Here is a 72089-nt window from a genome sequence, read left to right on the forward strand (position 1 = left end):
TAAATAGAATGAACAAGCTGTGCTCTCTAAAAACCAGAATAACTATGAATATCATCATCAGCTATGGAAATAGAGTGGCAGAATGTCTTACGTCCCTAGCAACCATTCCTTTTTCTCCTCAGAACTCACCTTGCTTACATCATTTCTCACCTTAAGATATCGATTAATTCGAAGACTTCCTCCACTTTTCCCACTCTAAGACTTAAGAGTCTAAGGGATAAACAATACAATTTGTTCTCTCACTTTCTCCACAGAGACCTCCTTTTCAGAATTGGGTTTGGGCTCTGCCTCACCTCAGGAAGTTAATAAAATTCACTTTTCCTGTGATCTGATGAGTTAGTTTGAGAATGAGGCTTTCTGCATTTAAAAGTTCTCGGAAATAATCTCTATGGCAGCTTCTTCTCATTTAAAATAATTTGATAAAAATAAATATTTCAAATATTTGTAAATTTGTTTTAGAAATATTTTATGAACCCATCCGGAAAAATAATTATATTTTAAATTATTTGTATGCTTATAAAATATAAATTTTTCCTACTTTGTGAAAGATATATACACTGTATTTGGGTTTTTCTAGATATACAATCATATCATCTGCAAACAGGGACAATTTGACTTCCTCTTTTCCTAATTGAATACCCTTTATTTCCTTCTCCTGCCTGATTGCCCTGGCCAGAACTTCCAGCACTATGTTGAATAGGAGTGGTGAGAGAGGGCATCCCTGTCTTGTGCCAGTTTTCAAAGGGAATGCTTCCAGTTTTTGCCCATTCAGTATGATATTGCCTGTGGGTTTGTCATAGACAGCTCTTATTATTTTGAGATACGTCCCATCAATACCTAATTTATTGAGAGTTTTTAGCATGAAGGGTTGTTGAATTTTGTCAAAGGACTTTTCTGCATCTATTGAGATAATCATGTGGTTTTTGTCTTTGGTTCTGTTTATATGCTGGATTACATTTATTGATTTGCGTATGTTGAACCAGTCTTGCATCCCAGGGATGAAGCCCACCTGATTATGGTGGATAAGCTTTTTGATGTGCTGCTGGATTTGGTTTGCCAGTATTTTATTGAGGATTTTTGCATCAATGTTCATCAAGGATATTGGTCTGAAATTCTCTTTTTTGGTTGTGTCTGTGCCAGGCTTTGGTATCGGGATGATGCTGGCCTCATAAAATGTGTTAGGGAGGATTCCCTCTTTTTCTATCCATTGGAATAGTTTCAGAAGGAATGCTACCAGTTCCTCCTTGTACCTCTGGTAGAATTCGGCTGTGAATCCCTCAGGTCCTGGACTCGTTTTGGTTGGTAAGCTATTGATTATTGCCACAATTTCAGAGCCTGTTATTGGTCTATTCACAGATTCAACTTCTTCCTGGTTTAGTCTTGGGAGGGTGTATTTGTCGAGGAATTTATCCATTTCTTCTAGATTTTCTAGTTTATTTGCATAGAGGTGTTTATAGTATTCTCTGATGGTAGATTGTATTTCTGTGGGATCGGTGGTGATAACCCTTTATCATTTTTTATTGCATCTATTTGATTCTTCTCTCTTTTCTTCTTTATTAGTCTTGCTAGTGGTCTATCAATTTTGTTGACCTTTTCAAAAAACCAGCTCCTGGATTCATTAATTTTTTGAAGGGTTTTTTGTATCTCTATTTCCTTCAGTTCTGCTCTGATTTTAGTTATTTCTTGCCTTCTGCTAGCTTTTGAATGTGTTTGCTCTTGCATTTCTAGTTCTTTTAATTGTGATGTTAGGGTGTCAATTTTGGATCTTTCCTGCTTTCTCTTGTGGGCATTTAGTGCTATAAATTTCCCTCTACACACTGCTTTGAATGTGTCCCAGAGATTCTGGTATGTTGTGTCTTTGTTCTTGTTGGTTTCAAAGAACATCTTTATTTCTGCCTTCATTTTGTTATGTATCCAGTAGTCATTCAGGAGCATGTTGTTCAGTTGCCATGTAGTTGAGCGGTTTTGAGTGAGTTTCTTGATCCTGAGTTCTAGTTTGATTGCACTGTGGTCTGAGAGACAGTTTGTTATAATTTCTGTACAAGGCTACAGTAACCAAAACAGCATGGTACTGGTACCACAACAGAGACATAGATCAATGGAACAGAACAGAGCCCTCAGAAATAATGCCTCATATCTACAACTATCTGATCTTTCACAAACCTGACAAAAACAACAAATGGGGAAAGGATTCCCTATTTAATAAATGGTGCTGGGAAAACTGGCTAGCCATATGTAGAAAGCTGAAACTGGATCCCTTCCTTACACCTTATACAAAAATTAATTCAAGATGGATTAAAGACTTACATGTTAGACCTAAAACCATAAAAACCCTAGAAGAAAACCTAGGCAATACCATTCAGGACATAGGCGTGGGCAAGGACTTCATGTCTAAAACACCAAAAGCAATGGCAACAAAAGCCAAAATTGACAAATGGGATCTAATTAAACTAAAGAACTTCTGCACAGCAAAAGAAACTACCATCAGAGTGAACAGGCAATCTACAAAATGGGAGAAATTTTTCGCAACCTACTCATCTGACAAAGGGCTAATATCCAGAATCTACAATGAATCCAAACAAATTTACAAGAAAAAAACAACCCCAAAAAGTGGGCAAAGGACATGAACAGATACTTCTAAAAAGAAGACATTTATGCAGCCAAAAAACACATGAAAAAATGCTCATCATCACTGGCCATCAGAGAAATGCAAATCAAAACCACAATGAGATACCATCTCACACCAGTTAGAATGGCCATCATTAAAAAGTCAGGAAACAACAGATGCTGGAGAGGATGTGGAGAAATAGGAACACTTTTACACTGTTGGTCGGACTGTAAACTAGTTCAACCATTGTGGAAGTCAGTGTGGTGATTCCTCAGGGATCTAGCACTAGAAATACCATTTGACCCAGCCATCCTATTACTGGGTATACACCCAAAGGACTATAAATCATGCTGCTATAAAGACACATGCACCCGTATGTTTATTGCGGCACTATTCACAATAGCAAAGACTTGGAACCAACCCAAATGTCCAACAACGATAGACTGGATTAAGAAAATGTGGCACATATACACCATGGAATACTATGCAGCCATAAAAAATGATGAGTTCATGTCCTTTTGTAGGGACATGGATGAAACTGGAAAACATCATTCTCAGTAAACTATCGCAAGGACAAAAAACCAAACACCGCATGTTTTCACTCATAGGTGGGAATTGAACAATGAGAACACATGGACACAGGAAGGGGAACAGCACACTCTGGGGACTGTTGTGGGGTGGGGGGAGGTGGGAGGGACAGCATTAGGAGATATACCTAACGCTAAAGGAGGAGTTAATGGCTACAGCACACCAACATGGCACATGGATACATATGTAACCTGCACATTGTGCACATGTACCCTGAAACTTAAAGTATAATAATAAAAAAAAGAAAAAAAAATAAAAAGAGGAAAAAGAATGTATTCTTTTTCAACGTGAAAAAACATATATTCCATTTGAAATTTGAGCACTGATCACAGGCAGTAGAGTCAGATAGTTCTGAGTTCAAAGTCCAGCTTTCACTTGCTATCTATTTGAATTTGGACAAGTTAATTTATGATCTCTAAGAATAGTGTAAAGATGTCATAAGAAGATTTTGAGGACAAATTAAGCAGGTATCCAGCATGGGGCCTCTATATACAGTGTACAAAATATTTTCCCAGAGGCAGTTTTCCCATGGCTAGTATAGCAGGTACCAGGTTTAGTATATAAATTGCTGAGATCCAATACCATGGCTTCAGCATTGGAAGTAAAAGTAAATAGAAAAACTGATTGTCAGGTGAAAGCAAAGTTGGGATTCAATGGGAGAATCCAAGGTGTCAAGTCCATAGGGGCATATGTATTCAGAGTGGCAAGAAACAAACCAACATTAAAGGCTTTGCAATGGCAGGCTGGCAGGAGAAAGCTAGTATGTTCAGTTGGCAGAACATCAAGAGGTTTCTATAAACAACAGTAGAAATAGAGGCAGAGCTTATAGTTGCTTTGATTTTGGGAAGGTAACTGTCATAGGCGAGTTTTGATACTATGAGAACATACTCAATAAATATTTGTCATCTTTCAATTATTTCCCTATGTTCTTTCTCCTCTATCTCTAACAATATTCCTACCTTAAAAGCACTAATTTTCCCATTTCCTCTTAAAAGCTCTTGCCTTTTAAAAAATTTATTCATTCCTTTTCTATTGAGCTTCTGTCCAAGACACTCTTCCAAAACAAATCTGCCAATGACATCTTAGTTCCAATTTCAATGTACTTTTTATTTTCAGCTCTCTGATAGTTATGCTTTAGATTGTTTAAGGCTTTTCTTTCTTGTTTCTTCTCTTAGCCCTTTGCCTGTATTATCTCCAGCCTGAATCATTTCTCCTTTTTATGATACTTGAGTAGAAACGTCTTTCAACCTTTTTTCTTAAAATTCTTGCATCTTCTATATTAAAATTTCCCTTGAACTGTCTTCAACCAGCTGATTTTCCAATCTAAATGTTTTACCATAACTCCTTGGACTCTAGTGCCCTGCTATGGTTTGAGTGTTCTAGTTCTCCCACCCCCACCCGCTAACCCCCAAACTCATATGTTATTCAGAGGCTGGGCCTTTGGGAGGTGATTAGATAATGAGGGCAGAGCTCTAGAGACTGGGGTCACTGCCCTTATAGAAGAGGCCCCAGAGATCTGCCTTGCCTCTTCTACCATGTAAGGAGACAGCAAGAAGATGCTATGTATAAGAAATGGGTCCTCACCAGGCACACAGTAAATTTATGTTGTGAATAAGCTACCTATGTTTATGAGATTTTGTTAGAGCAACCTGACTACAGACTAAGACATCTCCTATTTATAAATGACCGCTAGTTTTTACCCTAAGATAAATGCTTCTCTACCGAGGAAATTTTGCTCTCAAGAGGGCATTTGACAATGTCTGGAGACATTTTTGGTTGTTACAATATTGAATACTACTGGCATCTAGGGGTAGAGGTCAGGAATGCTGCTCAACATCTTCTAATGCACAGAACAGACCACCATAACAAATAATTATCCAGTACAAAATTGTCAATAGTGCCAAGGTTAAGAAATCCTATCTTCAATGCTTTCCATACAACTAAAGGGCAATATATCTGCATTTGTTTTCTGTTGAAGTTACCATGAATTTAGCAGCTTAAAACATAAGTAATTTATTAATTCACAGTCAGTGGGCCAGAAGTCTGGCTAAGCATGAGTGGGCTCTTTGCTGAAGTTATCAAAAGACCAAAACCAAGGTACGAGGCAAGCTGAGTTCTCATTAGAAGGCTCTAGAGAAAAATCCACTCCAAGCTTGTTCTTAGTATTAGCAAAAGTCATCTCTTTGAGGCTGTAGAACTGAAGACCCTATTTCCTTGCTAAGTGTCCCCATTTCTTTGCTAGGTCTTCCTTGCTTGCTGCTTTCGGCTTTGAGAAACCACCTGAATTCTTTGCCATGTGGACCCTAATCTTCAAGCCAACACTGAACCATTCAGTCTTTCTCATGTTTTGAACCTCTGACTTCCTCCTTTGCTACTAGCCAGACAAAATGTCCTACATGTAAAAGGTTTCTATGATTAGGTGAGGCCCAAATGTACAATCTCCCTTTCTTAAAGTCAATTGTGCCATATAACAGCATATTCTAATCATAAAATTAATCACATTCACAGTCTGAGAGATTATGCACAGCTTGCACACCAGGGGTAGTGAGTCTTGGCAATCATCTAAAAATATTGACTACTACAATATTTAGAACTGAACTCATGTTTTTCTTACCAAAATTAACCTTTCTTTCTGCTTTTATTAAAGGCAATATCTTGTTAGTCAGCCAGGACCAAAATCTCTGACTCATCATCATAACCAATTGACTTCATTGTTTGTAATTTTTTTGTAATTTTATCCTTTCAGGGCCTTCCCCTTTATTCCTGAGGCTCCTACCATGCAGCTTACCTGTGCCGTGGTACTCCACTGTTGGCACATCCTGTTCAAATCCATTTAATGTATTCCTACAGCATTAATTCTTCTGAAGCATATTTCGGTCCTTCTCTGAAACTTTCACTTTCTCCTTTACATATAGGATGGAGTTATTTCATAAGATTGTGTTCCCATGTCTGAATTCTGTTGCCTTTCATCTACCATTTACTTGAGCCAAACAAATCCCACTTTTCCTCCTGGAGGTCTCACTCTTCTCTTTATGTTTACCTCATGCTTTTTTTTTTTTGGCCTGGAATTAAAATACACCTATTTAACAATTCAAAACTCACCACCACTGTCGTTTCCATCATAAATCCTTTCCAAATATCCCAATTAGTGATAATAGCTTTTATTTTCTCAGAATTCTGATCCTATATATTTTTTAACTTTCATTGCTCTCAGCATGTTTATACCTTGTGTCATTAAGCCATATGTATACATTGTAATTTCTCCCTTGAGAAATAAGTTTTTCATGAACATTATCTTACAATACATATGTTTTGTACATTATGTGTCAGATTAAAATGAATTTATTTGACTGAATAAATTTCCTTTAGACTAGGATACACAGGGAATTATAATGGGATAAAGGCTAATGTGATTTAGAACAGTTTTGCCCCTAGGGGGTTGCATAGATTCTTTGAATGTAGGCGGAAAAGACAGACACTGAGGTATTAACAGGATGTTGGGAGATCCTAAGTACATCAGCTCTAGCCAGCCACAGAAGTTTGCAAAGTTTATGCAGCCTATTTTGGTTGCCTTTGTAGTTTCCCTTTTCCCAAATATATTTCTGATGATACAGTTTAATTTGCGTTACTATGCTTCGGATGTTGTGAAGCCCTATAATCCCAATCAAAGGTTAGCATTCTTCATTCACAATGTCCAAGAACAGAATATTTGCTGAAAAACAGCTAACCTAATTTGATTAATAACTTGCAGCGTTTTCATAATATAATTGTGTGAGGTATCATTTAAAAATTCTAGTCTGGCCCTTATAAGAAATGTCCACAGCAGTTATTAATCCTCACGGTCGGAACTGCAAAATAGGGTAGATCAATTTAGAAATATTTAGAAAGTTCTTACCTTTTGGAAGCCTTTGATAAGGTATTCTATGCCTTCACTTAATTTGTACTATGTGGCTATTTTTGACATCTATGCTTTCAGCAATTTACGGAGAACAGGATTTGCCACAGGATCAGCTTCCTGAACCGTGAGTCATCTGACTTATAAGAGATGACTATGGTAGGCAAGATTGAGCAGCAGTGGAGGGTGGGTAGTTTTCACTGGCTGAATAGTGCCATGACAAACCTCCTACCCTCAGTACCTCACAATGTGACTATATGTAGACATACGGCTCTAAAGGCGTAATGAAGGTTAAACAAGGTCATATGGATAGGCCTTAATTTAATGACCAGTGAACTTATAAGAAGAGGAAATTAGGACGAAAACAGAGGAATGATCAGGTGGAAACAAAGAGAAAAGAAGGCCATATATAAGTCAGGAGAGAGACCATGGAAGAAACCAACCCTACTTAGACCTTGAGCTCAGATTTCTAGCACTCAGAATTGTGAGAAAATAAATGTCTGTTGTTAAGGCCACCCAGTCTTTGGTACTTTACTATGGCAGACCTAGCACACTAATATAATAGCCTTTTAAAGCTAAATTGTGTAATACAATTAGAACTATTCATTTTAAAGGAGTACTTTACAATCCAAATAAACTGCTGCCTTTATGCACAGTAAATCCACACTTGGCAAGCCCAGGTTTGAAGTAGAAAATAAAGTCAGGTGTCTTTATACATGAAGTTTCCTAAGTGGGTTTCAATGTTTTCCTTCAGCCTGACATTGTAACTGCTTTTCCATTTCCTGAGCATCACGGATGCTATACCTCACTAATAAAAGTCTTGGAGAAATATCACTGTCCTTGTTGACACTGAGGACACATGAAATCTAAACTCTAATACTATTAAAGGACATTATATCTCTTGGTTCACCAATCGTAAATCTGCATTCAATAAAGATTGAGCCTATGCTGCCTACACAGCAGATGATCAATGAAGTACTACACAGATCTAATCATGTACTAAGAAAGAATTAGGCAAGGGTAATAGAAGTTGATTTTTGTAGTTCCTTAGATACGTGTTGCATATTACAAAAATTTACCAAGATCTCATTTATTCTTTAGAGTCAAACAACAACAATAACAAGAACAAAACATAACCTTCTCTCAAGACTTCTAGAGATGATGATTAAAATTTAAGTCAATTTGACAGACATGCTTTGTTGCCAACACCTTTTGTATCTATCATGTAAATTATGTGGTATTGAGTATATTCTTAATTTTTAATCATCAGACATACAGTCTTCAGTAATATATATATTCTTGTTTGTTTATTTGTTTCTTTTTTTTACTGTGGTAAGAAAACAATATGAGATGTATCCTCTTTAACAAATTTTTACATCCACAATACATCATTGTTAACTATAGGCACAAAGTTGTACAATAGATCGCTAGAACTTACTCATCTTGCATAATTAAAACTTTATACACATTGAACAATAACTCGTCTTCCCCTCTGCCCACCCACTAGCAACCACCATTCGATTGTCAATTTTATGAATTTGACAATACTAGTTATCTCCTACGACTGGAATCAGGCAGTGTCTGTTCCTTCTGTGACTGGCTTATTTCATTTAGCATAATGTCCTCCATGTTCATTCGTGATGCTGCATATTGTAAGGTTTCTTTCTTTTTTAAGACTGAACAATATTCTGCTGTATGTATATACCACATTTTCTTTATTCATTCACCTGTCGACAGACATTTAGGTTGTTTCCATATGTTGGCTGCTGTGAGTACAAGAATTGTAAAAAATTAATACTAGTATTTGGTGATGGTCTCAATCAACTTTCAAAGAGTCAGAATTTTTTTAAAATATTAGCATTACAATATATTTACATAGCAAGGTATATGCTACATAAGTTAAAGCTTCTTTATAGCCGGGTTTCCTGTGTTCAGAGCCTCACTCTGCCACTTACTAACTGGGCGAGGTATTAAATCCTTCTATGCCTCAAATGCTTATCCATAAAATGTGACTAATAATAGTTCCGATGATAGGAGTGTTAGGAGAATAAGGTGAGATACGTATAAAACATTTGGAAAAGTGATTTATATAAGTACTTGCTTCTGTAATATCTGTGAGCGACATTATTGTTTGTTCACAGATTTATTTCCCGCTCTGCGTGACTGAAAAATACACCACTTTAAAAGTAAAAATATAAAACCTGACACCATAGGAATGTATTTTCTATCCATAAACGTTTATTATTTTATTTTATTTTTTATTGAGACAGGGTCTCACCCTGTCACCCAGGCTGGAGTACAGTAGTGCTATCATAACTCACTGTAACCTCAAACTCCTGGCCTCAAATGATCCTCCTGCCTCAGCCTCCCCAGTAGCTAGGACTACAGGTGAACACCACCATGTCCAGCTAATTATTTTTTTGTACTTGTTGTAGAGACAAGGTCTTGTTATGTTGCCCAGGCTGGTCTCAAACTCCTGGCCTTAAGCAATCTTTCTGCCTTGGCCTTCCAAAGTGTTGGGATTACAGGCATGAACCACCTTGCCCAGCCACCATCCATGAACTTTTAGATTCACATATCTTTGAAAAATATAAATTCTGTTAAGGGACATTGCTATTGAAACTTTAATAGGGAAGGGATTAAAAGCAGAATTAGGTACAGATTGACCTGAATTCAAAGCCCAATTCTACATCCTCCAGCAAGTTGCCAAGACGTCCTGAACTTACATTTATTATATATTTTAAAGATAAAATTTATGATGTTTATGTCATATATTGCTGGGAAATCGAACAAGTAAATGTTTACAAAGTCCTTCTCATGTTTGCAATATACAAAATCATCAGCACGTTTTTGTTTGTTTTATGATTATTATTTTCTGGCTATTAGTGGTAGACTGAAAATGGCTCAAATCAATGATTTATTTTCATCTTTCTTGGTTTTCTGTGCTGCCTGAGCTCAGTGGGGCTTTCCTTACTTGGGGTTTCTTGTATGGCTGTAGTCATCAGACAGCCGAGCTGAAATTATTTGAGGATGGGGCTAGACATCCAAGGTGATTTCTTTTAGATTCACATCTTGTACCTCAACTGCAATATCAATTACAGCTTAGTGGTGGTCAGGCATCTGTTTCTTCATTTGACCTGTCCATCTAGCAGCTTGAACTTCCTGCAACATCAACACAACAGTCTCAGGATAGATGAACTTCTCAAATAGAGGCTGGCTTCCTACAGGTTAAGTAACCTAAGGCCCAGGAATAAGATATAAGGATACTTTAGCCTCGTTATTAAAGCCACACAGCATCATGTTGACTGAGGTTTTTGTTATAAATGATTCATAAAATCATTAGAAATGAGTTTTCAAAGGATAAAATAGCATCTGCTTATATTATCACATTATATATGTCTATACACACATATAGACATATATTATAATAATGTGTTTATGGCCAATCCAGAAACATATATATTGAATCATGCTAGAAGAAAAATAATCAATATATAAATATTTAGATTATATACTGAAATTATGAGTGCTGTGCTTTATTTTTAATCCCTCTTTCCATTTATAGTTCTGCTATCATATTTTGGGTCAAATTATCTGTCCATTCATATCTCACTGGACTGCCATTCGAAACTGTCTTTCTATACTGTTTCCATCGCACACCTAGTGCTTCAGCTGTACTACATTACTTGTAAATTCCTGAATACCCCTTATGGTCTTAGTCTCAGTAACAGACATCTCTGGTGTCTTGCTTCATATCCCTTTGCTCTCCTCTCATTTCACCTCGAAATAGCTACCATGGGCAGTTTTTGAGGGTTCATCTCACAAAACTGCCCATGGTATTGGCAAGGTATTGGCATGGTCAACAGATCAAGAATAAATGACTTATTCTTGATCATGAATGACTCATACTTGTGCATGGTGTTGGCAAAGTCAATAGATTAAGCATGAATGATTCGTTCTTGATCATTTTGGCTTCATTCCAGGATATTTCTAGTGCCATGAATACCATCTCAGACCATAAGCAAGCACAGCCGGGAAGGTTGGGTGGGTGGGAGGGGGAAGCTAGCCATCCCTGAAGCAACTCTCAGTCACTGGGGATAGAGGGTCAGGAGATAAATTCTTCTACTTTTCATCCTTCAGGTAAACAGTTCAGGGAGGCATTCTGTGCTTTTTAAAAGAAGGTCCTGCAAAGTCAAAGCCTTATTTCTCACATAATTTTTTTCACTACTGTGTCCTTTTATAATCTTATTTTTTCCCGTCCCTAGCTTTTGCATCCTGAATCAGCTCTGAATTATATACCTCCTCAAAATCTCTTATCTCAGTCTCTTTCTTGGAGATCCCAGTCTATGACTTGCTCTCTTGCTTTCGGTGTCCTATTCTCTCTGACTGAAAGATGCATCCCTCTAATGCAATCTTTCCTCTAATCTGTTGATTTATCCTTAAGAATCTAGCTCCAAGTAAATTCCACTGAGGCCTTTCCTGATACCAAGGGTGTTTCATATTATCCTCTTCTGTGCTAACACAAAAACATCCATTATATGACTATTTTGTATTATATTATAATTATGTTTCTAAGTAGCAGTGTATTTTAGTAGACTATGAACTTTTGAGTGCAGTGACTATTATTATGCTCATGTTTGTAAGTTAACATTTGATAGTTGACATATAATTAACCACTTAACAATGCCATTTGAACAAATGGTTGAATTGATAAAAAAAATAGCATTCTCAATTATGTATTTTCATTCCAAATTGATGGGACTGTTAATAACCAAGTTGCTTATAAGCTTGACATCCTCTTTTTTCTTGATATAGTCAATTATTGTCTCTTTATGACCTTTTAATTTTTATCTATATGATAGTATGAGCATAAAAATACATTAAAAATTACCTATGTTGGGTCAGCTTGGTGGCTCACGCCTATAATCCCAGCACTTTGAGAGGAGGAGGTTGGTGGATCACCTGAGGTCAGGAGTTCGAGACCAGCCTGGCCAACATGGAGAAATCCCAACTCTACTAAAAATACAAAAAATTAGCCAGGCATGGTGACACACGTGTGTAATCCCAGCTACTTGGGAGGCTGAGGTAGGAGAATCACTTGAATCCGAGAGGCAGAGATTGTAGCGAGCTGAGATCGTGCCCAGTGTACTCCAGACTGTGCAACAAGAGTGAGACTCCATCTCAGAAAAAAAAAAATGACCTATGCTGTATTATTTTAAAGGAGTGATGTGTCTATGTGGTAGATACAGCTTCAGATGACTCCTACTCTTTCAATGTGGGAAGAATCCATAAATCATTTCTAACCTCCTACCCACCCCCCAAAATGCAAAAGAGATTGTATGCCACTGCCTGAATTAGGTTATATTATTATATAAAGCAAAAGTGATGGGATATAATGACCACGATTATACTATGTTAGGTAAGACTCCTCCTTTGAAGACTGGAATAGAAAGATTCTCCTGCTAGACTTTAAGAAACTGCCATTTGTGAGCTGTGTATAGAGAAGACCACATGGCCAGGAACTGGGGATAACTCTAGACTGTGAGAGTGACTCTAACTGATGCAAGACAGGCAGGACCCCCAATCTGGGGCTTAGCCCAGGAGGGTTCCTGGCTTTGCCCAGGAAAAGAATTCAAGGGCAAACTTGTGGTGTTAAATAGCAACTTTGATTGAAGTGGCAGTGTAGAGCAGGAATAGAGGCACTGCTCCTCGTGGAGCAGTGTTACCTCACAGGTAATGTGCCCGGAGGAGCAGCTTGGAGGAACACACACATATATATATATATATATATTCCCTCTTTTAATTTAATTTAATATACATATATATATTCCCTAATATGGCAGTTCGGGTGCAGTTTTATGCAGAAATTCCTAGGATGAGGGTGGTAACTTCTGGGTATTTCCATGGGAATGGTAAACTGACATGGCACACTGGTGGGCATGTCTTATGGGGAAGTGCTTTCCTACACCTGTTTTAGCTGTTTTCAGTTTGGTCAGGTGTCGGAGTCACACCTCTGAGTTGAGTCCCATCTCCTACCTCACAGCAAACAGCCAATAAGAATCAGAGTCTCTCAGTCCTACTCTTACAGGGAAATATATTTTCCAATTATATGAATGAGCATGGAAATGAATTATTTCCCAGTGAAGCCATCAGGCAGAACACAGTTGAACTGATATCTTGATTGCAGCCTTGTCAGACTGAGCAGAAGACCATACTAACTCGTTCATGGACCCATGAATATGTTTAGATAATAAATGTATGTTGTTTTAGTTTGTTAAATAATTTACTATACAGCAAATGGAAACTAGTGAAATATAATTTTACAAGTTGGAATTAAAGCATTACAGTAGAAATTTATTTCCTTAGCCGTATTTGTAACCCAAATATTGGTCTACTAATTCTTATTCTCATTCACTCTTTACTCCTTCCTCTGTGATGTCTTCTGGATATTTTAATTATTCTCTCTTTCTTCCACTAGGTATGACAATATTTTCATGCCAGTGAGTTTAGTGAGACAAACGTAAAAGTGAGAACAAGAAAGGTTGACATGTAACTCAGAAAACAATTACACATCACTATATGTTGGTGAGAAACAACTGATAAAAGACTGGTGTGGTAGGCAGAAAAAATGACTCCTGAAAGATGTCTAATATTCCAATCCCCAAAATCAATGGCTATTTTATCTTACATGGCAAAATGGACTTATGCAGGTGTGAGTAATTTAAGGATCATGAGATGGGAAGATTACTCTGGGTCATCTAGGTATGTTTAATGTAATCACAAGGGCTTCTAAAAGCAGGAATAGAAAGCAAAGTGAGATTTGAAAATGTTCCCGTCAGCTTTGACAAGGAAGGATGGAGCCAAGAACCAAGGAATGCAGGAAGCTTCTAGAAGCTAGAAAAGGCAAGAAAACAGATTCTCTCCAACAGACTTCACAACAAGGTAGCACTGTTGACTCTTTGTAGACTACTGATATCCAAAACTATAAGGCAATACATTTGTGTTGTTTTAGCCCACTAAGGTTGTGGAATATGTTTATAGCACCAACAGGAAACAGGAAACCAGTTGCTGTGGGTTTAACAAACAGACTTTCCAAATGAAATATGATTGTCATAGCAAACCTTTTTATGAAGATGCTTTAATGCCTATGTGAAAAATTCTAATAAGTACAATCACGCATTACATAACTACAAGGATACATTCTAAGAAACGTGTCACTAGGTGGTTCCATCATTGTGCAAGCATCACGGAGTGTACATCCACAATCCTAGATGGCACAGCCTACCACATGCCTAGGCTATATGGTACAGCCTATTGCTCCTATGCTATAAACTTATATAGCTTATTGCCATACTGAATCCTGTAGACAACTGTAACACAATGGTAAGTATTTGAGGGATCTAAAAATATCTAAATATAGAAAAGGTATGTACAATTGTGGTATAAAAGGTAAAAAATGGTATACCTGTATAGGGCACTTACCATAAATGGAGGTTGCGGGACTCTAAGTTGTTCTGCGTGAGTCAGTGCATGAGGGGAAGTGACTGTGAAGGCCTAGGACATTACCGTGCCCTACTGTAGGCTTTATAAGCACTGCACACTTAGACTACACTAAATTTACTTTAAAAGGTTGTATTAATACAAATGCATCTCAGCTTACGGTAACATTTTTGATTTATAAGTTTTTTAATTTTTTTAACCTTTTTGACTCTATTTTAACGCTTGGATTCAAAACACAAATACATTGTACAGCAGTACAAAAATATTTTCTTTCTTTAAACCTTTATTCTATAAGCATTTTCTATTTTTAATTTTTTTCAACTTTTTAAACTTTTTTATTAAAAACTAAAACACAAACACACACATTAGCCTAGACCTATGCAGGATCCAGATCATCGATGCTGCGTTTTACACCCCTACATCTTGTCCCACTGGAAGGTCTTCAGGGTCAATAACTGTCATCTCCTATGATAATAATGCCTTCTTCTGGAATGCCTCTTGAAGGACCTGCTGGAGGCTGTTTTACAGTTAACTTTTAAAAAAATCTAGAAAGGTACACTAAAAAATTATTAAAAAGTATAGTAACTACATAAAACAGTAACATCCTATTTTATTGTCATTATCATGTTATGTACTGTACGTAATTGTGTGTGTTATACTCATATGACTAAAAGTACAGTATGTTTATGTTCATTTAGTGCAGCATCACAAAAACACATTAAAAATGCATTGTGCTACAATATTATGATGGCTACAATGTCACTAGGCGGTAGGAATTTTTCAGCTCCATTATAATTTTATGGGACCACCATTGTATACGTGATTTACCGTTTCAAACATTGGTATGGGATGCGTGGCTGTATACACACAAGTATAGCTTCCTTACTACCACAGGTGCTATTCTATTTTCTTTTTATAGTATTTTCCTTATGTAGACCTAAAAAATTATTCAAGCATTCTTCTGATGTTTTTCCAAGGTTTCCCATTTATCTGCTGAAGGCTAACATTTCCTTTGAGAGAAAAGTATGATGAGAAAATCTGATCTGAAATAAACAAGCATAATTAAACCCCAACAGGCAAAGGGCACTCATCAGACCAGACAGTCTTCAGTTATGCCCTTAGTTTAGCTCTGTTTTCAGGACAACAGAACCTCTCCGGCAACTCTGAGGAAAACCATCACCACACATATTCCCTTTCATAGTGGCTTTCATAAAGGGAACGTTCAGGAAATCTTTGCTAAGAAACAGTCAAAGAGAGAGAGAGATTTCTAAATCATGCTCACTGATATGGACATCAAGGATACTTGATGCTTCTTTGGAGGTGAAAGAAGTGAGATTTGCTTGATGTCTGAATGGGATAGTGCCGAAACTTGATGTACTCGTCTTTCACTGCTCTTCACATCTAAAAATAACTGTCTCACTTGATCCCAGTGGCCCATGAAACAATAGGAAAGTGGGGTTGCCATCCCCTTTAACTGCTGTCATAAATTACAAAGGCAAAAGTTTAAATCTGTATTACTCTAATACCAAATTTCTTAATCTCCTAGATGTAATTTATATTTCCAAGAGAGATGAAAAGTGTGGAACTGTGATGAAAGAGCAAGAGAGTATATCTGTTTATATTAGTAAACTCCTTTAGTTGCTTATAAATAACCAAAAAATTATCTGGTGTTAATCATATGTAAGAAATCCTAAGTGGCCCAACAAAATTGATGCTAATCTAAACCACTGGCTATATATTTTTTCTGCAATGAAATAGGAACTAATTGGCCAAGGTTGGCCTCTTCATACTTCCATTCCAACAATTAAGCCTGTTATTCAGGTAGCTGTCATCACACAGCAATAATCATATTAGAGTTATATAGCCAAGGCTCTGTGGTTCAGAAAACCAAATCATTCGAAAACTCGATTTATATGTGATCCAGATAACTAATTATCTTCGTTTTAAAATAAATTTTAAAGAGAACAATGCACTAAGTAACTGTCTAACGAGATCAATAATGAAACTGATGGGAGTAAAATAAGAGCTTGCCTGGATAATGGATTATACAGTTTAGATGGCTCACACATATAGAGATTCTTTAAAATAAGAACTTAATTTTTCAGAAATCCCTGGGTTGCTGGAATACCAATGTATATAGAACGACCACACATGTGTGCAATAGCAAGGAAAACAGAAATCCTGGTCACTGAGTTTCTGGCAATGGGTCCTTTCCATCAGAGACCTTCTGAAGTAGTAAGATAATAAGCAATTCCCAGTATCCTGTAATTCTGGGGTTTGGTAGACTTGTATTCACGTAACAGGGACGTTACTAGGTCAAATTATAGGTCAAAACAGTTCAATCTAATACTTTTTATTCTTTAAGCCTCATTTCCTCATCTGCAAAATAGGAATGATCATAATGTCTATCTCATGAAGTTACTGTGAAATAAGATCAGGTACATAAAGAACCTGCGCCAACAAACTGCCTCTCTATCTGTTAGATTTTATTCACATGATTATTATCATGTAACTGAAACTCAGATTGTACCATAGAATACATCTTATTTCAACTTGTAGTTCTGACTGCCCTGGCCAGGCAGATGGCCAGTTCAGGCAAAACGTTAGAATTGGGCCTGCCATCTCTGTCTGGCTGCTCAAATTGGCTTCAGTCAGATGCTTTCATTAAAACAAAACCAAAAATAAACAACTTTCTTTATCTCAGGTTTATTCCTCTCTATGAAGTGTTCCTGAGATATAGATGAGAATTTCTATCAGAGAAGAGTATTCTCACAACATCAGTTGAATATAATTGTCAAAAAAAAGTAAAAGAAAGTGGACTTGGAGAGAATAACGCTTGTGATTTTTTTTCCATTGTAGGTTGAGTTTTGTAACTTAGGAAAGTTATTTGACCTATCTCTCTCCAAATTTCTCAACTATAATATAAGAAGTTATGCCAAATGTTCTGTAACGTTCTGTCCAGCTCTCACAGTTTAGTCTAATTCTGTGCTTCTTTAGCTCCCATCCATTTCATGCTTGGCCAGGTGTCTTCCAGGATTGTGTGCACCAAGATCTTCCACTCATATTAATTCACAAACAAACTCCTTGAGCTAGTGAGGGACTTTTATGAATTTCCACTAAACAGCCTCCAAGAGATGTTGCCCCAATTCCTTTTCTGAATCTTTTCAGTATAATTGAATCTACAGAACAATTTTTAAATAGTTGCACAGTAACTTGCCCATAGTAACAAGTCATACTTATTGTTTCCACTGATTTACTGACAAGATGAATTATCTCTTGTATTAAACATACACATTTTTATATTGGGGATGTCTGGTCTTCAGTCCTGAATACAATATGCCCTGGCCATGCGCAGTGCCTGTACTCCCAGTAATTTGGGAGGCCAAGGCAGGCGATCACCTGAGGCTATTAGTTTGAGACCAGCCAGGCCAACATGGTGAAACCCCATCTCTACTAAAAATACAAAATTAGCTGGGTGTGGTGGCACATGTCTGTAACCCCAGCTACTTGGGAGGCTGAGGCAGGAGAGCCCTTTGACTCTGGGAAGCGGAAGTTGCAGTGAGTGAGCCGGGATCGCGCCTTTGCACTTCAGCCTGGGAGCGAAACTCAGACTCAAAAAAAAAAAAAAAAAAAAAGCCCTAATTTAAATTTTCTTGCAAATGCACATATACATGCACACGTGTGCACACACACACACACAAGTTGTTATACATGGTGAACAGGCAGGCCTCAGCTGCTTTTTGCTTATTAATGGCCTTAAGAGAAATTAATAAGACAATTATGCCTAATTTATTCTACAAGATCAGTTATTACATTTTTAATGACTCAATCTCTATCCCTCTTCTGTTCTCTCCCCACCACTCCACTCCTCTCGTCTCCTTTCCTCTTCTCAAATGTTCTTTGTATAAATTTCAGTATTTTCTGTTTCTCTTGTTAATGAACAAGTTAAATACAGTCTTTGAAACATGTCCATTTTACATGTACTTGTAGTCATGTTTTTCGACCTCTTGACAAAGTTTAAAATTTTGATAGGCCAACCACGGACATATGCTAGTGGACCCACCTGATGGAGACACATAAACTACCTGGCTGGAGGTGTGTATACATGTAAAGGGTTATTTAAGCTTGGACACAAGCCACATGTAATAGAACTGCAGACTTGTGTCTCAAGGCTTTTGCTTTTTGTTTTTTTTGTTCTTCAGCTGATGATTATGTTTTTGTTTCTGCTTGATGCAGGCTAGTTATTTTCCAATGGTGGAAAACGTGAATGGAAATTGAATATTATGGCTGACCATTTGGTGATGATCTGTATCAGGTGAATAATGGAAATCAAGTCTTCATCACATGAAGGATCTGATCTGCATTTATTTTTCTTTGTGTATGTGTTTCTTTATCTATTTATGTGTTCAAATGAATTGAGAATTTTGTGCTTCCTCTTAAGGAGACCAGTTCTGTGAATTGTTGACTGGACTCCTCTTTTATCTGTGGCTAATGCTGCAGCTCTGAAGATGTAAGCTCGCTCCATGTCTCTGTATCTGTCATTGAGGAAAGACATTACCTTTCTTTAAATGAGTATAAAGTATTTTGCTATTTCTGGAGTGCATTCATAAATTTGATTGTTACCTCTCTTCAATTAAATGAGTGCTGTTCAGATTGATTCATACAGAATATTTCCAAAATTCACAGAAGTTAAGAAAATACAGTTTGTAATATAATGAAGTGCTTGGCTAAAATGAAATCCTTCTGACTAAAACTGCTTTCTCAGAAACAGTTAATGAATCCAGATTCACTTAATTGAAATGGATCAGAATGGTTTAATAATTTTGGTTTAAAAAAGTTTTTAAAAATCAGCTTTATGTCTTTCCCTTGCTCTGTCACTGTTAAAGATAGCATGAGTCCATTTTATTTTTCTAAGATTTAAGATTACTTTATTATAAAGTACCTTAATTAGACTGAACTTCCTAAATATCTTATATAGGTTTACTAATAAAGTAAGCTGTTATTACTCATCTACATAATATTCAAGACTTGAAAAGTTATACATAGCATTCAACAAAATTGAATAAAAATTCTGAGAAACGTTTTATTGCAGAAATTATACTTGTAGTGTATTAGCACAACCATTATTGTTCAGATTTTAGGTAACTCCCCAAATTGAGTAAATATTAAATAAAGTTATAGTCTTTGGATATCTATAAAATTTCCCAGTAACACTGAATATCAAAACAATTTCTAATTTGTACATTTATCTTATTTTTACATGTTTTTACACGACTATATGTCTGAGGCACATTAGCGAAGACACCCATTTCCCACTTAGAAAAAATAAAAGACATATATATAGAAGTAAAAAATGTATTATACGTATTGATGAATTTTGATAGTCTGCTAAGATGGTTGCATATGACAGACTTCTGTCAATGAAATACCAACAATAATTTTCTTACACTGACATTTTTGACAGGATTGTTTTGGTTAAATGCTGTAATTAATATGTTATTGAGATAATACTGGGAAAAATGGTGATGGAAGAGCATGAATATGTAGACAAAATAATAAAATCTGTATTTTTGGAAATCAAAATGTAAAGAAAGTAGCCTTACAGCATCTTGTTGTTCAGTAATATGAAAGAGGACAATGAAAAGCCAGATGTGAATGGCTGAGGAAGCTCACCACATCTGCAGAATGGGGATTTCTACTCGCCTTGGTTTACAGTGTTTAGAAATACTAGATCTGTAAAGACACAAAGGGTTGTGTAAATATTTTCGCCAAAGTTGGCTCAGTTTAATGTGCTTATTTTTAAAATGTTCTGAGGCACTAACTGCCAAATATTAATGCCAAACTGGAATTTGGCTTTCTTACTGTTAATAAACAATAATGTTTTACCTTCTGTGCAATCTGCCCGGATAGCAAAAAAATCCATGATCCACAAAAATAATTTTATCTTTATTGAGATGACTTTATCATGTCCTTCATTATTAAAAATAGAACAAAGTTTTCTCACATATGGAAGACCTAAGCTTGCTTAAAATTACAGTGCCCAAGCATCCAAGATCCTACCTTAATCTAGTGGCCAAATATCTTGGTATGTATCTTTTGATTGTGCTGTCCCCAGATCAGGCTTGCCATTTAGAACAAATAGAAATTATAACGAATATTTTTACACTTAAAGGTATGTTTTATGTTTTCCCGAAGGCCGGGAATAGCATACAGATCTGCTCTTTAACTTTATAAAAAGAAACACTAGAGGCTGGGCACAGTGGCTCATGCCTGTAATCCCAGCACTTTGGGAGGCCAAGGTGGGCAGATCAAGAGGTCAGGAATTAGAGACCAGCCTGGCCAATATGGTGAAACCCTGTCTCTACTAAAAATAAAAAAGCCGGGCATGGTGGCGCTCACCTGTAGTCCCAGCTACTAAGGCAGCTGTAACAGAAGACTCACTTGTATCCGGGAGGTGGAGGTCGCAGTGAGCCGAGATCGTGCCACTGCACTCCAGCCAGGGCGACACAGTGAGACTCTGCCCCCCTCCCCCCAAAAAAAAGAAAAAAAGAAACACTAGAAATAATTAATTTGTTTGGTTTTCTCCCTGTTTTAAAATTTGCCCAATACAATTGTGAGACTTCCTTAGGAATTGTGAAATCTGAAGGGATGCTTACACTACTGTAAGTAAAGTTTGTAGAGCTAAAATATTAATATAAATACATTAGGAATTTTACACTTTATTAGTACCTAAGAGATTCCATACTTCTTACCCCTCATGAGAAACAATGATCAAATTCTAGGAAATAGCTATATACAGTACCCCATAAACAATTTTAATCATTTCCCTTCTGATATTTGGTGACTGTAATAAATTGACCACAGTCATTTAGTATCACTATCAAACAGATTTTTACTTCCCTCTAATGACTGCCCGAGGCTCTGCTACAAGCTTCAGGCTAGAGCTTGTGTATTCACCAATGAAAGGACAATCACAGTGCACTGTGGATAGGACTATAGCAGGTATTTTGAACTATTGATAATTAAGAACTAGTCTGTTGAATACAGTCTTCTAAAATAGCATTGCTTAGGCAACTTTCAAACTGGACCAGCTGACAGAGTCATTATAAACAGAATTTTTATTAGTCCAGAAGTGAACGTACTCCACAAAAGCAGGCTGTTGAAACGTGATCCAGCAAAACAAGAATGTATCTAGTGGAGACTTAAAGGTGACTCGTAACAGAACTCAAGTGTATAGTGTTTGAAAATATAGACAAATAAGAAGTGAGATATATACATTTAAACTGTGCATAGTGATAAATGTTTTGGTATTTAATATTACTGGGAATTTAATAGGTATCCAAAGACTATTCATATATTAACTTCATTTAATATTTACTTAATTTTTTGGGTTACTAAAATCTTAAATAACGTTTGTGCTAATACACTACAAATATAATTCCTGCATAAAAATGTGTCTCAGAATTTTATTCAATTTTGTTTAACACTATATATACATTTTCAAATCTTAAATACTATGTAAATGAGTAATAAAAGCTTTTTTTTTTTACTAAACACATAAGACATTTAGAAAGTTTGTACTAAGTAAAACACTTTATGATAAAATAAGCTCAAACCTTATAAAAATAAAACGTACTCTTATGCTGTACTCACTGTTAAATTCAGGACTAAACAATGAGTGGAATTTAATTGTGCTTACTTTTTTGAATATTGTTAATAATGTTTTTAATGCTATATTTTTATGAATACATAAAGAAGTTGCTATTGCTAACCCTGCATTTATTAGACAGCTTTTTAAAAGCTGAAATAAAACATTTTTAACGGTACCTGCTTGTCATTGACTCCTTCACCCCTTCACCCTCATCCTTATCCTGAATTCAGACACAAATGTTTTTTCTGAGCCTCCTTACATTTTAGGGCAATAGAGTCATTTGCATCTTTCAATAAATGTCTTCCTATTTCCCAGTATATAACTGTACAAACTGATTTAGTAACAAGGTCCAAACTGAAGTGCCACATTTGATAATGATTCTCATTTAATTAGGCATGACAAGTCCACTATTAAAAAACAAAAGTTGACTTTATGTGTGGAGCTGGTGCTTTCAGCCTGTATTCACCAAGGATTTTCTGAAATGCTTTGTCATGTGGCAGATGGAAATGTCGCTATGTTGGCACAAACTGCTCTGACTGGACACCTGGTTTGCAGGGTCCTATTTTCACACATGGTAAAAGTGGTTATTTCCCGGCAGGTAAGGGACATTTGCACATTTGGAGGAACTCAAGAAAAGAGGAATTTACCCAATTTATGAGTAGTGCAGGTGAAATCTGGCAGGGAAGGTTTCTTACGATTAGTTTCCTAGCTTCAGGATAGAAGAGTAAATGAAGAGAGGCTTTTCCAAGTCCTGTCTGTCATTCAGTATTAAAATTTCCAGACGTAAATTACTTCTCTGACATTTGAACTTGTTCAATATGGAATGGTTCCAGATTTATAGAGCAAACCCAAGAAACCCTATATGGTTAATTAATGCTCTTGTGACACTTATGTAAATAATCAAGTCAAATCTTTTTGTGGTTAATAATAATTTTCAGAGATTACTTATGATCACAAGGTGAGAAATAGTCCAAAAATTATCTGAAACTTAGATAATGCAAAAAGATCTTTTTCAGCTTTATATATTGAAAGGCAAATCTAGAAATCTGGAAAATTATCTAGAAAAATGACAGTATTATTAATTATTTACTATTAATTTAAAGTCTCATATTTAGTAATGCTACCTGCTAAATTACAGACTTTCTCCAGTAATGACTCCGTATTAATTCCTGTCAGTTGAAACAGATAATCCCAATGTTTATAGCTTTGATGGCTTTACTGGACTTTTGCCAATTGTGTATTTAATAAAGCAGTCATATTCTAAGTTTTTATTTATTCATAAAATTGCCTATCTCATACTCTCCTTATTTAATTACTTAAATTAAATTGTGACAGAGTCCCACTTGTTTGAGAGACATGTTTTAATATTTTGAAAAATAGTTATATTATAGAACTAGAAAATAAGAAGAAAGATTTATCAAAAAGTTATAAATCATGCCAATTCCTACCGCTATCAAGTAGTGGAATGTGATTTTAGATTTATCCAGCTTTATGTCTCGGCTAGATATATATAATGAATCAAGGCAGAAATAAATACTTGTAGAAAATGTCCTGTTTAAACATTTTGGGAAGAATAATTATGGTGAAAATAATTTTTCTAATAGATTCTTTAATTTATATTGTATAAGCTGACACATTTCCAAGTTATTTATATTTAAACTTTTCTCCTTTGTACTTGATGATAATATATTTGTTCTCTAGAGTTGTTATCTTCTTGAAATATTTGGGAAGATATTTGAAACCTGAAAATTGTCATACAAATGTTCATTATTATTTATTTTATCTTACCAAGTTGATAACTAAAGGTTTTTTCATAATGGTAGGCTCCATTCAGTTTTCTATTACATGTTGGTATAATAGTGTTATAGACACTCAGAATTCAGCTACTGTAAATGCCTGTAACTAATGTCAGCTCTATTTCCAGATACCCTGGAAAGAAGTTTTCAACTAATCCTCAAAGACTTTTATTTTTAAAATGAAAGGACTTATTCTGTATTTAGTCCTTGAGCTTTTTGAAAAATTGCCATAAAAAATCAATCAGTTCCTCTTTTACCAATTTCATCTTTTGTCCTCGTCACTTTTTAACTTGCATCATAAATTTTCACTGTCTACAATGATATTATTTCAATCCCAGATATATGCAAATGAGGAGAGTCACTTTCATTTTAACAATAAAATATGTATATTCATATGGAGATCGGGCAATGGCAAAACATTATTAGTGCAATACACTCAATATTCACTAACTTCATAATTCCAACATCACTTTCTTTTAATAAATTAAAATTAAAGGATATTTTTTAAAATCACAAAAACAGCCTAATTTTTCATGGTTTGTTTAGCATAATCTCCCTTTTGAGTTCATTTTTCTTTTATGGAGATGAGTCCCTTGAATGTCATAATTCCAGTATATTTCTTTTCTATGCTTTGTGAGAAAAAAAGACTTTTTATTTATTTCCGCACAGTTGTCAAAATTTCAAACTGAGTTTTCCATCAAATAATAATAGAAACAGGGCAGAACTTCTTTTTAGTAATGTTGACAATGGCTTGCCCTGTAAAATATCATAAAAGTAAACCTATAGGGATATTATTACATTAATTTAATCTTATATAAAGTAATGGATTAGAATAAAATATATATTATTGAAAGTCTGGGGATTTTTTTTTCAAAATTTGTTCTAACGAGGTTGTACTTTTTATTGATTAGACACAAGTTCATGATTACAGGAAGCCAGGAAGCCATTACAGGACAAAACATGATATTTCCTTTATGTTTTACAAGGGCATTGATTTACTGTCTAAATGAGGGTTACACTCATTTTCTCAGGACAATTAGACAAGTTATTATGAGTGTTATTTTCATAACAACAGAGTATCTCAGCACCATAGAGTATCTCAGCACCATTTTAATAAAATGCAGCATTTGAACTAATCTGTTGGTGATCAGAGAAGACAAGAAAACTGCCGATTCATATGAATGCTCTAACTTAAGCGGTTGGCAACCTTTAACACTTGTGCCAAATGGTGACACACGAGGACATTTGGACTGGCAATCAGCCTCTGGCATGAGCTCAACCTCCTCTGCCTTTACCACTCTTCGGAGTTATTGCTACGACTCCTGACCACTGACATAGTCACGATCAGTATCAATTTTGGATCTCAGAAAGTTATCATGGCTTCTAGGTCACTTTATCCCATCTGTTCTAAACTATAGTAGCAAATAAAACAGTAAAAAATGTTATCCTGAGGAGAGTGGTTTTTAAAAATGTTTTTATTCGACCATAAATTCTCATAATATCTCAGGCATAAAAACGTCAGTGTTTCATTGAGCGATATCCTCATCAAGTGGTCACCCTGCCAAAGTGTGACAACCACAGTGATGGGAAGTTCCCTACACTCTGTGACAGCACAGTCTATCTCTTCAGAGCTGAAGGTGAGAGGGAGTAAAAGTGTCAAAGGTGGGCTTTAGAACTCCACAAGGCCTGGCTGCGGTGATGTGGAGGACAACTTTCAGAGGTCTGAAAATGTTTATGAATCTACTCATTGTAAAAATAAAATAGAATAAAAAGAATATTTCTGCATGATTTCAGGATGACTTATGATGTTATTTTTATCCATTAGTCTGTAAAAATGAGCAGAGGAAGTAACGGTAGAATTAAAAACTCGCTATGCGCACATTAGTATCTGGAATGCAACATTTGTGTCTTTCCATTGTCACATTCTCCATGCTAATCCAAACCTTCATAGTATTTGTGTGTGTGTGTGTGTATGTGCAATTACAATAACTTCTCTATTTGTCACCCACTTCCTCTTTCCGTTGTTAAACAAACAAAATTTCTCTTAACCAAGTTCTGAATGATGAGATTGACAAGTCATTAATTTCACACAGGAGAACCATGCTTAAAAAAATAAAATAAAAGGAAATCGCCCGAGAAGAGAGAACTAATGAAGCCAATGGTTCTCATACCTCTAGTTACTACAAGGCAGTCAACAGTTATAACAACACAGCTTGGGTCACTTCTTCTATTTCGGAGTAAAAGATTCCACATTCAATTGTAAAATACAGGAACACTGTAATTTTATGCTGATTTCCAGAAGCAACGCTTTAAGAATGCTTCTTAAAGGCTCATGATTCCTGTTATTTGTGTTTTATGTCTCTTTATATTTTACGGGTGGTTTTTAGAAAACCCTGTTACCCTTAGTTTATATTGAAATTTAGGCATTTTGTAAATACAAAACTTTTTTTAGAAATATGAAAATCTTATAGTTTGAGAAAGTAATGTAATGTTCAACCTAGTGAAGAACTAGACTGGACCGAAAACATCACCCTTTTTTCTTTTTTACTTTATGATCCATTTTGTATCCAAAAGCTGGAACAATATTTGTAGTATGTAAGCACAGTTATTATTCTCATTGAAAGACAGCAATGATGTTGTTGTGCATTGGACATATGTTCCTTAACATGCTGTAGGTGGATTATATAAAATCTGGTCCTTACACTTCCAAATCTTAACTCATAGTGCAAATCGAAATGTAGACTAAGGACACACAGCTTGAAAAGGTGAAAAATAAAGGCTGGCTCATAAACGTAAATTTAGTATCAAGGGATTTTTTTCCCAGGAAGACAGATAACTTTATTGTTGTAAAATCTTCCACAACTGAAAAATAGATTATTCAACTTGCTCTTATCAGGGTAAAAGATCGTTTTATCAGAATGATAGTTTACTCAACTGTGTTCATTACACTATTTATTCTTTAATATTCATTTCAAACCCTCAATTCTACTTCTACTAACCCCAGTACTGTACATTATGCAAGAAACTTTGCCAATGATAATTAATCCTCCCACATGGAAAGTTCTGCCTTAAATTGGAATCCAACAATCTCAAAAATATTTTGCTCTTAACCTCCCCATTCAGAGGTGCTACTAAAAATCCACCAAGGTAGTTGACTATCTTTTTTAAGTAATTAATTGGCAAGGCTTGGGTTAGTCAACAGGTTTTTTTAGCGATCATGTATAAGGTTGCTATTTAAGCTCCAGATGTAGTCTCCTTCTTCATTTCTGGTCTCTCTCTCTCTGTCTCCCCTATATGTCTGAATTACTCCCTTTCTTCAGCATTTTAGGGATAGCCATTCAACAAGCCTCTAGGAAGTTCCAAACTTTCCTATGTTTTCCTTTTTTCCTCTGAACCCTCCGAACTGTTCCAACCTCACCTGTTACCCGGTATCAAAGTCACTTCCAAATTTTTGGGTATCCTTATAGCAGCACCGATTTACTGTATAGTTCATTCTTACACTGCTATAAAGAATTGTCTGAGACTGGGTTATTCATAAAGAAAAGAGATTTAATTGACTCACAGTTCTGCAGGGTTAGGAAGATCTCAGTAAACTAAAAATCATGGTGGAAGGGGAAGCAAACACGTCCTTCTTCATATGGCGGCACAATGGAGAAGTGTCAAGCAAAGGGGGGAAAGTCCCTTATAAACCGTCAAATCTCATGAGAACTCACTCACTATCATGAGAACAGCACGGGGAAACCACCCCCATAATCAATTGCCTTCCCCCAGGTCCCTTCCACGACATGTGGGGATTATGGGAACTACAATTCGAGATGAGATTTGGGTGGAGACACAGCCAAACCATATCAGTAACTAAAAGATGAAAAATGACTTCATCTGTTTATCTACTTGTATTTATAATTTGTACTATGTAAATTCTTTCCCCTTGCGACTTTTAAACAATTTGGTTTTAAATATGCAGGTTAAATATTGATAGAGAAATTTAAAGTATTTGTAAGCTTAAAATCCAGTACAACAATAAATATAACTAAATATTCACCAATTGCCCACAAAAGTGTAGTGACCTATGTTACTAACTGAACTGCCAGAGAGTGAAACACATGTTATGTTACAGGCAACAACTTGTAAAGGAAGAAATTAAATTAACTTCTACAAACAACTTGCAATAATGACTGATTTGTCTGGATTGCATGATTGTTAATTACAGAGAAAGAAAGAGTAAACTATACACACATTTAAAATATGCTATTTAGAATGAGCTATAAAACACAATAATTAATTTTAATTTCCAATTTCTAATTCAGTTTATATGATTGGGAGTTAGAATAAAGGTGAAAACTCATGTTTTTTAATACATTTTTAATCTTACTTCTTACCAAAAATAAATTATTCCAAAAAGAAAAAATAATCCTCTCATAGGGGCTTCAAATTTATTTAATTTTTGAAGCTTTTACCTGAGATATTTAGTTTAAAATTAAAAGAAATTAAACTTCTGTTTCCTGGCCTGCTATGTAGGAGTTTAGAAATTGCTATTCCATCCCAACAACAAGTAAAAGGTGTAACAAGTTGAAAAGAAACAACTCTTCATAGATCCCTCAGAGAATTGTGGTCACAGGGCAAACTGCTGCTCCCAAAGTTTTAAATACATACAGGTGGATTCGGAAAATCAAAAGTTTCCAGAACAACCACGCATGAGCAGAAGTATCCATGGGAACCCGTAACCAGGTATGAAAACCTATACTGTGATTGACAAATAGCTGGAAACTCAGTGTGAGTAAGTCTGAGAGTTAGAAACTCTAGGGTGTCCAGTCATAGGTAAGGCCCCCCACACTGTGTGAGTTTTACTTTCAGGACCCCGATAAGATTCTCACAGTGAAGACAGAAAAACAAACAAACCTTGAATTCCAGCAGGAGGGAGAAGAAAGGCAGCTTTGAAATATACCAAAGCATTCAGTTCTTGTTAACAAGGTCAATCCTCAAGAGACACTGTTTTACTAGAGTAAACTACTGGGCTTTTATTAGAACCTAACTAACTTTGGGTAAACAAAAATGACCAACTTCAGCCTCTCCGAGCCATCCTGTGTACCAAATGGTGGGGGAAACTGAGGGGAACTTGTGCAGGTCACAGCCAAAGGACACAGACTCACAAAAAGCATGACCCTTAATCATAAGACCACAGATTACTACTTTCACCCTATGCCTTACCATCATATGACGAAAGTTCTATTCATCTTCAGTACCTTTTACCCAGTATATCATATCTGGTTTTCAACAAAGAATTACAAGACACACTACCAGACAAAAAAACACTGTTTGAAGAAACAGAGCAAGCATCAGAACCAACCTCCAGTATGGAAGGATGACGCAATTATCAAACTGAGAATTTAAAACGACCATGATTAATATGCTAAGAGCTCTAATGGAAAAAGTAGACAGCAAGAAAGAACAGATGTCCAATGTAAGAAGATAGATAAAAATTCTAATAAATAATTTTTAATGATATAAAGAACTCTAAAAAATGAAAAATACATTTATGAGCTCATTAGTAGTCTAGACACAGCTAAAGAAAATCAGTGAGTTTAATTAAATATGTTAATAGAAATATTCAGAACTGAAAAATCAAGAGGAATAAAAGTGAAAAGTAAAGAAGTAAAAGAACATCCAAGAATAGTGTAAAACTACAAAAGGTGTAACTTACGACGGATACTTTCACACGCGTCCCTGTGAAGAGACCACCAACCAGGCTTTGTGTTAGCAACAAGGCTGTTTATTTCACTTCGGTGCAGGTGGGCTGAGTCCGAAAAGAGAGTCAGCGAAGGGAGAGGGGGTGGGGCTGTTTTATAGGATTTGGGTAGGTAAAGGAAAAAGGGGGGTTGTTCTCTGGCAGGCAGGAGTGGGGGGTCACAAGGTGCTCAGTAGGGGAGCTTTTGAGCCAGGATGAGCCAGGAGAAGGAATTTCACAAGATAATGCCATCAGTTAAGGCAGGAACAGGCCATTTCACTCGTTAAGGCAGGAACAGGCCATTTTCACTTCTTTTGTGGTGGAATGTCATCAGTTAAGGCAGGAACCGGCCATCTGGATGTGTATGTGCAGGTCACAGGGGATATGATGGCTTAGCTTGGGCTCAGAGGCCTGACATTCCTGTCTTCTTATATTAACAAGAAAAGTAAAATGAAATAGTGGTAAAGTGTTGGGACAGTGAAAATTTTTGGGTGGTGGTATGGAGAGAGAATGGGCGATGTTTCTCAGGGCTGCTTCGAGCGGTATTAGGGGTGGTGTGGGAACCTAGAGTGTGAGAGATTAAGCTGAAGGAAGATTTTGTGGTAAGGGGTGATATTGTGGGACTGTTAGAAGAAACATTTGTCATTTAGAATTATTGGTGATGGCCTGGGTACGCTTTTGTATGAATTGAAAAACTAAACGGAATAAGAGAAGGAGAAAAACAGGTATTAAAGGTCTAAGAACTGAGAGGACCCAGGACATCTGATTAGAGAGTGTCTAAGGAGGTTCAGCATAGCCTTGCCAGCAAAGAGTATTTATTTACTTCAGGAGTTCAGAATGGCAGTTTGGGGATAGCACCAGGAGATATCAGCTGTGATGGCTTGGAGAAACAGTGTAAACCGGCAGTGTAAACAAGAGCAGGGCATGTGTGAGTAGTTGAGAATGGTGAATAGGAGTATGACTAGACAGAATATAGTAGGGATGACAAGTTTTTTGGGGCACAGTCTAAGTTGGTCTGGTGTCTGGAATGAGACTGGGGCTTAATAAAAAGGAGCGTCCACGCAGGAGCTCAAATGGGCTGTACCCTGTAGCATTCTGAGGATAGGCCTGAATTCTGAGAAAAGAAAGAGGTAAAAGTATTGTCCAGTCCTTTTTAAGTTGGTGGCTGAGCTTGGTGAGGTGTGTTTTTAAAAGACCATTAGTCTGTTCTACCTTTCCTGAAGACTGAGGACTGTAAAGGATATAAAGGTTTCACTGAAAAACTGCTTGGCTGATTTGATTAATAAAGGCCAGTCTACTATTGGACTGCATAGAGGTGGGAAGTCCAAACCGAGTAATTGTGTCTGGCAGAAGGGAAGAAATGACTGCAGTGGCCTTCTTAGACCCTATGGGAAAGGCCTCTACCTATCCAGTGAAAGCGTCTACCTAGACCAAGACGTATTTTAGTTTCCTGACTCGGGGCATGTTGAGTAAAGCTAATTTGCCAGTCCTGGGCAGGGGCAAATCCCTGAGCCTGATGTGTAGGGAAGGGGAGGGGGCTTGAATAATCCCTGAGAAGTAGTAGAATAGCAGATGGAACACTGAGAAGTTATTTCCTTGAGGACAGATTTCCACAATGGAAAGGAAATGAGAGGTTCTAAGAGGCGGGCTAGTGGCTTGTACTATAGCACAGCCTGCCTTTGCTGGTGTGTGGCCATTAGGCCTGGTGGAACTGCCATCAATAAACCAAGTGTGATCAGGGTGACAAACAGGGAAGAAGGAAACATGGGGAAATGGGGTGAACGTCAGGTAGATCAGAGAGATGCAGTCATGAGGGTCAGGTGTGGTATCAGGAATCACGTGGGAGGCTGGAATGAAGTCCGGGCCAGGAACAATGGTAATTGTGGGAGACTCAACAAAGAGTGAGTACAGCTGAAGGAGCCGGGGGAGCAGAGTGTATGCATCAGGTGTGAGGAATAAAATAGATTTTGGAAATTATGAGAGCTGTAGAGAGTGAGTTGAGCACAGTTTGTGATTTTAAGGGCCTCTAAAAGTATTAGGGCAGCAGCAGCCGCTGCACGGAGACATGATGGCCAGCCTAAAACAGTAAGGTCAACTTGTTAGGACAAAACGGCTACAGGACGCGGTCCTGGTCCTTGTGTAAGAATTCCGACTGCACAGCCCTGCACTTCAGCTGTGTGTAATGAAAAGGGTTAGCATGAGTCAGGGAGAGCTAGGGTGGGGGCAGTCTCTAAAGCTGTCTTCAAGGAACGGAAAGAGGAGTGGGAAAGGATTTAGGATCTATGGGGTCAGCTAGGTTTCCTTTTGTGAGTTTATGTAATGGTTTTGTTAGGATGGCAAAACCAGGTATCCAAAGGTGAAAGTATCCAACCATGCCCAGGAAGGAAAGGAGTTGTTTTGTAGAAGGGATTGGGGTTTGGGACATTAGCCGGACATGATCAGCAGGGAGAGCACATGTGTTTTTATGAGAATTATGCCGAGATAGGTAACAGATGAGGAAGAAATTTGGGCTTGACTGAAGTGATGGGGGCTGTCTGTGAAGCTTTGCGGCAGTACAGCCTGGGTAATTTGCTGAGCTTGATGGGTGTCAGGGTCAGTCCAGGTAAAAGCAAAGAGAGGCTGGGATGAAGGGTGCAAAGGAATAGTAAAGAAAGTATGTTTGAGATCCAGAACAGAATAATGGATTGTGGAGGGAGGTATTGAGAATAGGAGAGTATATGGGTTTGGCACCATGGGGTGGATAGGCAAAACAATTTGGTTGATTACGCATAGATCCTGAACTAACTTGTAAGGCTTGTCTGGTTTTAGGACAGGTAAAATGGAATTGTAAGGAGAGTTTATAGGCTTTAAAAGGCCATGCTGTAGCAGGCGAGTGATAACAGGCTTTAATCCTTTCAAAGCATGCTGTGAGATGGGATACTGGCATTGAGCGGGGTAAGGGTGATTAGATTTTAATGAGATTGTAAGGGGTGCATGATCAGTCACCAAGGAGGGAGTAAATCAGAGAGATGCAGTCATGAGGGTCAGGTGTGGTATCAGGAATAACGTGGGAGGTAAATCTTATACTTGTGGGTTAAGGTGGGGGGATACAAGAGGAGGACGCAAAGGAGGCTTTGGATTGGGAAGAAGGGCAGCAATGAGGTGAAGATGTAGTCCAGGAATAGTCAGGGAAGCAGATAATTTAGTTACAGTGTCTCGGCCAAATAAGGGAACTGGGCAGGTGGGGATAACTAAAAAGGAGTGCTTAAAAGACTATTGCCTAAGTTGGCACCAGAGTTGGGGAGTTTTAAGAGGTTTAGAAGCCTGGCTGTCAATACCCGCAACAGTTATGGAGGCAAGGGAAACAGGCCCTTGAAAAGAAGGTAATGTGGAGTGAGTAGCCTCCATATTGATTAAGAAGGCGACGGACTTACCCTCCACTATGAGAGTTACCTGAAGTTCGGCGTCTGTGATGGTCTACGGGGCTTCCGAGGCGATCGGGCAGCGTCAGTCTTCAGCCACTAAGCCGAGAAGATCTGGGAAGGAGTCAGTCAGAGAGCCTTGGGCCAGAGTTTCAGAGGCTCCAGGAGTGGCTGCTAGGTGAGTTGAACAGTCCGATTTCCACTGGGGTCCTGCACAGATGGGATATGGCTTAGGAGGAATCCCAGGCTGCGGGCATTCCTTGGCCTGGTGGCCAGATTTCTGGCACTTGTAGCAAGCTCCTGGGGGAGGCGGGTCTGGAGGAATGCCTGGCAGCTGCGGTTTAGGTGTTTGGAAATTCGTGTGTGGTGGAGATGTGGCTGGGGTTTGTCTCAAAGTGGAGGCAAGGAATTGCAACTCAGAAATACGTTGCTACTTGGCTGCCTCTAGTCTATTATTGTACACCTTGAAGGCGAGGTTAATTAAGTCCTGTTGTGGGGTTTGAGGGCCGGAATTTAATTTTTTGGAGTTTTATTTCATGTCAGGAGCAGATTGGGTAATAAAATGTATATTGAGAATAAGACGGCCTTTTGATCTTTTAGGGTCTAGGGCTGTAGAGCGTCTCAGGGTTGCTGCCAAATGAGCCATGAACTGGGCTGGAGTTTTATATTTGATGAAAAAGAGCCTAAACGCTATCTGATTTGGGATAAAGAAAAAGGAGCATTAACCTTGACTATGCCTTTAGCTCCAGCCACTTTTTTTTTTTTTTTTTTTTTGACGAGTCTCGCTCTGTCGCCCAGCTGGAGTTCAGTGCGCAATCTCGCTCACTGCAGCTCCGCCTCCCGGTTCACGCCATTCTCCTGCCTCAGCCTCTCCGAGTAGCTGGACTACAGGCCCCGCCACCACCCCGCTAATTTTTTGTATTTTTAGTAGAGACGGGGTTTCACCGTGGTCTCGATCTCCTGACCTAGTGATTCGCCCGCCTCGGCCTCCCAAAGTGCTGGGATTACAAGCGTGAGCCACCACGCCCGGCCCAGCCACTTTTTTAAGAGTAAATTGCTGGGCAGGTGGGGGAGGGCTAGTCACAGAATGAAACTGAAACCAGACCAGGTGTGAGGAGGGGAGATAAGAGGTCAGGGTTCCTGCCCCTCCCCCAGAAAAGCGGGACTTGCTGCTAAGGGTGAAGGACCAAGGCAGGCGTCCCTGCGTGGTCTGACACCTCTGAAACCTGGGTGAATAATCAGAGAGGTGTCCCTGCAATGACTAAACACCAAGGGAAGGCTGCCTTCCCAGTCCGTGATCGGCGCCGCAGTTTTGGGTCCACGGATAAAATGTGGCACCAAGATTGAAAGGAGAAAGGTTGAGGGATGAGGAGAGAGTAAAAAGAGGCTGCTTACCGGATTTAAAATTGGTGAGATGTTCCTTGGGCTGGTTGGTCTGAGGACCAGAGGTCGTAGGTGGATCTTTCTCATGGAGCAAAGAGCAGGAGGCCAAGGGACTGATCTCCCAAAGGATGTCCTCTGATCCAAGTCATGGCACCAAATTTCACTCACGTCCGTGTGAAGAGACCACCAAACAGGCTTTGTGTGAGCAATAAAGCTGTTTATTTCACCAGGGTGCAGGTGGGCTGAGTCCGAAAAGAGAGTCAGCGAAGGGAGAGAGGGGTGGGGCCGTTTTATAGGATTTGGGTAGGTAAAGGAAAAAGGGGGGTTGTTCTCTGGCAGGCAGGAGTGGGGGTCACAAGGTGCTCAGTAGGGGAGCTTTTGAGCCAGGATGAGCCAGGAGAAGGAATTTCACAAGATAATGCCATCGGTTAAGTCAGGAACAGGCCATTTTCATTTCTTTTGTGGTGGAATGTCATCAATTAAGGCAGGAACCGGCCATCTGGATGTGTATGTGCAGGTCACAGGGGATATGATGGCTTAGCTTGGGCCCAGAGGCCTGACAGATACCAGAAGGAGAACACAGAGGAAAGGGGACAGAAGAAACATTTGAGCTATTTTGGCTCATGCAGAGAAGAAGCATTTGAAGAATAATAATTGAAAAATTTCCCCAAATTAATGTCATTTACCAAACCACAGATACTATCAGAAACTCAGAGAATACCAAGCAGGAACAAAATGCCAACAATCTACTCCTGGGCATATTATGTAAAAACTATAGCAACCGAAAGATAAAACGAATAAACAGAGGAATAAACACCTTACCTATACAAAAGAAGGGATAAAAATTATATCTGACTTTTACTCAAAATCATGCAAATAAGAATAGAGTGGAGTGAAATATTTAAAGTGGAGAAGGTGGGGGAGAGGAACAACATATATTTCTGTATTCTGTAAGTTATCATTCTAGAGTGAAGGAGAAATTGACTTTCTAAAATAAGCAACAATTGAGAACATTTATTGCCAGTAGATTTTCCTTGCAAGAAATGTAAGAAAATACTGTTTAAAGGCAAGGAAAAAGGATATAGGTCAGAAACTTAGACCTACATAAATAAAGGAAAAGCGCTAAAGAAAGAATAAGTAAAAGTAAAATAAAACTTTCATTCTTTATATTCTGGTTCGATCTAAGAGATAACAGTTTTTAAAAAGTAACAATAGAAACAATGTATTCAGTTATCATAGCATCTGCATAAGTGAAGTGAATGAGAGCAATGATACAATGGAGTGGAGGGAGAAATTCAGAATACTTTATTATTATAAAGTATTAGCACTACCCTTGAAGCCATATAGTTTTGGGAATGGACTTATTTTATTCATAAAAGTATATTGCAAGCTTTAGGGCAACCAATAGAATAAAAAATGTTTTTTAATATACATAATAGTTGTACATATTTATGGGGTACATATGTTATTTCGTTACAAGTATACAATGTGCAATGATCAAATCAGGGTAACTGGGGTATCTATTACCTTACAATTTACCATCTCTTTTGTATTAGGAAAATCCCAATTACTTTCTTTTAGTTATTTTGAAATATAAACTAAATATTTAGCTATATTAACCCTATTGTGCTATCAAATGCTACATGTTATTTCTTCCATCTAATTGTATTTTTGCACTCATTAACCATTCCCACTTTATTTACCTCTCCCCACTACCCTTCCCAGCTTTTGGTAACGATCATTCTACTCTCTATGAGTTCAATTTTTTTTTTTTTCTCTCACATATCAGTGAGAAGATGTGTCTTTCTGTTTCTGGATAATTTCACTTAACATAATGACCTGTAATTCCAACCATGTTGTTGCACATAACAGAATTTCATTATTTTTTATTGCTGAATAATATTCCATGGTGTATATGTACCATATTTTCTTGATGCATTCATCTGTCAATGAACACTCAGGTTTTTCCGTGTCTTGCTATTTTGAGTAGTGCTGCAGTAAACACCGGAGTGCAAATACTCTTTTGATATATTGTTGTCCTTTCTTTTGGATATATATCCAGCAGTGGGATTGTTGTATTACATGATAGAGGTATTGTAAGTTTTTTGAGGAACTTTCAAACTGTTTTCCATAGTGGCTGCACTGATTTACATTTTTGCTAACAGTCTATGAGGGTTCCCCTTTCCCCATATTCTTGCTGCATCTGTTATTATCTGACTTTTTGATAAAAGCCATTTTAACTGGGGTGAGATAATATAACATTGTGGTTTTAATTTGCACTTCTTTGATGAATAGTGATGTTGAGCATTTGTATGTACCTATTTGCTATTTGTATGTCTTTTGAGAAATGTCTATTCAGATATTTTGCCTATTTTTAAAATTGGATTTTTTTTCTGTTGATTTGTTTCAGCTCCTTATATATTCTAATTATTAATCCCTTGTCAGATGGGTAGTTCACAAAGATTTCTTGAGTGAAACCTCAAAAGCACAAGCAACTAAAGCAAAAACTGATAAATGGGATCATATCAAGCCAAAAGCTGTTACACAGCATAAGAATCAGAAAAGTGCAGAGACAACCCACAGGATGAAAGAAAATATTTGTAAAATAAAAAAAGTTTTAAAAAGGAAATATAATTGATATATCAAGAAAAGGAAACAAAATGTAATCATAAAATGTTCAATTAAAACCACAAAAGGTAGAAAAATGGTGAATGGAAGACAAAAATAAAAATGAATTATAAGGGTGATGAATAGAAAGCGTACATAAATAGGGTAGATATTAAACTACATCAATTATCCCTTTAAATGTGAATGGTATTAATATTCCACTTAAAAGACAGATATTGTCAGAGTGGAACAAAAACTGTGACCCAACTATATGTTGTCTACAATAAACACCCTTTAATTATCAAGACACATGTAGATTAAAAGTAAAGGGATGGAGAAAGATATACCACTATAACACTAGTCAAAAGAAAGTTGGAGGAGCCAGAGCAAGAAAAATTATCAGTGGTCAATTCTTCAGGAAGAAAAAAAAACCTTAATGTGTATGTGAATAATAACAGAGCATCAAAATACATGAGGCAAAAACTAATAGCACGTCAAGGAGAAATAGATGAATCAGATATTATAGTTGGAGACTTCAACACCCCTTTATTAGATCTAACAGGCAGAAAAGTCAGCAGAGATACGGTTGAACTCAATAGCACCATTAATTCACTGGATATAATTTGCATCTATAGAATACTTTATCCAACAAAGTAGAATACGTATGCTCCTCAAGCCCACATTGAACTTTTTCTAAGAGAGATCACATTTCTCTTAGAATGTGAAAACTCACCTTAACAAATTTTTAAAAATAGGCATATAATGAATGCTCTAAGAAAACAATGGCATTAAACTGGAAATAAGTAACCAAAAAGATAGCTGAAAGTACTTGGAAATTAAACAAAATACCTGGAAATAAAACACCACATTTCTAAATAATATATAGGTCTAATAATAAGTCACAGAGTTTCTAAAAATTATTTTGAAAATAAAAATACAATTTATGAAACTTTGTAGGATGCAGGGAAAGTAGTGCTCATAGAAAAATATATAGCATTGAATTCATATGTTAGAAAATAAAAAAGATGTAAAATTAGTCATCTAAATTGCCACCTTAGGAAATTAAAAAAGGAAGAGTAAATGAGTTGCAAACTTACTAGAAGAAAAGGAATAATAAAAATTAGAGGCAAAATTGAAAAAAAAAGTGCTAATAGAGAAAATCCACAACAGTAGAAGTTGGTTCTTTCAAAAGATTCATAAAAATCAATAAGCCTCTAGACAGTCTACCTACGAGAAAAAGAGTGAAGGGGGACAAATTAATATTATCAGAAATGAAAAGAGGACATCACTGCAGCTCACAAGCACATTTAAAGAATAATAAAAATGATGAACAACTCTATGCACACACATTTGGTAACTTAGGTGCAATGAATGAATTCCTTTAAAGTTACAATCTTGCAAAATTCACACAAAAGGAAATAACCTGAACTGCCCTATGTCTATTAGGTAAATTAAATCAGTAAATGATAATGTTGTACAACAGAAAACACCAGGCCCAGACGTGTTTTTTGGTGAATTTTACCAGAGATTTAAAGAAGAAATTACACCAATTCTCTACAATGTCTTCCAATAAATAGAAGTAGAGGGATAGTTCGTAACTCTTTCTATAAGTTCAGAATTAACCTAACCCCAAAAACCAAAGGAGCAAAGCCAATATAATAGAGAAAAGTAGTCTTTTCAACAAATGATACTGGAACAACTGGACATTCATGTCCAAACAAACCAATAAAAATTCACAGACAGATCTTACATCCCTCAAAATATTAATTTTAATAATATTTTAATATATTAATCAGCCATAAATATACAGTGCAAAAATATAAAACTCACAGAGGGTAATATAGACAAAATCTAGATGGCTTTAGGTTTGGTGATGAGTTTTTATACACAACAAAGCACAATCCATGAGAGAATAGTTGATAAATTGGACTTTATTAAAATTAAAAACTTTTTCTCTGCGAAAGGCACTATTAAGAACATGAGAATGTAAGCCACAGACTTGGAGAAAACCTTTGCAAGACATACCTTATAAAGAATAGTTGTGCAAAATATACAGAGAACTCTTAAGACTCAAACATAAGAAAAAAAACTGATTAAAAATTGGGCAAAAGATCTGAACACTTATTCAAAGATGATATACGTATAGCAAATAAGCACATTAAAAGATGGTTAACATCATATGTCATCAAAAAATTGTAAATTAAAATGAGATACTGCTACATATCAGTTAAGATAGCAAAAGTCCAAAACACTGACACCACCAAATGCTGAAGGGGCGGAGCTGCGGAAACTCTCATTCACTGCTGGTGGGAATGCTAGGACAAGCACTCCTGAAAACAGCTTGAGTTTCTTTCAATACTAACTATACTCTTACCATATAATCTCCTTGATATGTAATTAAGTGAGTTGAAAACTAAGTTCCATGCAAATACCACCCCATGGATGTTTATAGCAGCATTATTCATAATTGACTAAACTGGGTAGCAGCCAAGATATCCTTTAGCAGGCGACTGACAAAATAAACTGTGGTATATCCAGGCAATGAAATATTTATTCATTGCTAAAAAGAAATGAGTTATCAAACCATGTACCCTAATGTAAACTATGGACTTTAGTACATAACGATGTGTCAATGTAGGTTCATCAGTTGTTATAAATGTACCGCTTTGGTGGGGGATGTTGACAGTGGGGAAAGCTTTTAATTTCACTATGAGCCTAAAACAGCCCTAAAATAACCTATTTTAAAAATACAAATTTTAAAAGGAATCTTAAAATATATCTATTATTCCTTTGAGTAATTAGAAATTTCTCAGACTCACTTTTTTGGTGTTAGGTGGGGAAGTGGGCCTAGTTCTAGCCAATGGGCTTTGGGTATACATTTTTTCCAGAGTATGGAAGAGTCATAGATCCTCTACCTGACATGGCCATAGCCTCCCTTGGCCTGAATTGCTTAATTACAGCATGGATAACAGATGTTTTGGATCTGCAGTGGATTTTACTGCAATTGAGCAAGGAAGAGAACTTTGTTGTATTAAGCCACTGAGATTCAGGAGTTTGTGGCTATCCCAACATAATATAGACCATCTTGATTAACACCATGGTTCGAACTTTTTCAAAATCTAGATGCACACATTTGTGTATGTGTGGGTGTTGCATATATTAATGAATATCCTAGTAGAGTAAATAAGGCATAAACACTGAACTAGAATGTTACGAAGTTGGCTTATTTAAAGGTCATGCTTTATATGAGAAAATGCATTGGTCCTGAACTGAAAAACTCTCGTCATATAAGTAAAAAAGAAAAATAAGAAAGAAATAGGAGATCGACTTTAGTCGTAGCTTAAATCAAATTTTTGCATTGAAATTTTACAGCTCCTTTATTTGAGAAGTATAAAAAATACTGATAAATATTACAACAAAATGATTTATGGGTTGTATGTACACAATGTGATAACACACAAGTTATACATGCTAATATAAGGGAGGAAATATATTAAAAAGACATTTTTATGCAAGAACAGAAAACTAGCCTTTGTGTGTAACTATAAGCTTTTTTTTCCCCTACCATTACTATTTCATTACCTCTCTTATACATCCTTTAGGGATTTTTGAGAGAAAGTTTTTTACTTTTAAACTTAAATAAATTAAAAACATGTAATAGTTCTTTCTTTCAATAAATGCCACCTTTAAATTTCTAGACCTAAAACAATAAGAGTTGGGCAATTTATTAGCAATCCATCATTGCCACCTGGTATTTCTTTCAAAGTAGCTCTTCAATCACAAAAGACACAATTTTACTCCCATGTTTAAAATTATATTATGTTTTAAAACTCTAGTCATCATATTTCAAAGAAATTCTAAACTTTTTACTGTCTGAAAGAATCTGAACTCACTCCAATATTATCTAGTCATTCTTATTCTTTTCTAACAGCTTCCTCTGAGTTCCTTGAATTTCATACTCTTTCAGTTTCAAGGCCTCTGTGTAAGCTTTTCTGGAATATTCCTCTTTATCTCCATCATTTCTAACTTTTCCATTAAATTGTGTTTTATAAGTTATGTTCTTTTCAAATATTGGCATTCTAAACTAATATCACATGATCAATCTTTTAAATACATAAAATTGTGTCAACTGGAGCTTGTTGTGGAAAACACACTAGTTGATTAAAATAGGAAGTAGTTTAACACAGAGAGCAGCTTCTACGTTGAGTTTCTCAAAATGATCCCCAAAATGAGTAAGTGCTGATCCTCTAAGGAAGCTCTGTTCCCTGAGACTGCTATTGCAGCTATTCCTGAAGAAAAATGTACTACTGTTGTAATTTCCTTTAATGCCCAGGAATTTGGCGAATAGGCATGCAAAGCTATAACCCAAGAATTACTGAGTCAAATCAGGCAATTGCCACTGGTGTATACAGAAAACAGACATGGAAATATTGCTGCTAAAAAGTATCCTGTTTCCAATACCTTGTTTTGCCCTAAGCAGAAAATAAATAAATAGAATCAACAAGAAAATTATAACTGTCTCGTTTTTACCCTGCACATAAAGGGAAATGATAATTTGTATTCAGAGCCCTTGCTTCAAAGAATTCAGAAAAATACTGTTATGTAGCTTTTAATTTTTTTCAACTAGTGCTTGTGTAGAACAGACGTAGAGCAAGGCAATCAATAATAAATACACGGTAAAGTCTATCCTGTATTATCCCATTCCAACTTACGCTTGCATACTGCAATAATAGCAACAAAACTAATTTTTATATGTGTGGTCTCCAAAATTAAGGCAGTTTACCAAACCTTGTGCTTCTTTCTCAGGGACAGAACATAACAGAGTAATTGTTTTTCATACTGGAGGGTATTTTTAAAGATATTCTCTAAAAAATTTCACTGAAGTAGCAGTATCCTACATTTTCATTTATTTATTTGTTATGCTCTGCTGTGAACGTATATTTCCTAACATCTTGTGACCTGCTAATTTCTGTATGTGATTTTGCCTAAGTCAGAGAGTTGGCATGGCTCCAAAGTAAGATTGTGAGACGTACTCCCATTCCCTTCAAGTGAAAGAAAGTTCTGGTTTGAAAGAAAAACACATTACCTGTATTGGCAATTTGAATACTTGACTACAATTGTTTGTGGCGATAAAGTCATACCTGGAACAACAGCTGTAATTAAAGTTATCTGATTATGTTATAACATCTGATTATAATATTCTATAAAACCCATCCAGCTACTGAAAAGCCAAGTATACATATTAGAAATATGAGAGGATTTGCATCACTTTAAGACTCTGATAATTCCTTCAGAAATATAACATTGCTTTTAGATCATGCATATATTTGGAAAGGTGTCTTTAAGTGATTCATCTTCCAAAATATCTCTTATATCATGGTTAAGGAAATATAGAAATTTTGCCAGATTTTTAGTATGTCTATGCCAACCAGGCATTAAGGAACTAGGAAAATAACCAGAGTGATTCTGCAGGACCCCTGATCTCACTGCGAAGTGGGTTTTTATGCTTATCAGTCCATTTCCAGAATGTCAGTGTGAGATACTTTCCAGTGAGACAGTCATAACAAGTAAAAATTATTTAGAAAACCACTATTTATATCTCTGAAAATTGTCCTAAGGTCATCAAACAAATGAAGAAACATTTATTTAAGAGAATTACTGTAAGTCAGCCAGTTGTGCTGGCTCACGCCTGTAATCCCAGCACTTTGGGAGGCCGAGGCAGGTGAATTGCCTGAGGTCAGGCATTCAAGACCAGCCTGGCCAACTTGGTGAAACCTTGTATCTACTGAAAATACAAAAATTAGCCAGGCACGGTGGTAGGTGCCTGTAATCCCAGGGTACTCTGGAGGCTGAGGCAGGAGAATTGCTTGAATCAGGGAGGTGGATGTTGCAGTGAGCCCAGATCGTGCCATTGCACTCCAGCCTGGGTGACAAGAGCAAGATTTTGTCAAAATAAATAAATAAATAAAAATAAAAACATAAAAAAAAAAAGAAAAAAATCACTGTGAGTCTTGCTGTTCAGTTAGAACAATGAGAATCTTTGACACTTGGCCATGACCTAATCCCTTTCCTCATGCTTAGCATGATGGAAGCTTCATTCTTGCCAAGGGTGGCTGAGAAGATGCAGCTTCATTTTCCTCTATCTTCTAGTCAAGGGCTATATATTTCTTCAGCAAAATCAGGGTTTCAGCATTTTTCATCTACTTCAGCTACATATTGCAAAGGTTAAATTCCAGGCAAGGTAGCCATGAGATAGAGGCTACTTTCCCCCACTCAGTCCCTACTCATAGAACAGAGATCTATGACAGGTATAATAGGCCAATAATTCTGGAGTCCCAACCACCTTTGCCAAATTCCATTTATTTAAAAAATTATTCCATGCTAAGAAAGTTGAACCATGAAGACCAATGGCTAATCCCTCCAACAGCTCAGAAAGCTATGGTGTCACTCTGAAAGAGGTGGACTATTGTCTTTACCCTCTGCTCTGGAACAGTGACTCAGAGATTTTTCCTAAGGAGATAGGGAAGAACTCTGAGAATAAAGCTCCAAAGATCTCCCTGAACCAAACCAGCTTTATTTAGACCAGAAACTGGAGAAGTTCCAGCCTAAGAGCACTTTCAAAAACAATGGAGCTTTTGTTGACAAGTAATTAACAGGAGGCCAGTAGTTCCCTGACAACAAGAAACTAAATGATAGGCCAACTGTTTTGCTCAGAGAGCTATGGTAAGAAATGCTAAGAAAAGTACAGGCCTTGGTCAGAGCAAACAGTAAAGACTGGCATTAGAATGGATCCCTACAAAGGGACTCAAATTTAAATGGATCATATTGTAGAGCAGTTTATGCCCTAGAGCATTGCCAAAAACCAATCAATGAGTGAAGCCTGACACTTAGGTGTAATAGCAACGGAGGCAGACATATTAAAACAGAGTTCAAAGACTAAAGTCAAACAGATGCCGGCTAGAATCACTGTTATTGCAGGGTACATTATATTAATTTTTTCACTGCTGCTATAAAATTTGCAACCAACTAGCGTTTTCAAAAATAATAATTGATTATCTTACAGTTTTGGAGGTCTTAATTACAAAATAGGCCTTGCCAAGATAAAGTCAAGGTATTGAGAGAGCTACGTTCCTTCCTGGAAGCTCTAGGGACTGTACATTTTCTTGCCTTTCATAGCTGCTTCTTCTTATTCTTTATTTCTTTTTTAATTGCAACTTTTATTTTAGACATAGTGGGTACATGTGTGGGTTTGTTATATGGGTGTGTTGCACCTGGGTAGTGAGCATAGTACCCAATGCGTAGTTTTTCATTCTGTGCCCCCCTTCTTCCTTCCCTCCTCTCTTTAGTTATCCCAGTGTCTATTGTTTCCTTATGTATGTCCATGTGTGCTTAATGTTTAGCTCCCACTCATAAAGGAAAGCGTATGGTATTTGGTTTTCTGTTCCTGTGTTAGTTTGCTTAGAATGATGACCACCAGCTTCATCTGTGTGGCTGCAAAGAATATGATTTCATTCATTTTTATGGCTATGTAGTATTTCATGGTGTATAAGTACCACATTTTCTTTATCCAATTCACCGTTAATTGGCACCTACTTTGATTCCATGTCTTTTTGGTATAATGATCTATTTTCCTTTGGGTATATACCAAATAATTGGATTGCTGGATTGAATGGCAGCTCTGTTTTCAGTTCTTTCAGAAATCTCCAAACTGCTTTTCACAATGGTTGCACTAATTTACATTTCCATTAAAATATATAAGTGTTCCCTTTTCTCTGCAGCCTTGCCAGCATCTGTTGTTTTTTGACTTTTAATAATAGCCATTCTGAGTGGTGTGACATTATATCTCATAGTGGTTTTGATTTGCATTTCTCTGATGATCAGTGATGAGCATTTTTTCATGTTTCCTGGCTACATGTTTTCTTTTGAGAAGTGTCTCTTCATTTCCTTTGCCTATGTTTTCAGTGGGGTTGTTTTTTGCTTGTTGATTTGTTTATTTTTTTAAAATAAATTCTGGATATTAGACCTTTGCCAGATGCATAGTGTGTGAATATTTTCTCCCACTCTGTAGGTTATCTATTTGCTCACTTGATTGTTTCTTTTGCTGTGCAGAAGCCCTTGAGTTTAATTAGATCTCACTTGTCAGTTTTTGTTTTTGCTGCAATTGGTTTTGGGGACTTAGCCAAAAATCCTATGCCAAGCTTCTAAAGGCTTCTCACATTCTTATCTCACAGCCTTTTCTTCCTCCTTCAAAACAAGCAATACAGGTGACGTCCTTCTCACATTGTATCTTTTGACTTACCTTTTGCCTCAGCATTCTGAAAATGAGAACCACTGTAATTACACTTGGCCCACCTGGATAATTCAAAATCATCTCCCTATCTTAAAGTCAGCTGATTAGTAACCTTAATTCCATCTGCAACCTAAACTCCTTATTGCCATATAAGGTAACAAATTCACAGATTCCAGGGATGAGGATGGGAACATTTTTGGAAGATAATTATTCTGCTTCCCACATACAGGTCAAACCACCTAAAGAATGATACCAGAGGCTTCACAATGTGAGGGAAATAGACTTTACTAAAATATTCTAGTATAGTCACTGAAAAAAAAAACCTGAAAACCATATAATAACAAGCCTTTAAGATGAGAAAGGTATTCATATCCAGAGTTGTGATAATGTTTAATCTAAACTGTGTAGTTTTCAATAACAACAAAGCGATGAATTATGCGGAGAAACAGGAAAGTGTCGCAGAAAACAAAACTAAAGAGAAAAAGAGAAAGTCAACAAAACTGTCTTTGAGAAGATCCAGATGTCAAATTTAAACAGTTAAAGTGTTCAAAGTAGAATTTGTAAGTATATTCAAAGAGGAAGAACACTGTACTCAAAGAGGTAAAGGAAGGTTTGATGACAGTAGATCACACATAGAATGTGAATAAACAAGAGTCTCAGAGAAACTTGGATCACCATTATGCACACCAACACACAAGCAATAGGAGTACCAGAATATAGGAGAAAAAGAAAGTAGCAGGAAACACTCAAAGAAATAATAGCTGAAAACATCTAAAATTTAATGGGCAATAATCTGTATATCCCAGAAGCTCTAGATTTTTTAAAGTAGGATACATGCAAAAACATTCACACTCAGAAACACTATAGTAAATACATTGAAAACCAAACAGAGAGAAAATCTTGAAAGAAGCAAAAGAATAATCAACCATTATGTACAAGGGAAAGCACTTATTTAAAATGGAATTGAATAAAACATTGTGTATTCAATTTTATTATGGGACCTATTACACATAGAAATATATTTGGTGACAATAACTGCATAAGGAGTGGGTAGAAGTAAATCTATATTGAACACAAGCAGATGATACAACATGGTGACTTGAATCCACAAAAAGAAGTGAAGAGAGCCAGAAATGATATATAGTAAGGTCAAGAAAACAAACTCTAAGAATATATACATGTCATCCTTTCTTCTCTCAGCTTTTTCAAAAAAAAACCATAAAACTATGTAAAATAGTTTCACTCATGTCCATGTGAAGAGACCACCAAACAGGCTTTATGTGAGCAAGAAGGCTGTTTATTTCACCTGGGTACAGGTGGGCTGAGTCTCAAAAGAGAGTCAGCGAAGGGAGATGGGGTTGGGCCGTTTTATAGGATTTGGGTAGGTAAAGGAAAATTAGTCAAAGGGGTTTGTTCTTTGGTGGGCAATGGTGGGGGTCATAAGGTGCTCAGTGGGGGAGCTTTTGAGCCAGATTGAGCCAGGAGAAGAAATATCACAAGGTAATGTCATCAGTTAAGGCAGGAACAGGCCATTTTCACTTCTTATGTGATTCTTCAGTTACTTCAGGCCATCTGGAAGTGTACCTGCAGGTCACAGAGGATATGATGGCTTAGCTTGGGCTCAGAGGCCTGACAAATGGTAAATACAACAATGTATTATTGAGTTTGTGACATTTATAAGTGTAATATGTATAGTAATAATAACACACAAAGAGGAAACAGGGAATAGAGCTATATAGAATTAACATTTTTAAGTATATCTTTCTAGAATTAAATTAATACAAATCTAATGTAGATTCTGATAAATGAAAATGTCCATGGTAAGTCTAGAGTAACCATTAGGAAAATAAATTTTAAAAAAAAGTAATAAAAACATCAAAGGAATTAAAATGCTACACCAGAAAATATTCACTTAATGAAAATGAAGAATAAAGGAAGAAAAAAGACATGGCACATATATAGAACAAAAAGTAGGGTAGTAGCAGATACAAGTCCAACTACGTCAATTATAACATTAAATGTAAATGTATTAAAAATCCAATTAAAAGCAGGCATGTTCACAAAGGTTTAAAAAACAAGATCGCACTATATGCTGTTTGCAGGAGATGCATTCAAATCTTTACATTCAAATATACAAATAGATGGAGAGCAAAGGGTGGAAAATAATATATTTTGCAAATGGCAATCATAAGAAAGCTAGAATGCATATACTACTAACAGAAAAAAGTACCATTTAAAACAAAATGTGACTACATATAAAAGGAGACATTTTAAAACAATAAAAATGTTAATCCATTAGAAAAACATAACAATTATAAACATACAGCACCTAATGACAGAGCTTCCAAATGCAGGAAGATAGTTGGAGACTTCAAGACTAGATAATCTTTTCTCAGGTCAGATCCTTGATACCCTAGGGGAGATTGAAATTGTCCTGATTCTGGTTTCTGTCTGGATACAGAAATGTTTGATAACAATAGGCCAGAATATAATGTGTGTTATTTTCTTTTCTTTTTTTTTTAAATTTTATTATTATTATACTTTAGGTTTTAGGGTACATGTGCACAATGTGCAGATTTGTTACATATGTATCCATGTGCCATGTTGGTGTGCTGCACCCATTAACTTGTCATTTAGCATTAGATACGTCTCCTAATGCTGTCCCTCCCCCCTCCCCCCACCCCACAACAGTCCCCGGTGTGTGATGTTTCCCTTCCTGTGTCCATGAGTTCTCATTGTTTAATTCCCACCTGTGAGTGAGAACATGTGGTGTTTGTTTTTTTGTCCTTGCGATAGTTTACTGAAAATGATGGTTTCCAGTTTCATCCATGTCCCTACAAAGGACATGAACTCATCATTTTTATGGCTGCATAGTATTCCATGGTGTATATGTGCCACATTTTCTTAATCCAGTCTATCATTGTTGGGCATTTGGGTTGGTTCCAAGTCTTTGCTATTGTGAATAGTGCCGTAATAAACATGGGTGTGCATGTGTCTTTACAGCAGCATGATTTATAGTCCTTTGGGTATATACCCAGTAATGGGATGGCTGGGTCAAAGTGTTCCTATTTCTCCACATCCTCTCTAGCACCTGTTGTTTCCTGACTTTTTAATGGTGGCCATTCTAACTGGTGTGAGATGGTATCTCATTGTGGTTTTGATTTCCATTTCTCTGATGGCCAGTGATGATGAGCATTTTTTCATGTGTCTATTGGCTGCATAAATGTCTTCTTTTGAGAAGTGTCTGTTCATGTTCTTTGCCCACTTTTTGATGGGGTTGTTTGTTTTTTCTTGTAAATTTGTTTGAGTTCATTGTAGATTCTGGATATTGGCTCTTTGTCAGATGAGTAGGTTGCAAAAATTTTCTCCCATTTTGTAGGTTGCCTGTTCACTCTGTTGGTAGTTTCTTTTGCTGTGCAGAAGCTCTTTAGTTTAATTAGATCCCTTTTGTCAATTGTGGCTTTTGTTGCCATTGCTTTTGGTGTTTTAGACATGAAGTCCTTGCCCATGCCTCTGTCCTGAATGGTATTGCCTAGGTTTTCTTCTAGGGTTTTTATGGTTTTAGGTGTAACATGTAAGTCTTTACTCCATCTTGAATTAATTTTTGTATAAGGTGTAAGGAAGGGATCCAGTGTCAGCTTTCTACATGTGGCTAGCCAGTTTTCCCAGCAGCATTTATTAAATAGGGAATCCTTTCCTCATTTCTTGTTTTTGTCAGGTTTGTCAAAGATCAGATAGTTGTAGATATGTGGCATTATTTCTGAGGGCTCTCTTCACTTCCATTGGTCTATCATCTCTGTTTTGGTACCAGTACCATGCTGTTTTGGTCACTGTAGCCTTGTAGTATAGTTTGAAGTCAGGTAGCGTGATGCCTCCAGCTTTGTTCTTTTGGCTTAGGATTGACTTGGCGATGTGGGCTCTTTTTGGTTCCATAGGAACTTTAAAGTAGTTTTTTCCAATTCTGTGAAGAAAGTCATTGGTAGCTTGATGGGGATGGCATTGAATCTCTAAATTACCTTGGGCAGTATGGCCATTTTCACGATATTGATTGTTCCAACCCATGAGCATGGAATGTTCTTCCATTTGTTTGTATCCTCTTTTATTTCATTGAGCAGTGGTTTGTAGTTCTCCTTGAAGAGGTCCTTCACATCCCTTGTAAGTTGGATTCCTAGGTATTTTATTCTCTTTGAAGCAATTGTGAATGGGAGTTCACTCGTGATGTGGCTCTCTGTTTGTCTGTGATTGGTGTATAAGAATGCTTGTGATTTTTGTACATTGATTTTGTATCCTGAGCCTTTGCTGAAGTTGCTTATCAGCTTAAGGAGATTTTGGGCTGAGACTATGGGGTTTTCTAGATATACAATCATGTCATCTGCAAACAGGGACAATTTGACTTCCTCTTTTCCTTATTGAATACCCTTTATTTCTTTCTTCTATCTGATTTCCCCAGCCAGAACTTCCAACACTATGTTGAATAGGAGTGGTGAGAGAGGGCATCCCTGTCTTGTGCCAGTTTTCAAAGGGAATGCTTCCAGTTTTTTCCCATTCAGTATGATATTGCCTGTGGGTTTGTCACAGATAGCTCTTATTATTTTGAGATACGTCCCATCAATTCCTAATTTATTGAGTGTTTTTAGCATGAGGGGTTGTTGAATTTTGTCAAAGGCCTTTTCTGCATCTATTGAGATAATCATGTGGTTTTTGTCTTTGGTTCTGTTTATATGCTGGATTACATTTATTGATTTGTGTATGTTGAACCAGCCTTGCATCCCAGGGATGAAGCCCAGTTGATCATGGTGGATAAGCTTTTTGATGCGCTGCTGGATTTCGTTTGCCAGTATTTTATTGAGGATTTTTGCATCAATGTTCATCAAGGATATTGGTCTAAAATTCTCTTTTTTGGTTGTGTCTCTGCCAGGCTTTGGTATCAGGATGAGGCTGGCCTCATAAAATGAGTTAGGGAGGATTCCCTCTTTTTCTATTGATTGGAATAGTTTCAGAAGGAATGGTTCCAGCTCCTCTTTGTACCTCTGGTAGATTTCAGCTGTGAATTCATGTGGTCCTGGAATTTTTTTGGTTGGTAAGCTATTGATTGTTGCCTCAATTTCAGAACCTGTTATTGGTCTATTCAGAGATTCAACTTCTTCCTGGTTTAGTCTTAGGAGAGTATGTGTCAAAAATTTATCCATTTCTTCTAGATTTTCTAGTTTATTTACGTAGAGGTGTTTATAGTATACTCTGATGGTAGTTTGTATTTCTGTGAGATCGGTGGTGATATCCCCTTTATCACTTTTTGTTGTGCCTATTTGATTATTCTCTCTTTTCTTCTTTATTATTCTTGCTAGCGGTCTATCAATTTTGTTGATCTTTTCAAAAAATCAGCTCCTGGATTCATTTCTTTTTTTGAAGGGTTTTTTGTGTCTCTATTTCCTTCAGTTCTGTTCTGATCTTAGTTATTTCTTGCCTTCTGCTAGCTTTTGAACGTGTTTGCTTTTGCTTCTCTAGTTCTTTTAATTGTGATGTTAGGGTGTCAATTTTAGATCTTTCCTGCTTTCTCTTGTGTGCATTTAGTGCTGCAAATTTCCCTCTACACACTGCTTTGAATGTGTCCCAGAAATTCCGGTATGCTGTGTCTTTGTTCTTGTTGGTTTCGAAGAACATCTTTATTTCTGCCTTCATTTGTTATGTACCCAGTAGTCATTCAGGAGCAGGTTGTTCAGTTTCCATGTAGTTGAGAGGTTTTCAGTGAGTTTCTTAATCCTGAGTTCTAGTTTGATTGCACTGTGGTCTAAGAGACAGTTTGTTATAATTTCTTTTCTTTTACATTTGCTTTACTTTTATAGTGCTTTACTTCCAACTATGTGGTCAATTTTGGAAAAGGTGCAGTGTGGTGCCAAGAAGAATGTATATTCTGTTGATTTGGGGTGGAGAGTTCTGTAGATGTCTATTAGGTCTGCTTGGTGCAGAGCTGAGTTTAATTCCTGGATATCCTTGTTATCTTTGTGTCTCATTGATCTGTCTAATGTTGACAGTGGGGTTTTAATGTCTCCCATTATTATTGTGTGGGAGTCTAAGTCTCTTTGTAGGTCACTAAGGACTTACTTTATGAATCTGGGTGCTCCTGTATTGGGTGCATATATATTTAGGATAGTTAGTTCTTCTTGTTGAATTGATCCCTTTACCATTATGTAATGGCCTTCTTTGTCTCTTTTGATCTTTGTTGGTTTAAAGTCTGTTTTATCAGAGACTTGGATTGCAACCCCTGCCTTTTTTTGTTTTCCATTTGCTTAGTAGGTCTTCCTCTATCCCTTTATTTTGAGCCTATGTTATGGGTCTCTGCCCGTGAGATGGGTTTCCTAAATACAGCACAATGATGGGTCTTGAATCTTTATCCAATTTGCCAGTCTGTGTCTTTTAATTGGATCATTTAGCCCATTTACATTTAAGGTTAATATTGTTATGTATGAATTTGATCCTGTCATTATGATGTTAGCTGGTTATTTTGCTTGTTAGTTGATGCAGTTTCTTCCTAGCCTTGATGGTCTTTAAAATTCGGCTTGTTTTTGCAGTGGCTGGTACCAGTTGTTCCTTTCCATGTTTAGTGTTTCCTTCAGGAGCTCTTTTAGGGCAGGACTGGTGGTGACAAAATCTCTCAGCATTTGCTTGTCTGCAAAGTATTTTATTTCTCCTTCACTTATGAAGCTTAGTTAGGCTGGATAGGAAATTCTGGGTTGAAAATTCTTTTCTTTAAGAATGTTGAATATCGGCCCCCACTCTCTTCTGGCTTGTAGAGTTTCTGCCAAGAGATCGGCTGTTAGCCTGATGGGCTTCCCTTTGTGGGTAACCCGACCTTTCTCTCTGGCTGCCTTTAACATTGTTTCCTTCATTTCAACTTTGGTGAATCTGACAATTATGTGTCTTGGAGTTGCTCTTCTCGAGGAGTATCTTTGTGGTGTTCTCTGTATTTCCTGAATCTGAATGTTGGCCTGCCTTGCTAGCTTGGGAAAGTTGTCCTGGATAATATCCTGCAGAGTGTTTTCCAACTTGGTTCCATTCTCCTCATCACCAATCAGATGTAGGTACACCAATCAGATGTAGACTTGGTCTTTTCATAGTCCCATATTTCTTGGAGGCTTTGTTCATTTCTTTTTATTCTGTTTCTTCTAAACTTCTCTTCATGCTTCATTTCATTCATTTCATCTTCCATCACTGATATCCTTTCTTCCAGTTGATCACATCATCTACTGAGGGTTGTGCATTCGTCATGTGGTTCTTGTGCAGTGGTTTTCAGCTCCATCAGGTCCTTTAAGGACCTCTCTGCATTAGTTATTCTAGTTAGCCATTCGTCTAATTTTTTTCAAGGTTTTTAACTTCTTTGCCATGGGTTCGAAATTCCTCCTTTAGCTCGGAGTAGTTTGATCTTCTGAAGCCTTCTTCTCTCAAGTGGTCAAAGTCATTCTCCATCCAGCTTTGTTCCATTGCTGGTGAGGTGCTGCGTTCCTTTGAAGGAGGAGAGAAACTCTGATTTTTAGAGTTTCCGGTTTTTCTGCTCTGTTTTTTCCCCATCTTTGTGGTTTTATCTACCTTTGGTCTTTGATGATGGTGATGTACAGATGTGTTTTTGGTGTGGATGTCCTTTCTGTTTGTTAGTTTTCCTTCTAATAGGCAGGACCCTCAGCTGCAGGTCTGTTGGAGTTTGCTAGAGGTCCACTCCAGACCCTGTTTGCCTGGGTGTCAGCAAGCTGCAGAACAGCGGATTTTCATGAACCGTGAATGTTGATACCTGATCATTCCCCTGGAAGTTTTGTCTCAAAGAAGTACCCAGCCCTGTGAGGTGTCAGTCCGCCCCTACTGGGGGTGACTCCCAGTTAGGCTACTCAGGGGTCAGGGACCCCCTTGAGGAGGCAGTCTGTCTGTTCTCAGATCTCAAGCTGTGTGCTGGGAGAACTACTACTCTCTTCAAAGCTGCCAGACAGGGACATTTAAGTCTGCAGATGCTACTGCTGCCTTTTGTTTGTCTGTGCCCTTTCCCCAGAGGTGGAGCCTATAGAAGCAGGCAGGCCTCCTTGAGCTGTGGTGGGCTCCACCCAGTTTGAGCTTTGTTTACCTAATCGAGCCTGGGCAATGGCAGGCACCCCTCCCCCAGCCTTGCTGCCACCTTGCAGTTTGATCCCAGACTGCTGTGCTAGCAAGGAGCGAGGCTCCATGGGCGTAGGACGCTCTGAGCCAGGTGCGGGATATAACCTCCTGGTGTGCCATTTGTTACGCCCATTGGAAAAGCACAGTATTAGGGTGGGAGTGACCTGATTTTCCAGGAGCCATCTGTCACCCCTTTCTTTGACTAGGAAGGGGAATTCTCTGACCCCTTGTGCTTCCCGGGTGAGGCGATGCCTCACCCTTGCACGGTCCACTGCACCCACTGTCTTGCACCCACTGTCCGGCACTCCCCAGTGAGATGAACCCGGTATCTCAGTTGGAAATGCAAAAATCACCCATCTTCTGTGTCTCTCATGCTGGGAGCTGTAGACTAGAGCTGTTCCTATTCGGCCATCTTGGCTCCACACCCCTTAATGTGTGTTATTTTCAAGGAAAATATTTAAAGTAAAATAATTATTAGTCCTCATGTAGGGTAGGATTACTCTTAACAGACAAGGAAAGAGGAGGCGTTTGTGTTTAAAATATGTCAGCACAGTTCACCTGGATGTCTTCACTACAATTATCTAAGTTTCAGTCCTACTTAATAAATACTAAAAATTTTACTTGTACAATTAGATTTACATTTAATTTACAGAAACTTTTTACATTCAATTTATAGTATAATTCAGTATCTGCCATACCAGACCTTATTGTCCTTTTTTGTTTTTCTTTTCCAGTAAAATTTTCAAGAGATGTAATAGCTAGTAGTGTGTGTATGTGTGTGTGTGTGTGTGTGTGTGTGTATAATACATATATATATGTATATAAATTTGGTCCTCAGCATTTGCCTTGAGCATCTTGTAACTTGCTATTTTCTTCCTTTAGTTAATCAAGTTCTATCAGAAGTAGCTATTCCATCTTAATTCTAGTATAAAATGCATTATTCTGAGATCAGTGTTAGAAGCAAAAAAGACTCCTGGTATCTTCAGTAGGAATGAAATTATAACTGGCAATTTGGTGTCTACAAAATTAGTGGGAATCTTGAAAAAGAAAGATCCAAACTGGTTCTTCTAAGAATGACACAAAATAACACAGAATTGTTTAACTGGGCTTCCAGAGATGTAAGCTTAATGCAAGAAGACGCAGTCATCCCTGATACAACTGCGTCTCTCACCTGTGAAGGTAGAGAATAGAAACTGAAATGCATGTTGTTACAGGATGTCTTTAAGTTGCCCCAGTATTACTTACTTGTCAGACGTAGCTCCCAGGAGCTGCAGGAACCTGTCCTGGGACTCAATTCCAAACCTCATAGGAGTGCATCTAATTGTCAGAAAATTATTAATAAATTCAAGGAGACTTAAAAATGTAGTTTATTTTTCTTCTTCTTTTTTTTTACTTCAACTTTTAATTTAAGTTCCAGGGTACATGTGCAGGATGTGCAGGTTTGTTACTTAGGCAAACATGTGCCATGGTGGTTTGCTGCACAGATCAACCCGTCAACTAGGTATTAAGTCCAGCATCCATTAGCTATTTTTCCTAGTGCTCTCCCTTCTCCCATCCCACCTTCTGACAAACCCGAGTGTATGCTGTTCCCCTCCCTGTGTCCATGTGTTCTCATTGTTCAGCTCCCACTTATAAGAACATGTGGTGTTTGGTTTTGTGAATAGTGCTGCGATGAATATACACATGCATGTCTCTTTATAATAGAATGATTTATGTTCCTTTGTGTATATACCCGGTAATGGGATTGTTGGGTCAAATGGTATTTATACCTCTAGGTCTTTGAATAATTGCCATGCTGTCTTCCACAATGGTTGAACTAGTTTACAATCCCACCAATGGTGGAAAAGCATTCGTTCTACTCCAGAACCTCATCAGCATTTTTTTTTCTTGACTTTATAATAATCACCATTTTGACTAGTGTTAGATGGTATCTCATTGTGGTTTTGATTTGCATTTCTCTAATGATCAGTGATGTTGAGTTTTTTTTATATGTTTGTTGCCACATAAATGTCTTCTTTTGAAAAGTGGCTGTTCATGTCTTTTGCTCACTTTTAAATGGGTTTGTAGGTGAAGACATCACACTACCCAACATCAAACTATACTACAAGGCTACGGTAACCAAAACAACATGGTACTTGTACAGAAACAGACTCTTAGACCATGGAACAGAATAGAGAACTCAGAAATGAGATGGCACATCTATAACCACCTGATCTTTGACAAACCTCACAAAAACAAGCAATGGGGAAAGGATTCCTTATTTAGTAAATGGTGCTGGGAGAACTGGCTAGCCATATGCAGAATATAGAAACTGGGCACCTTCCTTATACCTTATACAAAAATTAACTCAAGGTGGATTGAAGACTTAATGTAAAACCCAAAACTATAAAAACCCTAGAAGAAAATCTGGACAATACCATTCAGGACATAGGCACAAGCAAAGACTTTGTGATGAAAATGCCAAAAGCAGAAGCAACAAAATCAGAAATTGACAAATGGGATCTAATTAAACTAAAGAGCTTCTGCACAGCCAAAGAAACTATCATCAGGGTGAACAGATAACCTACAGAATGGGGGAAAATTTTTGCAATGTATCCATCTGACAAAGGTTTAATATTCAGAGCCTAGAGGGAGTTTATTTTCAATCTCTCCAAATAGATAAAAGCTAGAATGAAGAGTAACTTCAAGCTGACTCTAGAATACTTCAAAATATGTGGAATTCATGTATCATAGCAAAGATATTTCCACAGAATTTATTTAAAATTTAGTTGAATTATACTTTCTTTAGTCATCATTTATTTTGTTTCCAGGACTCATATTTCCAAGCAATGCTCCCCACAGAATTTGTTCATATATCATATATTTATAATTCAAATTTTTATGTTAATCATGCATTTTTATTTCTCTCTAACAAATATATGTACACAGAATACACTTTAAAATATATGCATTTACCATTATTTAGACTGTCATTTAACAGTCTTAATTGTTTGTGATTTTTATTGGTTCATATTTAAAGCAAAAAATGTATTTTGCATTTTGAAATATAATTATGTTGTCAATTAAAATTATATTAGGAAACTATATAATGGGGTATGCAGATTTTTTTTAAAAACTATGTTATGCATTCATGATTTGAGATTTTTTAATTTTTTTTTTTTTTTTTTTTTTTTTTTTTTTTTTTTTTTTTGAGACGGAGTCTCGCTTGTTGCCCAGGCTGGAGTGCAGTGGTGCAATCTCGGCTCACTGCAAGCTCCGCCTCCCAGGTTCACACCTTTCTCCTGCCTCAGCCTCTCCGAGTAGCTGGGACTACAGGCCCCCGCCACCGCGCTCGGCTAATTTTTTGTATTTTTAGTAGAGACGGAGTTTCACCATGGTCTGGATCTCCTGACCTCGTGATCCACCCGCCTCGGCCTCCCAAAGTGCCGGGATTACAAGCGTGAGCCACCGCGCCTGGCCAGATTTTTTAATGTTATAACAAAATGGGGTTTAGTGATCCTTAATAACAAAATAGATAAAAGGTATGGGAACTACTATGCAAGGTGCATTTAGTGATTGTTGTTAAGTGCATTGTTTCAGTAAAATCCATAATATATTTCTACTAAATTAATCCAAATCCAAGAAAATTCATAGTGGTAATGAACAAATGTGAAGGTACATGGTCCAGGAAGGATAATGATAGTCTTCCGAGAAGGGAAAAAAGATGCATTCCAATAAACTTGTGGAAAAAGTTATGAAAATGTGCCTCCTATGATTCAGAAGAAAAGTTAGAGAAAATATAATCTCTTATTTGAAAAATCAATTTCTAATATTTTAGATGTAAATTTGAATTTTTAACTACCTTGTCCATGAAATATGTAACAAAGATACAGATAAATCAAAGTGTTCACTGAGTATTTTCTCATTACTCAGAATAGTGAAAATTAAAAAAAAATATGTCATAGAAATTTGTTATTATGTTTCCCAGTATTCTTTTTATAAATTTCAAATGTTCAGATACTAAGAGAAATGTTGTGTTGATCAGTGGCATGCATTTGTTTTCTGATTGACATAATTTGCTGACGAACGATATTATTGGATACTTTCATTGCTTTGTCTCATAGGAGGAATGCATAGTTTTATAACATTCAGAAGTCAGAAGATAGAACAGAGAGTTCATTAACATAATATCTTTCTTAGGCCGGGTGCAGTGGCTCACGCTTGTGATCCCAGCAATTTGGGAGGCCGAGGCGGGCGGATCACGAGGTCAGGAGATTGAGACCACGGTGAAACCCCGTCTCTACTAAAAATACAAAAAATTAGCCGGGCGCGGTGGCGGGCGCCTGTAGTCCCAGCTACTCGGAGAGGCTGAGGCAGGAGAATGGCGTGAACCCGGGAGGCGGAGCTTGCAGTGAGCCGAGATTGCGCCACTGCACTCCAGCCTGGGCGACAGAGCGAGACTCGTCTCAAAAAAAAAAAAAAAAAAAAAAAAAATCTTTCTTGGTCATGGCTGATGGAAGAGTGTTTATAAAGTAGTAAATAGATTTATACTGATTTTTACATGAAGCCTTTTTCATTTTATGGCTTACTGTCATATTGTACCTAGGAAAGCATTTGTAGAAAACAAAGTAGATTGAATTCATGTCAAGAACAGTAGGTAATATGTACTTCTCAAAGTTAATGACTTTAAGGAAAGAAAAATCTCATTACATACATTTTAAATCAGAGATTAATGGGCATCTTGGTTTTTCAATGTAATTCTTAATCCCAAGAAAATTACTAGAAAAACTTTATCTTAGTGCTAGCTGTGATTTCCTAGGTATAATTAGAAAATTCTTATCTCTTGAATATAACAGTTTTAATAATGTGGTTATTCTGTATAAATGGGAACACAATTTAATACAGAAATTATAAAAACAATGCTTTCTGTTCTGGATATATCTGTATTCCCTTCTGTTTATAAGTTCCCTGCTATTTTTGGCACATGAACAAATGTATTTCACTTTATAGCCTTTTAATCTTGAAAATGGAGTTTCAAAACATGTAGCAGCTGAAAGCTTCATTGTGTAGCCTCATACATAATCACATAATCCATTGGCAGAGACACAGAAGTGGAATTGAAATAGAATTTTGTAGCGTTAAGCTGGTTTCTTGAAAATGCTGGAAATTATAGCTAAGTTTTTTCAAAACTATTTTGAGACTACAATTGCATGTGGTTGAAAGAATTTTTTTATCCATGTACAATGCAGATACCTTAGTAACCCAATGAAAGAGATGGTTATGTCCTCTTTATTTAGAATGACGAATTTGTTTATTTTCTCCAGATCCATAATGGAATTCGATGTTATCTGTGTAAATCACACAGTGTCAATGAACTCAGGTGTGTGTCCAAGAGTAGGAGAGAAGCTATTTCCATCAAACGTTCTTTTTTCGTTATTTCATTTCCTTATTCTTTTCCCTCTTTCTCTCTCAACTTCATTTTTTTCCATGTAAGATTGATGGCAAAGTATATTTACACAAAGTTTTAAATCGAATTAATGAAAATACATGATTATGACATATAAAAATTCAAAAAAAATACCAGAATTTTATGTGTTAGGAAATGTTTCCTTATCTCAGACTCTACACTTGAGCCTTGATTGACCCTTTTACTTAACCACACCAGGAAGTAACTACAGTTAACCATCTCTCATGCAACATTCCAAAAGTAGTTTTATCTGAAAATACCAGTCTATGTATATGTATGTGTATATTAATTTTTTAGTTATATATAACTAGTTTATTTCACCTTTAATATATCTTTAAAATGTTTAATATCAGTATGTATCTGTGTGTATATAGATATATACACACACATAAGTATATATCTTTATGTCATTTTACATAGAATTCTATACTATGGTATATTGTTATGACTACTGTTATAGTGATGAAGACTTAGAACATTTTGCAATGTCATGCTATTACAGAAAATGCTGAAATTACATTTATTTGTGTATGAGTGTATGTGTGTATGTGTACCTTGGCACACATACAAGAGTATATATTAACAGTTTGAATGTAACCTAAAATTTCTGAATGAGTGTCTTCCATTCTATAAATTCATATTCCCTGAAAAACATCCAAATATTTTAAATATTTTAGTCTTAAACTTAACATTTTCCATGTTCAAATGTAATAAATTGTTTTACAAACTTTTGAAAATGCAGAAAATAGTAAGAAAAATGCCTATTCTTCTACTACATATTAATGATGCCTATTGACATTTGCATAACTACCTGCCCAGAACTTTTGCAGAGAACATGTTTACTGACATCTAATAGAAACTCAATGAAGTTAACATAAGCTGAAATGAATCATTAAGTAGATGGATAGAAGGTTTGTATTGAGGTAAGCTCAAGACTGCAGCCAGGGTTCAGACATGGGCTAGATTCACAGACTGAAATGTTCCGAGTTCTTTTATTCGACCTCTGATCTTTACTCCTCTCTGGGTGAGTGTTAGCTTTGTTGATCTCTTTCCCTACGGAACATTTTTCTCTATTTTCCAGATCACATACCAGATACTATTCTTGACATCTTACAAGTTTACAAGTTGCTGATATAATTATGGAACAAATTTTTCTCTTTGAGAAGGTATCTTTTAAAAAGATGTATATTGGTTCAGGCAAGGTGAGGTGCTCATGGCTGCCTGCATCAGTCAGTTGTGGTTGGATGGAAAGGAGGGTTCTATGATCATTGAACAGCATTCAGGAAATGAATACTGAAGATTTGGGTACAGTGATATCTAATTACAAAAGGAGTTCTTTTTATTTTTGCCATGAAATAATTCAACGCATGCCTTCTGTGATTACTTAGTTTTCATATGTTAACAATATTCTAAAGAAAATATGTTCTTAACATATTTTCATATTGCTGAATATATGTTATACATCACACAGTATTTTAGTACATGAACATACGACATTATTTAACCAGTTTTACATTTCGCATTTAGGGTGCTTAAACTTTATAACCTTGTAGGTAATGTTTTATATGTAACCATTATTATTTTCCTAAGACAAATGAATAGAAAGCAGAATTGATAGATCAATGTGTATGCATATTTTTATACATTTATATATTATCAAATATCTGTTTTCCACCAGAAATGCTGTGACAATTTGTTCTCTCATCAACATTTAAGAGTATTCCCTATCCATACACTAACATCATTATGGTAGAAATATCTTGATCTTAAAGTAATGTATCTTTGGCAATACATATTTGAAGCAAACATTTTTCTTATTATTTGGCCTTGATAAACCTCTACTATTTTTCTCTAATCTAGAGAGGCAGTATTTTTCTTTGGCTCCCGTTTTATTCTTGCAGCCCAATAGTATGTAACTATTTGGACAAAATGTGCGCACAATCAAATAATTGGATTTTATTCCTGCAAAATTTCCCAAGGTGGTGAAAATACAGAAATGAACTTTGCCCCTGCTTTACTATCTGTCTGTTAGGAATAAAATTAATATTACAAGCTTCTTGAATTGTTAAACATCTTTGTTTAAAAATACACAAAAGCAATTAGTTATTCATGTATGCCTTACTGGTCTCAGAGATAACTTTTGTAACAAGGACATAATTAGATTTATTTACTCTCATCATCATTTGTACTTGTTTTATCTGGAGATGTGCTTGTTCAGGCTATTGATTTAACAACTTGGTACATTTTACTCTGGGATTTGTCTAAGAAAGACAGTAAGAAACAAAAGGAATATAATAGTTCTAACTTAATAGAAACATCAGTAGATTGATTTAGTTCTATTTTTATATTTTCTCTACTTTTTGAAACTTTGTTATGCAAAATTCACCAGTAGGAGACTTAATATAGTAATTCAGAGTAATTCATTTACCCTTGCAACATGTATGCAAAAAATATCTGATGTAAATAAAAATTGATATGTGAGACAATTCATTTCATCTGAAAAGAGATCATTATTGACAAATAACAATTTTCTATGTTTAAAGTATACAATATGATGTTTTGATACATATGGACATTGTGAAATGATTATCATAATCAAGCTAATTAACATATGTCTCACCACACATTATTAGTTTCTTTAAAGTGAGAAGAGTTAAGATCTACTCTCTTAGCAATTTTCAAGTATATAATACATTATAATTAATTATAGTAAACATGCTGTATATTAAGTCTCCTGAACATATTCCCTTATAGCTGAAACTTTGTACCCTTTGACCAACAACTCTTGCATCCCGAAGCCCTCCAGCCTCTACCAGTGACTATTCTACCGTCTGCTTCTATGAGTTTGTCTTTTTTAGATTCCACATATAAGTGAGATCATGTAGGATTTGTCTGTGTGTATTTGACTTTTTCACTTAGCATAATGCTCTCCAGGTTCATCTGTGTTGCAAATGACAGGATTTCCTTCCTTTTTAAGGCTGAATAATATCCTATTGTGGGTATTTCTATTCATTTAGCTATCTATCTTCTATGTATCTGTCTATCTATCTATCTAGCTGACATTTTCTTTCTTCATTCATCTGTTGATTAACATTTAGGCTGTTTCCATATCTTGGCTGTTGTGAATAATGCTGCAATGAACATGGGCGTACAAATATTTCTATGAGATACTAATTTCATTCCCTTTGAATATATATGCAGAAATGAGATTGCTAGACAATATGGTAGTCCTATTTTTAATTGTTTGAGGAAGCTCTACAGTATTTTCTGTAACAGTGTAAAAGGGTTCACTTTCCTCCATATCTTCGACAGCACTTGTTATCTTTAGACTTTTTGATAATAGCCATTCTAACACTGTGAGCTGATATCTCATTGTAGTTGTAATGTTCATTTTCCTGATTAGTGATGCTGAGCACCCTTTTACATACCTATTGGTCATGCATCTTCTTCAGAAATACATCTATTCAGATCTTTTGCCCATTTTTAAATAGGTTATTTTATTTTGCTGTTAAGTTGTATGTATTCCTTATATGTTGCGTATACTAATCTATCATTAATATATCATTTATAAATATTTTCTCTCATTCTATTAGTTGCCTTTGTATTTTTATTTTCCTTTGTTCTGCAGATACATTTTAGTTTGATGTAGTACCACTTGTTTATTGCTGCATTTGTTGCCACTGCTTTTGGTGTCATATTCAAAAAATAATTGCCAAGACCAATGTCATGGAGCTCGACCTCTATGTTTTTTTCCAGGAGTTTTACAGTTCCAGATCTTATGTTTAAGTCTTTAACTCATTTTATATTGTTTCTGTGTTTGGTGTGGGATAAGAATCCACTTTCATTTTTTATTTTTTTGCATGTAGATATCCAATTTTCTCAACACCATTTTTCGAAAATACTATCCTTTCCCCATCATGTAATTTTGTCATCTTTGTTGAAGATGAGTTGATCACATATGTTGTGGGTTTATTTCTGGGATTTCTATTCCACTCCATTATCTATATATCGGGTTTCATGCCACTATCATACTGTTTTGATTAACATAACTTTGTTATGTAATTTGAAAACAGGACGTGTGATGCCTCCAGCTTTATTCTTTTTTCTCAAGATTGTTTAAGCTATTTAGGGTCTTAGAAATCATTGAAACTTTAAAAAATTAATATTATAATATGATATGATTACTAACTTAATTGGTCATGTATTTATAATATGAATACTAATACATAATTACTAATTTACTTCATTGCACTTAATAACTAATATCTTAGTAACAAGCTCAGTCATTATTTATTCTATTAAAATAGCTATTTTAAAATTTAAAACTGAAAAAGCCATAGATTTTGAGTGTAGAATTCACAGTAAAAATCCATATGTATGTACATTCCCATTACCATATTTTCAAATACTTTAAGTCCCATGTTAATTTTCTATATGAATTTGAACACCCTAACTCTTATTGTTTCAGCATGTTAAAATGCTTTATTTAAAGAAAATTTTTTTCTAAAGCCCCATGAACTTAAACCTGTCTTCAAAATTTCAAAAACAATCATTTCAGATTTCTCTGTAGGCTTCATAAAGCTAATATGCATTCGTTAACATGGTGCCATTATGGGAGTTTCCGAGAAGGTTCTCATTACCATGCAGTGCTCTAAAGTGCATTTTTAGACGAGTTTCATTTGTGAATAAGTCAGTATTATTACTACGTGTAACATCAGAAAAAATTAAAGCGAATTTTCAACTTTTTAGAGGGTTACACATAGAATTATTACTCAGTGAATTATTTAGAGGGCATTTTGTGTGTGGCAGCATTTTACTAAAAAGTGTAACCTATTAAACCAATTAAGAAGAAATACTAGGATTTGTTTGAATTTGCCAAAACAGTGGATGACCTCACATTTCTTTTTATCCACCTCCCTCCTGCTCATTTAAAAAATATCTAATATGTATTTGTGATCTTTCTTGGTATGTATCTATGTGTAACGTGTATGTATATGAGGGGGCACTTGTGGTGAAGCCAGCTGTGCCACTGAAGGAAGTTCAGGTTTTAGCCCCATACTTCTCTGGAAAATCAGAAAGTTAGTACTCACTTGAGTCTTTTTGTTGCTTTTCCAGGATACAAAATTGATTGGAAATATGTGGCCAATTTACATGATCTTTGTGCAGCATGCCATTCATCCCTATAGAGGCCATATGAATCCATTAGGAACCGGATTGGGCTTACTGCCAGTTATACCCTTTTGCCGACTTTCATCCCCTGTACCTCTAGCAAGTAAAGGAAACGATAGTGAGAAGGAAGTCAAAAGTTGTTTTACCAATGCAATTTACTCTTGTGCAGACAAAAATCATGAAATGGTCAGACAGCTAGGTTAAGGGGATTATGATATTTTGTAAGTTCAGTTAGCAATCATAAATTTGTGATACTTGGGTCTTAGTGCTTCCCTGAATGACCTGGAAAATAATTTTAAAATGGCAAAATAATGAATACTTCATTGTGCTATCAGGCAAGAATCTAAAACGTAGACCTGTTTCATCACTCAGATATTTGAAAATCACCTGGAAAGAAATTAATGTTTACTTGATTATCTACTCTCTGAAAATTAAAATTCTAAGGAATAGGAAAGCAGCCCCCATTTGTTTAAAGAAATTAAATCTTCACTACATGGGTGCCTGATTCTTTTTACAAGTACAACTTTTTAATTGGAGAGACATGATTTTTTCATTTGATGTATATCTGGTTTCAATGTGCCATGGAAACAAATGAGAAAGAACATTTTAAGGTCCCTTTGAATAACAGCCATAGAAGTGAATTACAAGCATTTCTACTTCTGAAATAGATAAAATTTTTGTTAAAGTAAAATCTTAATAATATCATATTCAAGACTTCAATGCTTACATCTATGCATGATTTAATCATTTTACTATGTACATATTGCAGCCAAATATTTGTGTTAATCGTATTCTTTTCTTTGGATGTTATGTTTAGTGGCCCATTTTTATCAAAGAAACATCTATGGTAAGCTTTTTCCTTTGGGTTTTGAACTTCAAAGCTCTGCACTACTAAAAATTTACGGCATTTTTTTTTTAAAGCAGACAACTTTTTTTGTTTTTTATTTGCATGTGTGTGTACGTGTTTTACCTGCTAATTTCTTTTTAAGATTCTTCATATTATATTGAAATTAATAATGTGGGGCCAGGGAAAAACTACTAACTTGTTTTCTGTACTATAGTTTGCTTTTTATGGAATTTTAAAAAGTACAATTTGATGGTATGTACTCTATATTTCCTGATTTCTCTTACTTAGAGTAATTATTTTGAGATTCGATTATATTGAAATATGCATTGTGAGTTCATGTCTTTGCTGAATACTATTCCATAATGGAGTTTGTTTTTCCATTTGCTTGTTGATAGACTTTTGGGATGTTTCTAATTTTGCAGTATCAGAAGGAAGGTGCTGTGAACGTTCACGTACACATCTTTGCATGAACCTATACTGTATTTTCTCTTAGGTAAAGGCTTAGCAATGTCATGGCTGGAACATAAACAATTTCCATTTTCAGTGGTGTTTCTGCAGATCCGTGTTTCCTGCTGGCATTATTTTTCTTCTGCCAGACAGAGTTTTTAAAAATACTTTCTGTATCAAGGATGTGCTTTTGAGGATTTTTTAAAATTTTATATATCTTAAAATGTCTATATTTCACCTTAATATCTAAAAGATATTTGCAAAAAATATAAATTTTAGGTTGCCAACGTTGGCAACCTAAACATAACATATTCTACTGTTTTCTTACTTGCGTTGTTTCTGGAAAAAAGAAATCTGCTTTCCATCCTTGGCTTTGTCTTATCTGTGCAGATCTTTTTACTCTGTCAGCTTTAAAGATTTTGTCTTTATAAATGGTTTCAAAGAATTTGAATTGGATGAGCCTTAGTGCGGTTTTCATATTTTGTGCTTGAGGTACATTGAGCAGGATTGTGTCTCAATCCATCAACATTTAATTCCTGCTCCTCTCTAGTTCACTAAAATTCTTAACAACATCACCAATTTTTTTTATATTTCCATATCCACTAAACAGTTTATTGTGTTTCGTGTATGTCTTGCTCTCTAAGCAGTGCTTGGAAAATGTGGAACTTTGTCCTCCTTAACATCCTATGCTCCTGATGTTTTTCTGCTTCTGTGTCTAAGCCTGCTCAATCTCCTCTGTGGCTGTCTCTTCTTCTTTTCCTCCTTTACACTTATTGGTATTCCTTCTGCAGAGTTACTTTTTCTTTCTCTGTTTTTTCTGATACCCATTGTCTTCTCTTTTTCAACTGCCAGTTACATACTGATGACCATCTGAACTATCTATTCTAAATTCCAGATGTGCATATCCATTTGTCTCTTCTACATTTCTACATGGATGTTTCCCATCATCCTCCTCAAATTCAGCCATCTCCTCCTCAAACTCAGAAAATATTACACTTAGCACACTATCATCCTATTAATTTGGCTACTTCCACAGTGCTCTCTGCTTCTGGGTGCTAAGGAAATGTGTATAATTACAGGCTGCCCTTAATTATCCTTTCTGGGAGTGCCCATTGAACTACTTAATTTAATATACCTGCAAAACACTTTTATATCTAACCTAAGTCCCAGCTCTAACCCCTCTTGGCTAGTATTGCATGCTGCCATTTTTAGTCTGGAAATGACCATGAATAAACTTCTACATTGCTATGTAAATCTAGTATTAATATTGCATAAAATAAGAAATCATTATATATACATATATTTTTGAAATATATTACATTTATTAGAGTAAGGGTTTTATGAAAATTGTAATCAGGATTGTCAAGCATGCTAAGAATTCAATAATTATTTCTAGATAATATGGTTAATAGACACGCACTTAGATATGTCTTAAAGTTTTCAGGATGTGTATACTGAAACATGCTAGCACAATATAGTATAGTTTTTTAATATTTCTGGCATTTATGTTATTAAGCACTTGTTTGTCTTTTAGCTGGATTTTGCTGATTTGTTTTTAAGTAAACAGCTGTTGATTCAACTTAATGTAACTAACCCTATATTGACATAAATGTCATTGTTTGCCTTTCAAACTTTATGACATTTAAAAGTATCAAAATTTTGAATAAATTATCTTTGCATGATTTTATTTATATAGAAGTTATATTATTACTTCAAATGTAATGCAAATAGATTTTGCATTAAATGTAATAGATTATATTATTTATTATAATTATATTTATAACAATAAATTATTTCAAATTTACAAATGGATTTCAACACTTTAATATTGCTATTTAAGAACCTATGTCATATCTTTGATGGCCCACAAAAATTTTCTATTCCTTATCAGAGCTAAACAATTATAACAAGAACAAACTAAACAAGAATAAACTAATGCCTTTTTCTTACTCTTTTAAAAATAAATAAAATTCTCATATAATAAGTAATAGATATAAGTAATGGTAAAATATATTTCTTCAGTATATTTCTGTCACTTAAATTCCTAGTTATCCTTGAATAAATATAATGAGAAATATTTTGGCATACTATTAGTAGCCTATGTTAACCAATGGAAACATATTATAATGGCACTTTTTCAAGACAAAACTGTGAAGATTAAAGTCTCATTTATTGTACATTCATTTCACTAGTTTGTGTAAAACTTGGAAAATACATCAAAGTAAAAACAGATTGAGTCAAAACTCACATAAATGCCCTGACTTCAAATATTTTACAATCTAGGGGTCAGGTGGTTGAAAGAGGAGACAAACATTGATACTTACAGTACATTTTAATTAGCTTGGGAGGCTTATCTGGGTTTGAGATAATGTAAGTAAATTAAAATTAAATAACATACAACAGGCTTCTAAGAGCCAACATTATAATGTGGCATAAACTGCGTACTTTGTGATAAGGGAGATATGAACAGTTAAAGATATAGGTAAAACAGAAAAAAAAGGATCTCATCCAATTTGTAGTCATCACAATAGAAATACTATGGAATAATATTTAAGATAAATTTTTGGTAAAATTTTTTACATAAAGGTTTGTAGTGAACAGAAAATATATAAACAGATGTAAACAAGGGAAGGTAAAATTTAGGAGAGACAGATACTTTATATTTTAAAGAGGTAAGATTTTGAGTTGTTGAATAAATAGAAATAAAGCAAGAAGAACAATTTTGAAGGATATTGGGATTAACAATTCAAATGATATTTAGACTTTGTTGGCAAGTAAAGAATCAAACACTTAATGTTTTTGAGTGTGGAGTGAACACAAAGTGTTACTTTTGAAGACACTAATTGGATAATATTGTGCAAAGTTCACTGAAGCATGTGAGAGTGGAAAATGAAGACAATCTGGATGAAATGATCATAATAGTCTACACATTAATTAGTCATGACCTTCAGGATGAATGGCCACCAACAAAAGGGATGAGTGGCACTGAATTTGAATAAACTTCCTTTTGAATATCTAAGCTAATTCCAAATATTTTTCTTCTTAGTATATATGAATACATATTTTTCTATTTTTTGAAAGACTACATTACATTTTATAGCACCATACAATGAATTAATAACATATTTAGTTAAAATATGTCTTACACTATAGAAAAGAAATATTTTGCTATTTTTTCTCAAGGAACATTAGAAAGACTTTTTGACAATAAAAAGATAAAGAGACAATGAAGTAGCTGAGATGCATATGGTGATTAAAATGGAAGCTAGGACATAAAATAGAACAAGGAAACAAAAAATACACTAATGGATTTAAATCCTGTGTCAGAGACAGTAAATAGCCCAGTTATGAAAATCGTATTTCTACACACTAACAAACAACATGAAAATGAAATTAAGAAAGCAATTTCATTTATAATAGCATCAAGGAGAAGAAAATACTTGAATAAATTTCACAAAAGCAGTACAAAACTGACACTGTAAAGAATAAAATATTTTTAAAAAAATTAAAGAAGTCCAGAATAAATGGAAAGACATACCATGTTCATAAATCAGGAAAGTTACTATTGTTAAGATGGCCATACTCTACAGATTCAACAAAATCACTATCAAAAATCCCAGGTGATACTTTTTAGTAATTGACAAGCTAATCCTAAAATTCACATGTAAAGCAAAACACCCAGAATAGTCAAAAACAGTCTTGAAAATAAAAATCATAGGAGTACACACACTTCTCAGTTTCAAAACTTACTACAAAGCTACAATAATGAAGACACTGAGTTACTGGTGTGGGAATAGACACACAGATCAATCAAATAGAATCAAGAGTTCAGTAATAAAGAATAATATTTAAAGTCAATTGATTTTTGGCAAAGTACTAAGAATATCTAATGGAGAAATAGTCTTTCAACACATACAAAAGTACTAGGAGAACTGTATGTCTACATTCAAAAGAACAAATTTGGACTTCTCCCTCATTACATATGCAGAAATTAACTTAAAATGTACCACAGACATAAATATAAGAGCTAACACTGTAAAAGTCCTAGAAAAAATTATCGAAGGGATCTTTGGGACCTTGTGTTATGCAAAACATTTATAGATATGATGATAAAAGCAAAAGTACCAAAAACATATAAACTAGACTTTATCAAAATTAAATCTTTTTTACTTGTTTATTTATACCATAAATATCAATTCTTTATACCATCAATAAAGTAAAACTATGAGCCACAGAATAGGGGAAAATATTCATAAAAATAATATATTTAATAAAGGATTTGCAGTTAAACCATATTAAAAACTTTTACATCTGGCCGGGTGTGGTGGCTCACGCCTGTAATCCCAGCACTTTGGGAGGCCGAGGTGGGCGGATCATGAGGTCAGGAGATCGAGACCATCCTGGCTAAGGTGGTGAAACCCCGTCTCTACCAAAAATACAAAAAAAATTAGCTGGGCGTGGTGGTGGGCACCTGTAGTCCCAGCTACTTGGGAGGTTGAGGCAGGAGAATGGCGTGACCCCAGGAGGCAGAGCTTCCAGCCTGGGCGACTCTGTCTCAAAAAAAAAAAAAAAAAACTTTTCCGAATTAGCAATAGTTCAATTAAAAATGGGCTTTTTGAGTCAAAAAATAAAAAAAAAACATAAACTTATCAATAGAATTATCCAACAAGTTAATGGAGGTCAGACTGAGCAATTATCACTATGCCTAAAGGCAAAAATAACTGTTGTCATGAAGTAGGAGTTCCTGGATGTCACTTCCCTTCTTCCTCAAGAAAATTTATAATGATATTCCATATCAATCTGTTTATAAAACATATAACAGAAGAGAGTAATAGCAAATGAGAAAATGGAAAGAACTAAGACTTACTGACTTTCCAGTTATGCTATCTAAGATAAAACTCTGTAATGCTTTAGATTTCCTAAATAAGAATAGCAGTCATAGAGTAACACTTTTCTGCGGTAATCAATGCTGGGAAAGTGAAATAATTTAGAAGTTCCCTAAATTCTACATGAAGGAAAAAGATAGATAGATAGATACATAGATAGATGGATAGATATAGATATAGATATAGATATCTAGATATCTATAGAGCGAGGAGAAAAGAGGAAGGGGTTAAATCAGAAAAATTTTTAAAAATCAAGGAAGAGGAGAGAATGAAAAGGGAAGGACTAGAAAGTACATTATGAGATTAAAGCAGGAAGACAAAAATGAAAGGAAGAAGGTTCAATTTTAAGTGTGAAAAGAAAATCCAAAATGAAGAAGGTTGTGCCAGCAATGTCTGAAACAGAGCTGGGAAAGCTTAAGGAGCTGGACTCCAGTTGAGTATACACCTGGATGAAATTTGACCTGTTAAACTGGGCCAAATTGTAAAACCAGCTGCCTGAGATTGCAACTGTTTATACGGCCTGATCACCAACGTACTGGGGAGACAGCTGTGGTGAACTAGATGTATCATTAGCTAAAGAAAACTTAAGGTATTAACCAGCCATCATTGATCATGGACTGCTGAAACATTTCAGATATATAAACATACGGTAAACCTTTGTAAGCTCCTGCCCAACCTATACTGATGGAAAATGATTTAGCTGCTTTCTTACCTGTGTCTCCTCAATTGCAATTCCTAAGACCCCAATTAAAATGTGTTTCTTTTGTTTGCTGCCCTGCAGTATTGGTTTTCTTTCTTAATAGTTGACATAAATATTATTTTCTTCCCTACAAAGCTCAACATGTTCTAAGTGGAAATGTTTATCATTTCTTTTTCTTTTTCCTCTTTGTGTTTGTTTTTAATTGACTAATAACATTTGTGTATATTGTGAACACCATGTTTTGAAATACGTACACATTGTGGAATGGCTAAATTAGGCTAAATAACATGTGCATTACATCACACATTTATCATTTTTTATAATGAGCACACTTAAAATATACTCTTAGCAATTTTCAAGAATGCAATATATTGATTATTAACTGTAGTCATGATGTTGTACAATAGATTTCTCAAATTCATTTCTCCTGTCTAACTGAAGTTTTGTATCTTTTGATAAACATCTCCCAACTCCACCTCCCTGCTCTCAGACCCTGGTAACCACTGTTCTACTCTCTTCTTCTATGAGTTTCACTTTTTTAGATTCCACATATAAGTGAGATCATGTCATTTGTCCTTCTGTGCCTGGTTTATTACACTTAATGTCCTCCGGGTTCATACATGTTGTTGCCAATGAGAGGATTTACTTCTTTTTTAACCTACGTGTTATTTGAGAGTAAACCTCCATTTTCATTGAGGTTATACCAAATGGCAAAATATGGGATCTCTATTCTACCTCTAGACAGAATAAGAAAGAAAAGCTTTTTTTAATTATGTTAAAGTTGAAACAATAAAATTACTGCCCAATAAAGACATAACACAAACAGTTCAGAACTAGTTTTGAATATTATTTTTGGCCACTGATTTTCTCAGGATTTAATAGTAATAATCAAAATGGTTATGAAAAACTGTGCTATTGCTAGGTCTATATAGTTATAATAGTCACAGGTTGCTTAATATAATAAAGTATTTTATTTTATGCATACCGAAAAATGTTCATACTAAGTAACTG

At 35.9% G+C, this 72089-nt stretch overlaps 1 long non-coding RNA gene across 1 annotated transcript; it reads right to left on the reverse strand.

The window, feature by feature from the left end:
- Positions 1 to 8269: 8269 nt before the first annotated feature.
- On the reverse strand, positions 8270 to 34828 carry LOC115835947. Its single transcript, XR_004030922.1, has 3 exons — positions 34560 to 34828; positions 10066 to 10253; positions 8270 to 8857 (listed from the first exon to the last, which is right to left on the reverse strand). It is a non-coding gene; the product is annotated as an uncharacterized LOC115835947 (long non-coding RNA).
- Positions 34829 to 72089: the final 37261 nt, after the last annotated feature.

Source organism: Nomascus leucogenys, chromosome 1a, assembly GCF_006542625.1.
Source record: "Nomascus leucogenys isolate Asia chromosome 1a, Asia_NLE_v1, whole genome shotgun sequence".
In the NCBI taxonomy this organism is placed as follows: domain Eukaryota; kingdom Metazoa; phylum Chordata; class Mammalia; order Primates; family Hylobatidae; genus Nomascus; species Nomascus leucogenys.